Source organism: Phalangium opilio, unplaced genomic scaffold (genome assembly GCF_054372755.1).
Source record: "Phalangium opilio isolate 3A_F unplaced genomic scaffold, DU_Popi_V2 ptg000487l_1, whole genome shotgun sequence".
In the NCBI taxonomy this organism is placed as follows: Eukaryota; Metazoa; Arthropoda; class Arachnida; order Opiliones; family Phalangiidae; genus Phalangium; species Phalangium opilio.
The window spans coordinates 1,698,429-1,769,188 of record NW_028324237.1 but is presented as its reverse complement, the minus strand read 5'-3'; the positions used below and the strand labels follow the sequence as shown (position 1 = coordinate 1,769,188).

Here is a 70,760-nt window from a genome sequence, read left to right as displayed (position 1 = left end):
AACGGTCGAGATCCTCGGACATCGTATAGACGAAGAAGGTTTACACCCATTGGACGACAAAACCAAAGCAATATCAGACGCGCCGGAACCTATAAATGTTGAGCAACTGCGGTCATTCCTTGGATTGCTAGGGTACTACCGAAGATTTATCCCGAACGTATCAACGAGGTTAGCCCCCTTGCACCAACTACAGGAGAAAGGAAGAAATTGTGAATGGAACGAACAGCAAAAACAAGCATTCAAAGACGCCAAAACAGCACTGCATACCTCAAATGTACTGGTCCACTACGACCAGGACAAGCCGGTCGTCCTAGCATGTGACGCATCACCGTATGGCATTGGCGCGGTAATATCCCATTTGGACGAAAAAGGCCAAGAGCAACCCATAGCCTTCACATCGAGATCACTCACGAAAGCTGAAAGAAACTATCCACATATCGAGAGAGAAGCACTGGCCATTGTATTCGGCGTAGCGAAATTCAAGAACTATTTGCTGGGCCGGAAATTCACTTTTCTGACGGATCATCAGCCACTCATAACCCTTTTTGCGGAAAACAAAAACATACCTATAATGGCAGCGGCAAGAATACAACGATGGGCATTGACGCTATCAGCCTACCATTACGAAATCCGATACAAGAAGGGAATACATCACGCGAATGCCGATGCCCTAAGCCGGTTATCGTTGGCAACACCCGAGTTCAAAACGCCTATACCGGAGGAGCATGTTTTCTACATGTCAACCTTCAGCGAATCCTTTCCTGTTAACTGCGAGGACATCAGACACTCAACTTTAAATGATCCACTGCTGAAACAAATCCTCCAGTTCACGAAAAGGGGATGGCCGAGAACGACATCTAAAGATTTAAAGGAATATCAAAGACGGAAGGATGAAATATCCATGACCAACGACATCCTCCTTTGGAACAATCGGGTCATCGTACCACAAACATACCAAGAGGCAATCATAAGAGAGCTGCACGGAACACATCAAGGAATGACGCACATGAAAGCAGTAGCCCGGTCGAAAGTTTGGTGGCCAGGACTTGATGCTCTAATAGAACAGACAGTCAAACAGTGCCCAGTCTGCCAAGAACATGCCCCGATGCCTGCCCAGAAGTTATCACCATGGAGAGAAACAGAAGCACCGTGGACCCGAATACACGTAGACGTCGCTGGTCCCATGGAAGGGAAATACCTGCTAATAATCGTAGACTCCTACTCCAAATGGATAGAGGTATCCATTTGTAACACAACGGCCACCTTGACCGTTACTGAATCACTTCGATAAATATTTGCGAGATTCGGTCTACCCGTCACCATAGTGTCAGACAACGCCACGTGTTTCAGCAGCAATGAATTCAAGGAATTCACGACAAAGAACGCGATACGGCACGTACTAACGGCACCTTATCATCCTCAGTCGAACGGGCTCGCGGAGCGTAACGTAAGGACGGTCAAAAGTGCGTTGAAGAAGATATCCGGAGAGAAGCTCGAAGCGGTCCATTTGATAAAAAAGGGGTTGGAAGAAAATGGGTCCGGAAGCCTAAACACAAGATTGGCCAGATTTCTGATGAACCACAGGAGAACACCAACAGCCACAGGGAAATCACCGGCAGAATTGATGTTCGGGAGAAAAATGAGGACACGGCTGGACTTGATTCATCCCCAAAACGATGAAATGGAACAAAAGAATCAAGAACCAAACACCGAAACCTTCAAGGAAGGGGAAACAGTATATGCTAGGAACTACGGCAAAGGATCCAAATGGATTAAGGGCAGAATAAACGGGAAAACAGGAACTACGATGTACGACATAGAAACGCTTCGAGGCACATTAAGAAGACACCGCGACCAGATCCGGAAAAGGAACGACACGGTTCCGGTTGCCCAGTCGTCGGTTCCGGTTGCCCAGTCGTCGGTTCCGGTTGCCCAGTCGTCGGTTCCGGTTGCCCAGTCGTCGGTTCCGGTTGCCCAGTCGTCGGTTCCGGTTGCCCAGTCGTCGGTTCCGGTTGCCCAGTCGTCGGTTCCGGTTGCCCAGTCGTCGGTTCCGGTTGCCCACTCGTCGGTTCCGGTTGCCCACTCGTTGCTTCCGGTCGCCCAGCCGTTAGTCTCATTGGCCAAACCAGAGAGCCATTTAACCACAGCAGATACAGAAGGAAAGAGAGGTTCCACAAACAAACCGCCGGACATTGATACCCAAAATCAGTCACTACGTCGATCATCCCGGTTGAGAATCATACCGGAGAGATTGGGCTTATAGAATTAAATTTAGTAGAAAACGTTATGTAAATATGTAAAAGAGTTGTAAAATGTTCAAAATCCTTTTATCTTCGTAAATGAAAAGAGGTATTGTAGTAGACCTAATGTATTTCGAGCGTTTATTTTTGGAATTTCAACGCGATTGCGCAGATCGCGGTGTTCGGTTTTTCTCTCTCGCTATATCCAGTCTTTACTTGGAGGAAGTAGGTGATATGGAATAATGTCTGACCTCTCTACCTTCAACTACGGAAACAAAGTCCTCCCAGCATATTCACCGTTTCGGTAGGAGCGTGTCAGAGTTTTCCCAGAGTCCCTTTACCTTGACCCTACGTCCCTACCTAACGGCAAAATATATACTTAATGCCGCAGATCGTACATTATCATCATGTGACTCCATCTCACCTCTTTCCTCCAAGGTCTTAGCGTGGGAAATTTCATTCTATACTAAACTCGTGGGAACCAAAAGAGAACGGAAAAAATAAATTCCATTCTACTACTAAAACTCTGGGAACTAGAACTAGAAGTTAAAGGAGCAAAGTAGTTGTCGGTCGCCTGTTCAGCAACTCGCCATCTTAGGTTATGTTAAAACTGAATTAAAGCTTTAACTCCTATTTGAAAAAATCTAAAAAATGGCGAAGCGTTGTCGCAAATCAAACGAGGATGACATTGAAGAAGACCAGTCTGCTAATTCAACACTAGCTTCGTGTAACCTTTTGGAGACAGAAGTGCCTTGTAACACTTGTTCCGACGGCACAAGAAAAAACAGGAGTGGTGTATGGGCTTTCTTTGAAAATTGTGGTACAGTAAGTGGCACTTTCATTACCAAATGCAAAATTGAAGGTTGCGGAAAAGTACTGAAAAGGATAGACAACAGTACGAGTTCGATGCTAAACCATCTAAAATTGAAACATTCGTTGAGCTACAAAATGATAGAAGAGCAACAGTTGGCCAAGAAAAAGAAACCAACTAGTCAAGGAGCACAAGTAGAACCAAGTTCCCAGATTGAAAACATCGTTTCACTTTTTGAGAAGAGTCAGAAGTGGCAATCTGAGCACCCTAAAGCAAAATCAATTACGAATACTTGATGGCCGTTGACATGCAACCGTATTCAATTGTGGAAAGGCAGGGTTTCCTGAAAGTGCTTCATACTATGGAACCACAGTATGAGCCCTCTTCACGAACCACATTCTCAAGAAAAATAATACCAGAGCTGTACGCACAAGTCAAAAACTTGGTCAATGAAGATATTAAAAGCATTCAAGGAATTGTAAATCATACTGAAGGAATTCAATCAATGTCATTCACAACTGATTTTTGGAGTTCAAGTGCATTGGACTCTTATATGTCACTCACTAGTCACTTCATCACCAGAGATTTTGAAATGAGGGAACTCACACTTAATTCCTATTTGTTCACTCAACAACACACGGGTGAAAACATTCTCGAATGAATGAAAACCACTTTAAATGATTTGAAACTAAGGCCATCTATGCCTATCTTTGTTATATCTGACAATGGAAAGAATACTGTAAAGGCGATGAGGATGTCCACATGGACACATATTCCATGTTTCGCACACACTCTGAATCTTGTGGTGAAGGACACCCTGAGTCCTGGGAAGAAAGATTTAGATGAAGATCCAGGAAGACCCAGAACATCAAAGCTTTCGAGCAAATGCCGAAGAATTGTTGGCCATTTTAAAATGAGTTACGTTGCAAATGAGAGCCTTAAGTTAAGGCAGAAGAGTTTAATTTTAAAACCACTCAAGGTCAATCAAGATGTTCCAACTAGATGGAATTCGACATATTACACGTTGAAAAGACTTCTCGAAATAAAGGAGCCACTTTCAATGGAGTTATCTTCTAACACAAAAATTTACAACTTAACAGGATTGGAATGGAACAAGGTCTTTAATCTTGTTTCCATTCTGAAGACTTTCGAGGAAGCAACAGTCCAAATAAGTGGAACTCTTTACCCTACATTGTCCCTGATTTATGTGATTCTTGATAGTTTGGAAATATCTCTCACTACTCCACTATTCTGTTCTGAAGATGAGTCAAAAACCTTGTTGCAAAGTTTAAGACGCAGATTTCCGGACTTGAGACAAAACAGCTTTACCTTCTATCAATGCTTTTGGATCCTCGTTTTAAAACGATTATTTTCAAGGATAAAGAGTCCAGTGATTTTGCAATCAATTTACTTAAAGAAGAAGCTGCCAGCTTTTCAGTTAACACAGCTACCGAAGACGAATCTGTTGAACAAACGTTTAGTGACGCTAACTTGAACATCAACACTTCAGGTATATATTAATTTTCAAGTGTGCTTAATTTAAAGGTTATTTACATTTTTGTTTGTCAGAAGAAATATACGGCCAGAGATCTTCACTCTTCAACTTGTATTATCAAAAGTTGAAAGAAAAAACCTGTAGAGCTGCTGGTGTAAGCGAATCTGAAATGATTAAACTATATCTCGAAGAGGACCCAATTGGACCTTTCGCTTTGAACGCGGAAACCAACGTAATCCTTAAATGGTGGAAGATGAAAAAAGAAAAGTATCCAAAGCTTGCTGAAATGGCCAGGTTGTACCTCTCAATTCCAGCAAGTTCTTTTGATAGCGAAAAAATGTTTTCAACGTTTGAAAACATCGTTGATGGGAGGAAATCATTGCTTCCTGAAAATGTTGAGAAGCTTGTATTTCTCCATAAAAATTTGGTTCGCAATCAGTACAACTTTTTCAAGAAGAATTAATAGTAAAATCTCCTATAAGGGCCTTAAGCTACGTTTTCATGGTCGCTTGTAGCGTGTAAATGACCAGCGTGCGAGTATTTTTTGCTAGCGTCAAAGTTCCGCGTGTAGTTTACTCGCTCGGAAACAAGCAATCATGTTTACATGGTAGCATTGAAAATACCCACTGGCGACATCTAGAGCTTGTTTACTAGGCTTTTTAAGATGGCGGACGAAGAACTACGAAATTTGCTGATTCGAAAGAAATTCTATTATTATCGCTATTAATAATAAAGAGAAAACAAAATATTAAACTACGATTTATTTATTTATTGAGTGAATAATTGCCCACAAAGTCAACAATGTGACGTGTGAATGGGCATCGTACATAGCTACAAATTGTCAAGGAGAAAAGAAAATTAAATGTAAATGTAAAAATAAGAGAACATTAACACGAAAGTAATCAAGAGCAATTAGTACAATAGCTGAGGGCACAAAAAAAAAACACATACAAAGGGAAATGTTGGTGGGTCCACCCGATATGGCGAAACCGTAAAACAGAGGGGGATTTCGGCTCTTTGGTAAGTTCTACTCATTTCGAATTAAGCCTTGGTCATATCATTATTATTTTTCTTTTAACTCAATTTCCCTATTTTTTCAATTCCTTCTTTTGATCCGCCACCGACATTTTACTGCTTTTTGACATTTTGCAACTGTACTAATGCCACGGTAAAAACGGTTCTTTAAAAATGGCGAACAAATAAATTTCCTATTGGCTCTTTCTGATCATGTGACACTCACACGCCGCTTGTAACCACCGCTTGCGCGTAAAATATCTGTTTCGATTTGATCGCGGCGTGTAGCGTTCGAAAATCAAAGTTTGGAAGCTCACGCTATAAGCGTATGCTTAGAGCGACCATGAAAATGAAAATGCTTGCGAGTTTCGCCCGTTTTTTACTCGCAAGCTAGTCATTTACACGCTACAAGCGACCATGAAAACGTAGCTTAAGTTGTGAGTGAAGAAACTATTACTTTATTTACTATTTTCCATTCTATTATTTTTTTAAGCAGCTAAGCTACGCTCCTTAACTTTTTTAATAATAACATTAGCAAGATTACTGCATTTCTATTTTCCATTCCATTACTGTATTTTTCTTTTTTTCGTGGAGAAGCTAAGTTACCCTCCTGTTTCAAACAATTTCACTATTCAGTTTACTGCATAATATTTTCATTTTGAACATAAATTTCTATTTTGAAAGTTCAAAATAAGTAACAAACTTGTAACTGAAAAGTAAATTTTTAAGGTCTTAAGATAAGTGCTAGTTCAATTCTTATTATTTTTCTGTATTACATATTTAAATTGTTATTTAAATATGTAAAATTATATTTCTTTAAATTATTAAGCGAAGTTCCGTTTTCTCTACATATCCCTGACTTTCATTAAACTGCTATATGTATTAAAAAAAACGATTAATCGTTTGGAATCGAATATTCGTCAACAAAAACCGAGTAATCGAACTTTCGAGTATTCGTTTTGAAAAAAACGAATTCTCGAATTAGATTTTTTGGAAAACGAGTAATATTTGTTTGAACGAGTACTCGATTCGCATTTCGAATAGGAGATTCACTATTCGATTCGTATTCGACTCGGTTTTGAAAACCACTATTCGCACAGCCCTACAATTTTCGACAGGCCCTGTGATTTTTATTTTTGAACACGCCATCTGGCGGAGCAAAAATGTTAGTCTCTATACGGGTCAATTGACGAGGGAGAAGCCACTCGGCAATAAAGTCTTTCTGAGGGTGTAAGATGTGAAGCGTATAACGCCGTATAACGCGGAAATACACTCGGGATTACTTTCTACAGTTTTTAATTCAATATTAGAACGGATTGTAGGCATATCGCCCGAATTTACGGCATTGAAACCTCCAAAGAGGTAATACCGGGAGAATACGCCAGTGGCTGATCCCTCGGACGACGCTATTTTCTCGATCCCTCGAGAGCGTCGTTCTGCAGTGCGAGCCGCTCAAGCGCGTCGTTCTGCAGTCCGCGACGTTCTGCAGTGCGGCTGCGGGGGGGGTCCTTCTGCAGCCTGCAGGGATGCCATATTGGACGGGAAAGCCGCCAATTGGGCTGCTTCTCTAAAATATTGGCAGGAATTCGAAATTTTTGACTTGTTTGGGCGGTTTTTTGGGCTTGTTTCCTATTGGAATTTATATTATGTACGTACTACGTAGCCAACATCGTATTTTCACAAAGGCTTAGAGCCGAAAGCCGATTGAATTCAAGGTTCGTAAAATAATTCTTCGCATTATTGAATTGATTATGGATTGACTCGATATTATGTACGTAGGTAACCTCGTATTTTAAGCTTAAGATGATACTGAGAATAAACTAATTAGATATTGCCGCGGCGCGTCAGGCAGCTCAGGCTCAGCTTTACCGGTACCCGGTAGTCTTATATTATGTACGCGGGGAGTCCTATCTTCATTGCTGTCGTCAAGCTCTAAGCCTTTGCTTAACTGAATTTTCTACTTTGATTTAAATATAAATTTTTCAAGCTAAGTATAATTTTTGTGATCTAAGTGAGACCATTTTTGTTCGTAATATATTATTTTACTAATAGCTCCTTAGAAGATTGCGTCAAGTGTTGTTTGGAATTTTAGCTGCGCGAGCCGCGAGCTTTCGCCTTTCGGCTTTGACAGCGGGAGACCGGGAGTGTTATGTACGCGGGAATCTCGTAGGCAACGCTCGCTTTCACGGCGATTCGAATTGCCGACGTCAATGCTCTAAGCCTTTGCTTAACTGAATTTTCTACTTTGATTTAAATATTAATTTTTCAAGCTAAGTATAATTTTTGTGGTCTAAGTGAGACCATTTTTGTTCGTAATATATTATTTTACTAATAGCTCCTTAGAAAATTGCGTCAAGTGTTGTTTATTTAATAAGAGGATTTTAGCTTGACCATTGCAAGCAAAACTCTGAGGACATTCCCCAACTTTCACTGAGCCGCTTCGTCAGATTATCTTACATTATCACATATAATGATAAGTTTAACCACGCATATCCTGTTGAGATTGTTTTAAAGGAATACTCTACTCCGTAAAATACCGATTTTTAACGCTAGATGGCGAGATGTTCAGGGGGCGTGTACGTTTTATTTGAAATATGTACATCAGCCCCCATTGGCCAATTGAGTCACGTGGTACAAAGACCTTACATTAGGGACTGAGAAATATAACAGAAACCGTGGCTTGCAGAAGCGCTGGGTTTGGGGGTCCGAATTTTGGAAAATCTCGCGTCTTTCCTCTCTCTCGTACCGGGTTTATTTGAATTTCTTTCCCCATCCGAGGCTCCGAGCGTGGGAAAGTTTTGGTTTAGGAACGATTCTGTTTAGGCTTGTTATATTTTTTGATACTTAATAATTGGTAATATTTAAAGGGCATCGAGGAGCTATTAGTGAAAAAGTAATGATTGGCGATTCGAGGGACTACTAACTCAATCATTTTCGATTTCAAAAGTGTCGAGAGGCAACCTACTTATTCATAGCCGATTTATAAAGGGAGTTGAGGGGCTACTAAGTTAATCATTGCCTGTTTTAGTGGGTGTCGAGGGGCTACTCACTTTATCTTTGGAGATTTTAATAGGGAGTCGAGGGGCTACTAAGTTAATCATTGCCTGTTTTAGTGGGTGTCAAGGGGCTTCTTACTTAATCATTGCCTGTTTTAGTGGGTGTCGAGAGGCAACCTACTTATTCATAGCCGATTTATAAAGGGAGTTGAGGGGCTACTAACTTAATCATTGCCTGTTTTAGTGGGTGTCGAGGGGCTACTCACTTTATCTTTGGAGATTTTAATAGGGAGTCGAGGGGCTACTCGCTTAATCATTGCCTGTTTTTAATGGTAGTCGAGGGGCTACTCACTCAGTCTTTGGCGACTTATAAAAGGGAGTCGGGGAGGCTACAGAATGATTCCTCTTAGCTGTATGGAATGGGCAACGCTAGTATAGCTACGTAGATGGTTGCCGTTTTAATTTTAATGGGGAAAGAGTCGTATGGGTGAAAAGGTAATATAAAGGTAACACTATTAGCCATGCATTACCAGGGTCAAGCTTGACTCAAATAACATTCTTGATTAGCCGAACCCCCTTTGGCCGAGAATGTTATTTGGGTGAAAAAGTATTGCGTAGGTAATATTGTTTTAGCCATACCTAACCTTTTAGAAGCCCCGATCTATTCAAAGACATTTAATACTGTTGTCGCGTTACACCGGCAAACTTATTGCCGTTAACTTATACCGCTGATTGGCTTATGTTAAATGCAGGTGGCTACTTCCGTTTATTCATTGAATATCCGTTTATCGTTTAGTCTTCAAAATGAACTTCATTACGATCGGGTTCGTCAAAGAAGAACTTGCAAAATGCCACAGAAGGCCCATGCCTGGGTCTACAAGCAAACTATTCACGACGAGCCAGTTGGTGGACGCCATGGTCTTAATTTTTCAAAAAACTTTCAACAATGCCGGCTCAGTAAAACTGTTCCCGACTAGCCGGGAACAATTGGACTTATTTCGAAAAACAAGTCATTCCTTTACTTGGAAGGAAATTTTTAAGCAGTTGTTCACAAGAGGAGAATTGGAACAGTGAGTGTTTACAACCAATAAGCGAGACACAAACTTCATCCGTTTACGTTTACAGGCCGTCGCGAACAGTTTATAAAGCAATTTCTGACAATATTCAGAAGTTTTCCCAACTTTTCCTAATAAAGGAGGGAAAAATTGAAAAGCACTATTTCGTGTATTTAATCTTTGTTTCGTTGTGAAACTAGTCCGTAAGTCTTACATTGTTATGGTTGATAAATATGACATTTTAAAATTTGATATTGCTCATTCATTGTAGAGGCGAAACTAGGCCCTGAAACGAATCTAAGGGAACTTTTCCCGGAAGAGGTTGTGGTGGTGTACCATAAGGTATGCGAAAAATATCCGAATTGGCGTAAACCCTTCCAAATGGAAAGCGGATGTTTCCAAGAGCCCCACGCGAACGTTCCTCACGCTAGGTTCCCGGTTACCGGTAATTATTGCATTATAAAGTATATCATGATGATGTAATAAAATATAATTATTTGTACAATTTTGACGACTCTTAGAAATCGAAGAGCTTCCAATTATTCCGGAGGAAAGCTCGGAAGAGCATTCTACTCTACCAACTATGATAAATCTTTATGAAAAGGGGTTATCCATTTTGGAAAATAATCGAGAGAGATTTGAGGTGGCCCTCCGCGCCACAGATAAAATGGTAGAAGACCACAAGGAGAAAATTAAAAATTTGAAAAAACTCATGGTAGAAAAGAAAGAGGCGGAGCAGTTGCGACTGAGATTGGCCACAAACAACTCGACACCAGCAGAGTTTAACAAACATATTTCGATCGTCGAAAAGATAACGCAAAAGACAGGAGGATATCTTTTGACAACGCTTCGACAGTTAGCGTCTAGCAAAGGGCATATAAGCCCCGATGATTCTGGTTAGACATAGTTACCAATTCTATAGTGTTTTTAGCATTCCCGACAACCGCGCGCTAATTTACAGTGCCAGGGAAGCGCTTAAGCTTCTCTTATATTTCCTGGCAAAAATAACTTGAATTTTTTTTAGATTATGAAGAACCCGCGACCGCGAGCTTGTCGAAATCCCCACCTAATGGTTGGTATTATAAATATTATTCCGTAATGAAAAAGTAACTGTTTTTTCGTTTAGACTTTCAAGAAGAAATTCAATCGCCTTCAAGTGAACACGGCTCGGTACCGACTACTCCGGGCAAAACAGAGAGTAAGAATATTTTATATTAATCATTTACCTTAAATTAGGCGTAAATAATGTTACACGATTGTAGGCGAAAACGAGAGTCCGGCTACAACCGGAAAGCAAGTGGAAAGTTGTTTTAGTGACAAAAGCGCTTCGGATAGTAAGTATAGGCCATTTGATCAATTTTTCTGGGTAGCTTCGACTAAAAGTCACTATCCAACACGAGACCTAGATCATGAACTTACGTACGTTCGTATTATTTTACTCTAGGTGAAGGACATCCGTTAAGTAGCGGAGGAGGAGGCGAGCCGGAAGCAAGTCCTTCCCTAAATCAAAAAGAACGGGAACAAAGAAAAGAAGTAGATATGGAAGCGGCCAGTACCAGTAACTGGTCTGAGGGAAGACTTTCACAAGAAAAAAAAAGAAAAACAGCGCAGAAAAGAAAAACTATTATTGTATCAATTGATACAAAAAAATTGCTCAAAATGCCTAAATTTAGAAAATAATTAAAACTAACGTTCTAAATACAGCTAAACACTTAAAAAATATGCGTAATGAAACTTTTTACATTTCTCCGCATAGTTTTTCCATGTTTTGTTATTATCAGAAGGGGATAATAGAAGAAGGATGCCACTCTGTATCATCTTAATACATTAGTTACGTAACGTCATTCTTCCCAGGCTCACCCCTTTTTGTTTGATCTCCCGCTCAACAAACTTCAGATGGGCATCGCATCGTGCACGGGGTGAATTCTATAACTGTTTGGTACTAAATCCTTAGCAATCAACTCCCTAACCTCATTTGGGGTGAGACAAAAATCCACAAGCGCGTCTTGTCAAATAGTTTAACGCAAATAGACTAATGATGAGGGGGAACTATTTATCGCGGAATATGGTTTGGTTTAGTAACCTTGCTCCAAATGTTAAGGGATGTTGCGTAGAATGACGTTACATTGCCCTGCTTTGTGGTGGTACACTTCTCTCGAAGAGAAGAGTTATGTACCTCTGTTACTATGAATCGTAGATGTAAAACAAGATAAGTACGCTGTACTTGTAAGTACGTTGTAGGGAATCATTTGTTTTTCTTCTCTCCTATAACGCGATCAACCTCTCTTATTAAAAAAGACACCGCCGCTGATAACTGTCTCGTACGGGTGATAGGCACGCATAAACAATTTATAAAATTCCAAACATAAAGTTCTCTCATAGTATCGAAACTAGCTATAGGTTGCTCTGTAACAGCAATATTTTGTTGTGTGATAGGATTGGGTTTATCTTGGGATGAGAGGGGTAGGTCTAAGTCGAACGTTTGTTCTATTTTTAAGCACGCATCAGGCAAATCGGAGATTGTATACATTGGAAGGAACATAAGTAATCCTTTAAACTCTGGTCTTAAATTGCGTTTGATCATTAAAAGTAGTTCATTGTCCGGTATTGGAGGATTTAAGTTCTGATTTACCCCAACATAATAGCCGGAAACCTCATCCACAGACTCATTTTGTTTTTGTCGCCTATTAAGTAATTCGATCCTAACCTTTGCCTCTTCAGCCTCTATTTAATAAGGACGTTTTAGTCTCCCTTTAAACGCTGGCCATTCTATATTTTTGGAAAAAAATCGAAACCAATATAAAGCATTTTCCCTCATAAAAAGGAGCATAAATAGCATTTTGTCATCTTCGCTGATTTTGTGGAATCTTACATATTCGTCAAAGTTTCTGAGGAATTCCGGAACGCTTTCATTTTTCCTGCCGTAAAAAGCTAACCTTTCCGGGGGCTCTAGACCTCTGACGCCGCCTTGGCTTATTGCCATGTTTGAAAAGGATTGCAGAACCGATGCTAAAAATTCGGCTTGCTGAACACCTCCACTATTTGGAGCGCTTTGTTGTGGTGGTGGGTTGGAAGTCCCAGTTGAGTGGCTAGGGTTTTGTGTGCCTTGAGGCTGAAAGCTAGGTGGAGACTGGGGAATTCCTTGTGGAATCTGGGGAACCTGTCCTGTAGGGCTCTGGGTTTGTCCCGGGTTTACTGGTCTGGGTCTATTTTGCCTACTAGGGGTATTTGTATATACAACCGAACTACTACGTGGAATTGCCCCACAGGGAGAGGTAGTAGTCACTGTTATTGTCGGAATATTCGCAGTTGGCGTGGCTTTAGGTATAACGTGCCTTGAGTGAACCCAACTATTCATAAAATGCTTTGCCCTTGCATATGAGTTTTATTCAACCTCTACCTTTTCTTTTGGTGGACTCGGTCTAGGTATCTCACTTAACATGACTAGATCAGGGGTACTCCCCTTATGTTTGGCTTGAACTAGGCTACTCCCCTGGGGGTTATAACTTTTGCTCATACGATTAAAGAGGGCTAAATTATTAGCATGTTTACTTTTTTCTTCCTCTCTTGGGTTACTCATCTTATACGTGGGGGCGGAATTTTCTATCCTTTCATCCGTAATACGTTCAAATACGGGTTACATCGAGATTATCATCCCATGAGGAATCTTCAGTTGGGTTTACGGCGTGCGCCATATTTGAATCAATCAACCGAGGGGGGCGTATGATATCCGAGACCACGAGTTTAGGCTTAGCTAACGGCAATGTGGACCCTGAAGATTCCGAAATATTTCCTGAAGGCGAAGAATATTCTGTGTCGTATCTTTTGCGGTATAATTTCGAAATTGGGCACGATTCGGGATTGCTCATTTAAATTTACAAAATAATTTAATTCAAAATTATCTATCCCGGAAAACAATAATATCTATCATGCGATTTAATTCTATCTATGATTCAGCCCAATTTAAATAGAAATTTGAGAACTACGCCTCGAATGTTCGAGAAGGAAGGGTACCCAATATGGCGGCGATCTTGTCTAAACTAGAACTAACCTATAACTAAGCTCGCGAATCGGGCCGGACCACCCCTTCGCAAAAGAGAAAGCGACAGAACGCGAAAAAAAGGACCGAGGCTCAAAAAGACGGGCACGACACCATTTGTAACAGGTATCCCCTTAACCTAAATGAGTGGCCGTTCTACGAGGGGATCTACTGGTACAAGTCTACGATACAGGGATTCCAAGTTGATATAAGGCAATCCGTCAATCAAATCCCAATCGGGAACCTAAGTAAAAATAACGAACGAGACATACCATCGGCTCATGTTAATAGCGTATATGTACTTTTATTCGTTGGAACACAAAAGGTTTCACAACATTCGTTTCTGGAAAACCTCGTGTATATTTGATTCGCGGACAAAAATGAAAAAATCGCGACCCGAGCCTTTTCTCTCCTTAACTGAGAGAAAAATGTCTTAAACCACATGGTTTTTATATCGTCGTTCTTCGAGCGAAACTATTTTGCAGAAAAAAAGGAAGGAAAGAAGAGGAGGTGACGTGGACGGCGGCCTACTGAACATATTCCTAAAGGAGGGTTCAGTCCTCCGTCGTCTGCCACGGCTTCTGGACGAGAACCGTTGCACGGCCAAATGTAACCTTTTATGCGCGACCTACCTTGGCAATTACGAAATAACCCGCGAAAAAGGCTTTGTTTGTAATTCATTTTGATCGGCTGGAGAAATGAAGTTAAAAAATTTAGTCAGCAAAAATTGGATCACAGATCCAATTTTTCCTAGCCAACTTTTGTGGTGACTCAACTCATCCAGCGTCTATTCACAACTAGTTGATTCAACTCGAGTTTGCCCATCAAGCTGAGTCAAAAAGTTGGATCGTCTGAAAGAGCCTTAAGGGTGCTCCAGAATGCTTCTCTGTATTTTCGGGGTTTTTTGGGCCTCGGTCTTTTTTTTGCGTCGGGGTGTTCGGGCCCGATTCGCGAGTTTAGCTACAGGTTGATACACGTTTAGACAGAACGTTGCCATATTGGGTCCCTACCTTCTCGAACATTCGAGGCGGATTTCCGATTTTTATTTTTATCAGATTGAGTTATAAAATTATTATTTCTATCCTTGATTTAAATTGAACATAATTATTTTTGACTTATCTTGCGATAATTAAATTTCCGGGATAAATATTTTTGAATTAAAGTATTTCCTAAATTAAATGAACACTCCCGAATCGTGCCCAAATTTAAAATTATACCGTGAAAGACAAGATACAGAATCCTCCTCAGCTTCGGGAAATATTTCGGAATCCTCGGGATCAACGTTATCGTTAGCTAAGCCTAATCTCGTGGCCACGAATATTATACGCCCCCTAGACTGAGCGATTTAAATATGGCATATGCCCAAAACCAAGGTGACGATTCCTCATGGGACGATAATCTGGATTTAACCCCATATTGCAATACACAGGAAGAAACAACTAGACATGAGAATAATTTAGCCCTATTTGAAAGCATGAGTCAAAGTTATTACCCCCATGGGAATAGCCTAGTTAGAAACAGACACAAAGGGAGTACCCCTGATTTAGTTGCGTTAAGTATGATAACTAGACCCAGTCTACTCAAGCCAGACCCACCCAAGCAAAAGGTAGAGGTTAAATTAAATTCATATGAAAACGCAAAGCATTCTCTGAATAGTTGGGTTTCCTCAAGGCAAAATATAGCAAAAGCCACGTCAAATGTAAACATTTTGCCAGTCACAGTAACTACTATCGCCCCCAGTGGGTCATTTCCACGTAAAAGTTCGGTCACATATACAAATGCCTTTAGTAGACCAAATAGACCCAATCCAATAAACCCTGCACAAACTCAGAACCCTACGAGACATATTCCACATATTGGGTTGAGCGAGAAAAATATTATAAAATGTTGTCTAGGGGTTTTGTGTGTGTTAGCTTAAACTAGTAAAAGGGTCCGAATTGAATTGTCAATGAACCATAATATTTAATACCGACAAATAACAAAACAATGCAAAAACACAAATAATGTTAAGCGCGTAAAACTTCCATGGAAGAAACCATTAAAAATATATTCATGCGTTTCAATCCAAATAAGGATTTTAAATATTTTGTTTCAATAAATTTACTTATTAGCCCCAATAAGGGTGTAAAGGTTTAATTTAAGAAAAAAGCCGTGCTTCAGATAGAGATAAATGTCGTTAAATGTGTATGGCGGCGACTACTTGTCCAACAGGTCATCCCCTCTCAGTACACAAGTAAAAGCTTAGTTATCGAGCATGGATCCAAGTACCCGAAAACTTGGCGACCATATATCATGTTTGACAGCTGAAGCCCGAGTTTAAAATAAACGTGTGAGATCTGGAGCTATTTCAAAACTTAGAATTTCTTATATTTACTCAAAATAACTACATACTCGACTTTTTTTATATATTTTTACAAACCTCTAACCTCTGAATTACCCGCGAAATTTTAAACCCAGCAAAACTTCGAGATTGAGGGATTAGGTTATAAAATAGAAAATCAGGAATTTTTCGAATCTTAGAGAATCGTTTGAACTTCTAAATTTAAAATATAAAATAAATTTTTTTTAATCGCATAGGAGTGTTACAACATGAAATATTTTATCACATATGAATGTTACAACGTGAATTATTTTATCACATAGGAATTTATAATTGTAAATAAAATAGAGCCACATTTTAAAAATGGGAATATAATAGTGTTACATTTGAAATATATAAATAAATTAGTGCCATATTTTGAAAACATGGATAAATTAGTTTTAATGTGCACTATATTATTCCTAGTTTTAAAATGTTATAAAACAACCCGAATCAGTGTTGTGTGAAAAAAGTAAAAAAAACCCATGTTCTGTTGTAATACTCCTATTTAGAAATGTGATAAAAAACTTACTAGAAAAGTAAAACAAATAAAATATGTGTCATTCATAAAATCGTCAGTTTACATTTTAAATTTAGAAGTTCAAACAATTTCCCAATAAACTAATCATTCTTGATTTTCTATTATCTAAGTTCATCTCTCAGCCAATGTTACGAGAAAAGCCTAGCCTCCTCATGTAATGTAAATTCCACCAAAAGCTCATGATGATGGGCTTTTCTTATCATTTAATGGGAATAGACCGCCTAATATACTCCAATTTCTCGAAAATTCCGGTGTCAAACGTTAATAATAGAGAAGTTGAGAAATATATTTGGGTTTTGATTTCTTAAAATAATTTAACTAGGATTTGTTTAAGTAAAATGTAATGGGGAATAATTAATACCAACTATATTAATTGAATTAAGTTTAACATCTGTTAATTGAAAGTTCTTAAGTCAAAGATAATATAGGATGTGTAATGAAGATTGCGTATGAAGTCATACCATATACTGGACGATATAACATTTTTGTGCATCAGCATTTTCATCCAGCACTGAAGGGAAAAGGGTATATGTGAAATTGTGAACTAAACCAGGGGAATGATTTTGGCGCGAAATAAATTTTAATTGGGGAAAGCGAGCAGAAGCAGTTGTTAGCCAATGAGGGAACGTTTGAGAGAGAAGAGCATGAATGGAGACAAGTTGTCCCTTACCTACACTTATGGTCATTACATATATTTAATAGTTGTGTTACAAATCATGAAAACTCTCCAAATTTAATATAAGACAAGTAAAAACATAGTTGAAATAAAATAGAGAAAAGATGTCGATTCAGGACAAACGGCATATCAGTTATCTCGCGTGACTGTCAATTGCGGTGGAGAATGTTAGTTTTTTTCATAATATCAGAAATCAACAACGAAAACTACTGTGCGACACACGAAAATTTATGCATGGAGCTGTTGAGATAATCGAACGCCTATCATAATTCCTAGCAATTATGCAGATTCCACTGCTAATTATGCATTTTGTTCATATGTCAAGGAACCCTACAGAACCCTATTATTTTCATTTTTCACAATCCAAACCAAAAATGTGTTTCGGAATTCCGAGGTCATTATTAGTTTTGTATCTATAAAGCTCTGTTTCATTTCGATATTCCAAGAGCATCTTTTGACATTAATATTTGAAATGGGTCTTTATTTATTAATTAAGCTATTAATATATAACCTAAACGTTGATTTAGATGTTGTTAGGTATAAAGAAGAGTATTACTTAATGTCATTCCTTCGATTGATGTTTCTTTGTTGATCATAGTGAACTCAAAAGAAACACTACAGGTCCGATATGAGATGAATTAAAATTAGAATTTCTCATGTTCTCTGTGAAGAGGCACTAACGGTTTAGAGTGAACCCAAAGTTAAACAAACATTTTAATGAATTATTTTAGGTTGTTTAATAGAACCACATGTCATGACAACAAGATCACGGAGCGTCTGATTGTAATTTCTTTAACAATTCCTAGTTTAAATACTTCTAGTGCGGTTAGAGACAGATCACCGTAGTATTCACAGAAGTAGGGTGAGGACTAGAAGTTAAAGGGCTGTAGCAATGGCAATAGTACTCCTGTGCGAGTCCCGTTTTATAGGGTTCTAGTCGGGTCTCGATTCCTAAAAAAGCTCTTATAGAATTTTGAGTCAAGTCTTCTAAATGCTACCGAGTCCTTGAGTCCTAAAGTCAGCTTCAGAACTAGGTTTCAAGGCCAGTGTCGAATCCTGGTAAATTGTTTCAAGTCCTAGTCGAGTTCTGATAAATTATTTATATTTATACTATTAATATATTAATTTTACATAATTATATTGCAAAAAAGGGAATAATTTAAAATCTACTAAAAAAGTATATAACTTATAAAATAGTGAACATTACGAAAACGTAGGACTGTACACGAGCTCGAGCCAGCTCGTGCTTTTGACGAGCGAGCCGAGTTCGAGCCGACACTTTGGCGGCTCGAATAATCAACGAGCGAGCTTTTATAAGGTCGAGACGAGCCGATAGGTATCGAGGGGTCCTACTAGTTTGCAAACCTGGCGCCTGCAAACTGATTATGCAAACCTTGCACACCTTTCAAAACTCCTACTAGTTTGCACACCTGGCGCCTGCAAACTGATTATGCAAACCTTGCACACCTTTCAAAACTCCTACTAGTTTGCACACCTGGCGCCTGCAAACTGATTACGCAAACCTTGCACACCTTTCAACAACACCCCACCCATACTACTTTGCACAACTTTTTAAGCAAACCAATTAAGCAAACCTTGTACACCATCCTCATTCTCCCTACTAGTTTGCACACCTGGCGTATGCAAACTGATTACGCAAACCTTGCACACCTTTAAAGAACACACCCCCTCAACACATACTACCTTTCATAACTTTATGAGAAACCAATTTAACAAACCTGGCTTACCATCCTCAGGACCCCTCACTACTTGTTTGCACACCTGGCACATTGCAAACCTTGCACAACGTTCAAGAACACGCCACCCTACCCCATATTACTTTGCATAACTTTATATGCAAAACTTGCGCACGTTTCGAGAAGTCGTTACCCTACCCTACCCCATACTACTTTTCACGACTTTATATGCAAACCTTGCACACCTTAACATTTTTCCACAAACCCTGCTCAAACTAGCACACATCGAGAAAAAATCTCCAATTTTAATTATAAAACTAGTACCTAACCATTTTTCTTAAATTTTAAAAGGTTTGCACAGGTTTTTAGTCTTCTACACCTTTATGGTTTTCCGCAAACCCTGCTCAAAATAGCACATATACTTTTATATAGTCCCCCTTTTAATTTTAAAACCATTATCTAACCATTTTTCTTAAATTTTAAAAGGTTTGCACAGGTTTTTCGTCTTGCACACCCTTATGGTTTTCCGCAAACCCTGCTCAAAATAGCACATGTACTTTTAAAAAGCTCCACTTTTTATTTTAAAACTAGTACCTAACCATTTTTCTTAACTTTTAAAAGGTTTGCACAGGTTTTTCATCTTACACACCTTTATGGTTTTCCGCAAACCATGCTCAAAATAGCACATATACTTACAAAAACCTCCCCTATTAATTTTAAAACCACTATCTATAACCATTTTTCTTAATTTTTAAAAGGTTTGCACAGGTTTTTCGTCTTGCAGACTTTTATAGTTTTCCGCAAACCCTGCTCAAAATAGCACATATTGAGTAAAAAGCTTCACTTTTAAATTTAAAACTAGTATCTAACCATTTTTCTAAATTTTGAAAGGTTTGCACAAGTTTTTTGGTCTTGTACACCGTTATGGTTTTCCGAAAACCCTGCTCAAAATAGCGCATATCGAATAAACAGCTCACGTTATATTTTTCAAAAACTACTATCTAACCATTTACTACAATTTATCATGGTTTCACAGGTTTTTTTGTCTTGCAGACGTTTTTCGTTTGCAACTTTAGCTCATAATACAACATATAGAATAAAAACATATTCATGTATTTTTAAACCTACCAACATTTTTACTTAAGTTTTATCATGGTTTGCACAAATTACAACATAGAGAATATAATGCTCCTTTATAGCATACTAAAGTTTTAATATGGCTTGCACTGCGAAGCGAGAATATTTTTTAACGAATTTAGTTCGCCGTGTTTTCTCGCTTGGTGGCACGTTTAGTACCGTAAAATAAAAAATAAGTTCAGCCTCATGACCCTATCGACTGCTACAATATTAGGTCAAGGCATAGACGTAGAGCGGTGAAGCCGAGGTCGCGGATAGTAAAAAACTGTTTTAGAAAAATTCCTAGGACTTTTAATAATTAATCATGTCAAAGAAGTAAAGGATAACGAAGTTAAAGTCCAAAAAAGGTTTTCAAGGAGTAAAAAAATCCTCTTACGGTATATTAAGGGTATAGTCCCTTTGGACCGAAACCCATTGGACCGTAACCGCTTTTTGGTTTTTTATGGAGAATTTATTTAAATTTCCAGCCCAATGGCGGGTTTCTGCTGAATGGGAATTTATTTGAAATAATTAGTTAATTAAATGTCTGTGAGGATTTCGAATCACCGCAGCAGCATGGTAGAATATCAGGTTTTTAATTCAGAGGCTCGGTTTCAAACCCAGAGATGGAAATTGTAAGTTTCGTTAGGTTAGGTTTGGTTAGGTTAGGTTAGGTTAGGTCAGGTTCGGTTAGGTTAGGTTATTATTCTATTAACTAGATGCCACCTTTTCCAAAACATTCTCCAACTAATTAGCAGGCACCTTTTCCAAAATATTCTCCTATTAATTAGATGCCACCTTTTCCAAAACATTCTCCTACTTATTAGTTGCCACCTATTCCTAAATATTCTCCTATTAATTAGCTGGCACCTTTTCCAAAATATTCTCCTACTAATTAGCTGCCACCTTTTCAAAAATATTCTCTTAATAGTTAGCTGTCACCTTTTCCTAAACATTCTCCTACTAATTAGCTGCCACCTTTTCCTAAACATTCTCCTACTAATTAGCTGCCACCTTTTCCAAAATATTCTCCTAATAGTTAGCTGCCACCTTTTCCAAAAAAATGCAATTCTCTCTATTATCAACCACTCTTAAAATAAAGTTTTGCATTTCAAACAACAATATATATTTACAACGAAAACTGAAGGGAAAAAAAATTCCTTAAAAAAAGTGAAAACGTTTGCTTTTTAAATTTTGATATATATTTTCCCAAAACCGCGCATTTGGGCTGCTTTCGGTTGAATGGGAAACGCGTTCGGTCGAATGGGACACAAGCATATTAAGACCGTAAATTAGCAAGAAGTTTTTTTATTAAAAACCACAATGTAAAAATCCCATAATTAATTTTGTTGTCCATACAATCGAACCAATAGATTAATAAAAAAATATCCCTTAAAACAACCAAGTTAAATTAAGGGTGAAAACTTTCTCTTTCTCAAATTTTTTTACTTGTCCCTAAAATATCAACGATAATTTATGGAAGACCAGGGTCTCAACGGTAATAAAAGCGCCACCTAGTACACATATATGGTAAAATCTTTCCTCTACGAAACCGGATATTTCCCCACATAAAAATCGACACGCACGGGCATAGATCATCTCGGAGGCCCCGTTCAAACCTTTTCAATATTTTTTTGTGGATTAGTTTAATAAGTTCTTTCATACATAATTTCAAATCCAGTTTTACACCATACGGAATTAAACAAATAACGTTGAAGTTCATCGTAAAATGTATTTTATTTACCGTTCTATAGTACAATATTTTAATCAAAATTGAAAGTTTCTACACGATTGTAGGTTTGACTACGAAAATTCTCACGGCGAATTAAAACATCTGCAAGACGAGAAGGTTGTGTAAAGCACGTCGAAGTAATTGCAAAATGGTAAAAGCTCTTATTCGGCAAGATTTGCATTAAATAGAAATAGATATTTGTAAGCTGTCTTAAAACTTTTGAAAAAATGGTAGAAGAATAGTATAAACAATTAAATTGGAATTTTTACTCTCCAATGTTATTTTTGGATCAGTTTGCAGAAAAACTGAAGGGTGTGCAAGACGAAAGAGCAGTGCAAACCATATTTAAACTTACGTATAGTCGTAAGATGGTAGTTTTAATGCTACAAAGGAAGCTTTATATTCTAAATGTTGCAATTTGAGCAGGCTTTGACGAAAAACATGTGCAAGCCATGTTAAATCTTAAGTAAAAATGTTGGTAGGTTTAAAATTCCATGAATATGTTGTTATTCTATATGTTGTATTTGGATTTTCGATCACGGATAAGATAATTTGCATTTCTATGAAACTTGGGTGAGAACCCTGCCATTGGGATGCTAAACGTTTATTGTAAAACTAGCCGAGCACCGCTCAACGATGATAAAGGAGTGGAAGCCAATGTTGTAGATTGGGGTATATTTGGTTTGGCTAGAAACCAATAAGTACATATTTTTCTTGATGAAAAGTACATACATGGTGGTGGTGTTTTTGGAAGCTAATGTCAACAGATTGGAGTGTAATAGTAGTGGAAGGAAAAATTCTCGGTTAGCTAATAGTTAGATAACGAAATGAAAAAGAATTTTCCAAATTTCTGTGAACTACAAAACGTGGTGCAGAAATCTTGAACCGGTTTTCACTGATTTGGCAACAGCAAATGCGGTGGCAGACACTGAAACACCAACATAGAGACAAACAGACATATCCAGCGTAATAGCTCTCTGTGTCGTCATCGTCATTAGGAGGGAAATAACAGTACTCTAGCTTTCTCAAATTAACAGTAGCACGCTCACCCGTTACCATAGGCCCTAAGTTTTTCTTCATGGTAATGGGAATCGGAGAGAGGTAGAATTTAGTCCATTTATGAATAAGAAAGTCGTTATAATGATGAAACAGGCTAAAAGCAAAATACATTAGAAATAAAAACCTTTGGTTTAGACCAAGGCCGAAAAAACAAACGATATATGTGAGGTTTATCATTTGACTGAAGTTCAGATATTGCAATTGTTTTAGTTATTTTTATCCATTTAATCCTTAATCAATACTAAATTTAATCAACTGATTTTACTGTTAATCGATCCATTCCCTCTAAATTAATTGAAAAAATTACATATCTACGCTTTTTCAAGAACAATTACATTTTCCGAAAACATTTTATCATGTGGCTGTACGAAAAACTTGTGATGTTTTAATCTTAATTTTAGCGTGGTTCGTTAGAGTGGATTAAGCTTAAAATTTATTTGAATTTTTTACCCTAATTGCATCGTTAAAGATGGCTATCCTACTAATGCGGTCACGGATGTGGACGTCGTTCCCATCCAGGCCGCTATACTCGACGCACTGGACGCTGAGCTCTCCTCGGGAAGCTCGTTGCCGCGTCCCCTAAATTTCCACATTTATTCATGTGGAGATTCTGCGACCGGTGAATGGCTCGTGAAGGTGTTGCACCATAATGAGCGTGCCATAGGGGGAACACGGCTTTCAGTGATGAAAGCCTGTGAACTCCCGAAGCCGTTCAAGGTGTCCTTCCGTACCAAGGACCGTTGCACCACAGATCCGGCGGCTCTTCTACGGCGACTTAAGGCCTACAACGGAAGGTTTTTGACCGACTGTTGGCGGTGCCTGAAGTCGTTCGACGAGAAGAGCACCAGACGCTGGATATTCCTTATTGATGGCTCCTCCATGGAGGCCATCAAGGAGGCCGGTTTTGAGGGTCTCACTGGTGTCGATGTCGGAACTTTTAAAGTCCTGAACGCACCGCATGACCCTCTCCAGAAGGTCTCTGAGGCTTCTGATGAAGAAGGAGACACTGTAGCCAGCGTGAGTGGGGAGCTGGCAGCAAATATTGCTGAAATTAACTTAGAGCCATCCTTTCCAGATGGCTCGGACATAGACCTCGGGACAGAGTCTGACTTCTTGAAGGACTCTGATACCGAGAAGTCTTCCGCTCCTGACACTGGGATGGGGATGGAGGCCGGGGTTGCTGCTGGCGGTGGCGAAGGAGATACCGGTCCTGGATCGGGACTCCAAGCTGCTGCCAAGCAGTAGCTAGGGCCGTCTCTCTTTCTGTGGCATGAGCATTAAGGTGATCCAGATCAACCTGCATCACTGCAAAGCAGCCTCGGCAGTTCTTTTCCGGAGGTTTGCCTTAGAGGGCCTGGACGTGGCCCTCATTCAGGAACCTTGGATCCATAATGGTAAAATCCTTGGTTTAAAGAATGCAGGTAACATTTCTTATGATTTTACCTCACCCAACCCCAGGGCGTGTGTTCTGACAAGGAAGGGTCTCGACACCCTTCCGCTTCCGAACTACCTCACTAGGGATACTGCTGTGATTAGGGTTTTGCCCTCCTCTTTTGGAGAGGCAACTGGCCTTATCATAGCGTCTGCTTATTTTGCCCATGATGCCACGGACTCCCCCCACCACAGGAGGTTGCCGCTCTTGTCGACCACTGTGAGCGGCAGGGGGACAGGATCATTCTAGGCTGTGATGCCAATGCTCATCATGTCACGTGGGGCAGCAGCGACTGCAACAAACGTGGTGATGACCTGCTTGAATATCTGGTCGGTACGAACCTGCATATTCTCAATAGGCACAATGAACCGACCTTCGTTACCTCAAACAGAAAGGAGGTCATTGATGTCACCCTTGCCACAGACAATATCAGTCTGTCGGTATCTAACTGGCATGTGTCTGATGAACCATCTCTCTCAGACCATAGGCACATCTGCTTCTCGGTCGCGGTCAAGTCAACCTTACCTCGGTGCTGGAATTTGATTTGGCTGTTGATCTCATGCAACAAGCCATTATCAATTCCTACCACCATAACTGTCCAGCGAAGCCTGCCAGCCGGCCAAGGCTCGTTCCTTGGTGGAATACGGAACTTGGCAAGCTTCGCAAGCTCACTCGTAAGCTCTTTAACAGAGCCAAGAGGACTGGGGACTGGACTATTTATAGACAGACCCTCAACAAGTATAATAAAGCCATCCGGGAGGCTAAGAGGAACTCCTGGAGGGACTTCTGCGGTAGTATCTCCGATGCCCCCGCTTCTGCCAAGATCATGAGGATCCTGGCTCATGACAACACTCACCAGCTCAGCACAATTAAGGTGGCAGAAGGTGAGTTTACCAAATCAGGGACTGATACCCTAAAGCATATGCTTAAGGTACACTTTCCGGACTCCAAGGTTTTTGTCCCCACATGCAACGAAGCTCTCCCCGTGCACTTTCGGAGAGCACACAGGGCGGACTGGGGCATTGCCAATAAGATAGTTACTTACCCCAGACTTAAATGGGCTGTTAATTCGTTTCAGCCCTATAAGTCCCCTGGCCCAGATGGCGTCTTTCCTGCCCTCCTTCAGGAAGGTATAGATGCCATTGGCCCCTATTTGTGCAGGCTATTTAGGGCCTGCATTGCTCTGGCGCATATTCCGGATATCTGGAAGCGCTCGAAGGTTATCTTTATTCCCAAACCTGGGAAGACGAGCTATCTTGAGGCCAAGGCATTTAGGCCCATCTGCCTTACCTCTTTCTTCCTAAAGATTTTAGAGAAACTGGTGGACAGGTATTTGCGAGATGGAGTTCTCTCCCATACTCTCCTGTCCACTGCTCAGTTTGCCTATCAGAAAGGCAAATCCACGGAGACGGCGCTCCATGGCATTATGAACTGCCTTGACAGGGCCATCGAGTTCAAGGAGATGTCTTTAGCCATCTTCCTCGACATCGAGGGGGCCTTTGATAGGGTCTCTAGTGAAGTTATTCTTCGAGCTGCGCAGCGGTTTGGTATTGACGACACTCTGTGTCGTTGGATACACTCCATGCTAACGAATCGCAGGGTGACGGCGTCTCTTCTCGGGGAATCCCTGGAGATCTCCACCGACCGTGGCTGTCCACAGGGAGGGGTTCTTTCCCCTCTTCTTTGGTGCCTGGTGGTGGATGAGCTGCTGGGTTGACTCGGGGAGGGGGGTGTCACTGCTTTGGCTATGCGGATGACATCGCTGTGATTGTTACAGGGAGGTTCCCTGCAACTATCGCTGCACTGATGAAAACTGCCTTGCATGTTGTTGAGGAATGGTGTAGGGAAGTTAACCTCACCGTCAATCCCAACAAGACTGTCCTTATACCGTTTACCCGGAAGAGGACCAATGAACTCTTCAATGATATTTCCTTCTTTGGAGAGGTTCTGACGAAGTCCACCGAGGTCAAATACCTAGGCGTGACCTTTGATGCCAAGCTTACTTGGAAATCCCATCTTGATCTTAGCATCAAGAAGGCCAAAATTTTATTCTGGCGTTTAAGAAGTTCAGTCAGCAAATCCTGGGGCTTAAGCCCTAGTGTCGTGAACTGGATTTATACTAGGATCATCAGGCCGGTAGTCTCCTATGGAGCTCTTGTCTGGGTGGTCCAGGGTTCGCCTTAAAACAGCCCAAGATGAACTACGCAAGCTTCAAAGGCTGGCGTGCATCGGCTTCACGGGGTCCATGAGGACTACCCCCACAGCCTCTCTGGAGATCCTTCTGAATATGCTTCCTCTCCACCTCTTTATTGAGCAGGAAGCTATTATGGGAGCCTGTAGGCTCAACAACCACGGCTGGTGGAAGCCCAAGCACTGGGACTTCAGTCACACTAAGCTCTTCAGTGAGTACAGCAGACTCGAGCCATCAGTTGCGATGGTCTCAGATAAGACTGTTGTATCATATCATTTTGACAAGCCCTTCAGCGTGCACTTTCCGAGTCGCACTGATTGGGAGACCACCCCAGTCCTTGGAACTGAGGGGGGAGTCCGTCTGGTTCACGGACGGCTCAAAGACGGACTCTGGAGCTGGTGCCGGGGTCTACTGCTTGACCAAGAAGTTTGGTTTTCACGAGAGCCTCGGCAACTTTGCCAGTGTTTTCCAAGCGGAAATCATGGCCATTTGTTTATGCGCGGATTTCTGCATCAAGAAAAACTACCGCGGACGGACGATTCAGATTTATTCGGATAGTCAGGCCACCCTCATGGCACTGGATCAGTGCCTTGTTGACTCAAGACTAGTCCTCAGTTGTCTGGATTTGCTGGGTTCTCTGGCTGCCCGCAACAAGGTTCAATTGCTGTGGGTGCCAGGACACTGCGGATACCTGGGCAATGAGAGGGCTGATATGTATGCCAAAAGGGGGGCTGAGGCGAAGTTCTTCGGACCTGAGCCTGCGGTTCCCATCCCCCATGGCATAATTCGCCAGAAGATTCACTACCGGATGTCTGCACTTCAACTGCAGCTCTGGCTTGACATGGATGGACAGAGACAAGCCAAGGAATTTATCCTGGGTCCCTCCATTACTAGGGCTAAGGAACTGCTTGCCCTTACCAAAAGTAAAATTAGGCTGGTTACCAGTCTCCTTACTGGACACTGCCGGCTGAATAGACACCTGTACTTGTTAGGCATCGTCGATGACCCACTCTGTAGGTTCTGCCGGGATGTAGAAGAAACCTCCTCCCATATCCTCTGTAGCTGCGACTACCTCGCGGCCATGAGGTTCGAGCATTTTGACATGCATACTATGGAACCTAACCAGTTCTCTACTGTCTCGGCCAATCGGATTCTCCGATTCATCGAGGCGACAGGACTCTTCGCAGTCTAACCAGCTCGGGGTGCACAATATACCTTTGGTATCGGTGCTCGACGCGGCGACGCGTCACCCCCTTCAACAATAACAATAATAATAACAATAACAAGTGCCGACCTCAGTAGTTCAACTTCTCAATTTCAATTGATAAGGAATGGTAACTTGCGATTGGAATTAAAATTCGCCAAAGACTTGCCCAAGACTATCACAGTTTTATATTACTCTGAGTTTCAGAATTTGGTTGAGATTGATAAAAATAGAACAGTTATTTACGATTACAACTAAAAGATTATGAACACTACGCAATTAACTAAAATTATGCAAAGGGATAAATTCACCAAAGATCTGTTTCGAGGTGTTTTTGCAGCCGACCTGCTACCCGAGAAAGTAAAGTTTTTCCCTTCACTGTATATTGTAAATACTGGCTCTTCAGAAACTGAAGGTGAGCATTGGACTGTTATTTACTTTTCTAGTAACAAAAATACCGAGTTCGATAGTTTCGGAAACCCGCCGGACATGTTTCAATTCAACGATTTTGTAGAAAGAATCAGCGTTACCGTAACTTTTAATTCTAAACAACTTCAGGGGAATTCCAGTCAGACATGTGGCGGATTTTGCGTATATTTTTCTCTGTATAGATGTAGAGGTATTAAAATGTATGATATTTGCTTAAAATTTGTAAAAGATAAGAATTTGAACGATAAAATGATATCGGAATTTATGTATAAGAGATTTTTAATAAAGTTTTTTTTGATTGAATTGTATGTTCTTCTTTAAATCACGCGCGAACTTATTCCTACACGCGGGAAATTTAAACACGCGCACGCGGCGAGCCCACGCGGTAAAACCCCTCCCCTTTACCTGAAATAAAAAAAAATGTTTGCCTAATTTAAAAATTTTTATTTTGAATGAGAAACCGTAGTGTCACGGAGTAAAACTCATTCGAGAAAAAACAACTTAAAACTATACAATTAAACATTGAAAATATATATACATTAAATTAAACTTATAAACTATGCATAGAACTATGAAATTTTAAAGGAAAAGGGTTGGGCGTGGACCGATTCGGCCACTTCGCACCAAAAGGGTATGGGAGGGGAAATTGGGCGTGGACCGATTCGGCCACTTCGCACCAAAAGGGTATGGGAGGAGGGCGTGGACCGGTTCGGCCACTTCGCCCCCCAGGAGGGAATGGGAGGGGATAGGGTTACAGAAAGTTATACATTTGGAATTATTCCTTAATTTTAAAATGACCATGAGCGTATGTAGACACCCCATCGATGATGAATCTCTTATCATCGCAGGGGTAAAGAGCGAGTTTCTTCTGAGTGATGGAAAATAGTTCGTGTTTAACACTGACTATCCTCTTCATCTCCTCAGTGGTGAGTTTACGTTGAAGCAGGCATTCCTTGTATTGAGCGTGACGTATCTTCTTTTTGACTACGCGACGACAGATTCCCTTCGCCGTCTTCTTTTCACCTTTTGTTGACAGGATGCTGTACATTTTCGGTCGCAAGCCGCAGAACTCTTGAATCTGGACGCTGTTGAGTTCGTCCTTGAACTTTCCGAGGGCCTTCTTGTTCTCCTCGCTGAAGAGCGGATGTTCCTTGGGGTAGGCGGAAAAGTCGAACATCTCCTTCATCTGGGCAAAGTCCCGAGGCAAATCGTCGGTGAAAATCTGATAGGTCAGGCTGTCTGCAATTATACGTAAAAACATTAATTAGTTAAAATTGAAAGTAGAAAAAAAGGATTTAAATCTAGTAAACGATTTTAAAAAATCATACCTGTGTCGGTAAAAAGAAGTTTGAGGTCGTCGCCGTATTTAGCCTTCATAGTGTTGTAATGGAAGTCGTACATGACCAACGTTGAGAGGTCCAAGATGGCGAAACCGGTGTAAATGGGTCGGTCCAACTTGAGGGATTTCTTCAGACGATGGATCCCAACCAGCTCGTTCCTAAAGATGGTGAACCTCTGGAATGTCGGCGAACTGGCCTTCTTGATTGCCATCTCCCGGGTCTGGACAAGATCAAAGTTGATCCTGTTGCGGAGGTTTTCCATCGTCTTCCCGAAAACACTGTTAATAGATGGAAATTTTGATTAATTTACGTGTGAAATAATAACTTAGCGTAGCGTAGATGCGTACCTATTGTTGGCCAACTTGAAAAAATCCTTCTCAAAGTCGTTCACCGCCTGCTTCCTTTTCTCCGTGTTGAACTCGATAAATGGTTTTAACCACGCACCCTGCTCGAATGTGAGTATTCGATGGATTTTCCCCAATTTCATCCCCTTAGCGATGTAAAACTTGAGATTCCGGTAGTGGAGAACATATTTCTCCCTATTGTAGAGCGAGGGAACTAACTTTGGAAGGCTATCATGTACGTTAATTTTCAGTTTGTTCAACTGTTCAATCGAATACGGTGAAAGCTCATCCGCGTTAATAACTCTACGTTCGGGTGCTAAGGGTAGACAGTTATGTTCTTCGTGCAAACTTTCCGGGTACTCAAGATCCACCTCCAGGATAAATCCCTGGGGATCATCGTCTGGGTGATTCAAGATAATTTCACGAGTGAAATCTTGACATGGTTGAATCCATCGAAATCCTCTCATCGGCAGGTGATGACACATTACGGTGCCGTAAAGGTTATTACAGTCTAGGTAGGTAATGTAAGAGCTACGTTTTGCTGGATCGAATGTTTCGGGGAGATCCTTATTATTGGCTATGGCTAGTCTATGTGTAATTAAAGAAACACCCCCTCTTATACCCTTCTCAATAAAGAGATGCATATCTGGATCCTGGAGTAGTTCCAATTTCACTTGGGTCATGTGAAGTGCGCTTTGCCAAGCGAAACCAGGACCTGTATATGCATGCGCGCAATCTAACTTGTAATATTCTAGACACATAGCCCTGAAACTTTCAAAAACATCCGCTAGGAGCAGAACGTCGGTCTTAACGTATAAATCATGGTACTCACCGAGGTTAGTGAGTTGGAATTTTTCCCAAACCATTTGAGCTTGAGAATAATCTTCCTCACTAACCTCTTCGTCAGTTAAGGAATTGAAGAAGGCATCCTTGGGTGGCAACACGGTCTCGTCGAATTTAGTCTCGCAGTCGAAAAAGTCATAGGGGTAAACCTGCTTCCTCAGCAGATGCGGTACTTCGTCAGCGCTGAAGGCAGAGTTTAAACACTTGAACTTATCGGCTCCTCCTCGAGCCAAATTCGATACGAGTGTCTCTAGCGATGCCGGCATGAACCTAATTCAGTCTAAGAATCGTAAATTACCCAGAGAAAACGAAATGTACGTTTCGGAATTCGTGGGGATACACGTAATCTTGTGATCTTTGACCAATCCAATTTTGTCCATGATAAGATGAGCATCGTAACGAGATAAGTTATGCATGAAGACCGGAACGAAATTCCGGGTCCTCAGTTTCAAGTTGCACGAATTATGGGCAGCTCCTCTGTAGGTTCCGTTAGTGTGGTCGTGGTCACGAACTTTACAGTCAGTTACAGTGAAAGGCCTGTTACATAAGTAACAGGATTGGGCCGAGGCGAATTGCGCCTTTTCTAAGTTTGATAGAATCATGGGGGCGTTATCTTTAATCTTACGCTGAATAATTGCGTCTTCACGCAAAAGGTTTTCTAAAAACTTTTCCGTGGCATCTATCCCTCGATAAGTAACTGGTTTAGAGACTGTACCGTCGTGACTAACAATAACATAACTAAACCCACAGGAGATATGCTGCGAAGTTTTCGTTGTTGAAGAGAGGTCGGCATCGGGGTCGCATCGGTGAACTTTACGGAGAATGGACTCGAAATCGGCATAGATGACGTATTTAACCTGTGAAAAAATAGAAATAAAACTATATTAGATAAAATCATAAGTGGATCATCCACCTTTGATAAAATGTAAACAAAACATTTCCCCTCTCTCCCATGCATCTTATCGTCTGCTTTATTTATCTTGCTATGGGCGCCGTCTGGCGTTAGTCTCAGTAAACAATTTTGGCGCGCTATTCAAAATACCCTGATAAATAACAAAAGTTTTAGTTTACCTTCTGTTGCCATGCGACGTTTTTGAATTCCAGAATAGGTTCCTTTACTGGCATCTCGATCTTCTGAGGTCCGTGTATACTACACTCCTTGATGTGTTCCCTGTAGTTCTTCTCCGAGTTTACACCGGAGAATCGATGCAGGCAATAACGGCAGTAATAGTTCGTGTGTCCGTTTGCGGTAAATGACGTTGCTAGAAGTCGACTCATGCTTCGGATTAAGCAGAAATGCTTCTTCTCACCCTCGGTTAATAGCAATAAATCTACTTGGCGTGGTTCCTCAACTCTGTTGGAACTCAAGTAAAGGGGGAAGACCTCTTTCTCGTATCCGAATACATTAATCGAAAGGTTATTCACCCGTTCGAAATTCTCTAATTTACCGGTATTTACTTCCACGGGGAACGTAATACCGGCCATGTCCAATTCATTACTATACTCTAGGTACTTTGTCACACGTTGTGGGTGTTCCCCATGGTTAACAGGGTGTAAATGTGCCAAAATTGACCATAAGAAACACTTATTGTCCGTATTTTGCACATTTAAAAGGGCTTTTTTAGCTAGGAGATTTTTAGGGGTTTCAAAGTACGTACCCCCGTGAAGCGGGAGGTACGCTATGATATTAATTTGCAGGAAGAGAATTTTATCTAAAACCCACCCGCTACCTTGCGCTTCGTAATCCTCCATTAAACGTGTCAGGGTTCTAATACTGAAGTCTATCTGTCCGGGGATAACGTCGGAGTTCAAAATGGTAAGGTTTTGGGTTCTATGATAAATTAAATTTTCTACTTCCTCGTCAGTGTCGGCTAACTGACGGGTGTAGCGAGCCCTGACAGTTAAATACCACTTAATCCCTCTATCTCTAGCCAGTTTATTGCGCAAGTAATTTTCGATCGCTGCCCTATGTCTACCTACGTACAGCTCTACGTCTGTCTCAGTCGCTACGGGTGTGAAACGTGCACAAAAAATAGCCCTACCGAGTACTTCCAGTTCCTCCAGCTCGTCGTGAAGAGGAACTTCCGGTGACGCAACGATGGGTTCCTCCTCCTGCTCTTGACCACCACCACCCTCCTGCTGATCCATAAAGCGATGGATGTCGCGGTTCTCCTGGCTGGAAAGGGCTGGGAAGTCCTCCTCCTGGTCCATGAACTCGTTCAGGGCACGTTTCCATCGTCGGACAGCTCATCCAGATTTTCGCAAACGGCGGATGGAGGAGTTCCCAGTAGAGATCCATTGATGACACCCTCTTCTCGGTCCATGAACTCGCTCAAGGCACGATTCCCATCGTCGGACAGTTCATCTAGATTTTCGGGAGAAAGGTCCGACGACACCCTACGAGTGACGCCGGAAAGGGGGCCGAAAACAGAGGAAGGAATAGGGTTGGACGTGGACCGTTTCGGCCGCTTCGTCTCAGGAGTGGATGGGTCCGACGTGGACCGTTTCGGCCGCTTCGTCTCAGGAGTGGATGGGTCCGACGTGGACCGTTTCGGCCGCTTCGTCTCAGGAGTGGATGGGTCCGACGTGGACCGTTTCGGCCTCTGCGTCCCAGGAGGGATAAAGGTAGAGGTTGAGGGGCCCGAGAATGGGATAACAGGAGGAACAAAGGTGGAAGTTGATGGTCCCGAGAATGGGACAAAGGTAGAAGTTGATGGTCCCGAGAATGGGACAAAGGTAGAAGTTGATGGACTAGCATTGTTCATGAGGGGGTGTGGAACCTTAAAGTTAGAGTGTCGGGCAGCCGCGTGTAACATTAAATTCGCAAGTCTGGTAAAAACGGCGGGACATTGCCTGCATGGGTATTTAACACCCTCGTGTTTCTCCCTTTTATGTCTCAAAAGCTCCCTGTACCCTTGGTATGAACACTCACAAATATTACACTTAAACATTCTCAAAGAATGATAAAGACAATCTTAATCTCAGAAAAATCGCAAGTACTTGTAAAAATACGCAAGTACTTGTAAAAAATACGCAAGTACTTGTAAAAATACGCAAGTACTTGTAAAAAATACGCAAGTACTTGTAAAAAATCGCAAGTACTTGTAAAAATCACAAGTAATTTCGGTACTAGCCCGTAAATTTTTTCTTACCCTCTGCAAAATAACTTCCAACGGCAAATGTTACCAAGTATTGAAAAATACTATAAAGCAACTAGGGAGCAGGCTGGAACTCGTCTGAAGTCAGGAACAAAAGTGACTGAGTTTGGACACGTGCCGGGCTTTTATACTCTTGCCTCTTGGCGTCGTCCATTTAATCTTTGCCTGAACTATCATATGGGTTTTTCCGTTGGCGTCAAGTCGAAAACCTCGCCATGTTTCGAAATTCACTCCAAGTTTCAATCTAGTTTGTTTTATTTACAAGTTTCCTGGCATAAACAAACATTGCGGCGTCGTCCATTTAATCTCTGCCTGATCTATCATATGGGTTTTCCCATTGACGTCACGATGAGAGCCACGCCATGTTTCGAAAACCGTGCCAAGTTTCGAAATTCACGCCAAGTTTCAATCTAGTTTTTTTACTTACAAGTTTCCTGGCATAAACAAACATTGCAACCCGAACTATCATCCCATGTCGACACTCGGTGCCAGAGTTTCATACAAGCGCTTATCATGATTTCTAATTATTGACATAGACCGTTTATTTACCGTCCGAGTTTCTCTATTCCCGTTCACCGACCTCATTATTTACATTACCTATCCATGAAAATGCGAAATAGGTCTATCAATAAAGAGAAATTGGTTTAAGTTGAAATAATTTCTAAAGTTTATATTTAGAAGTATTAAATTGAAATAACCCCTAAAATTTGGAATATGCCTATATATTTAGTTAAATAGTTAATAGTTGAAATATGCTTATATTAAGGTAAATGAAAAAGTATTAAATTTGAATATTTATTATTTAAATTCAATGTATTACAGGAATTTTTTAGAGTTGCATACACTTAGAGAGACCATTTGCTTACAGAATTGGAAACTTAAGAAAGTGGAATTATTAAAAATATTAACTATCAGCTCGATATTTAAATTAGACACGGCATTAGAATAATGTTCATCTACACGTTCACTCCATTCCGTCATTATACAGTCATGCTGTAATTGTGAAGGATGGTCGATAATGCAGCCGTTGCACGAATTCTTTATTCCCTCAGTTAGTTGCTGTATTACTATTCCCCTAATCGCACTCTCCACACGTTTCGCTTCAGCAATGAATGTCGTCACCTGAATGTGTTTTTCCAATAACTTTCCCCATAGGAATGGTCCTATAGCAAATCCATTCCTAGTCGGGTATTGGATTCCGTAGTTCGCTCCTTGTCCCTGGATCACTTGGCGGATATTTAACATCTTCCTATCCTGATAAGTTACAAGTTGAATTCGCTTGTCCATCGATCGCTCGAAAAAGCATGTGGTGGGTTGAGCGTCGTCCTTCTCGAAAAATCCGTTTATGGTGTCCTTCATTCCGTAAAGTTGCATATATTCCCCCTCGCTTAATACGATCCCAGTTGAGCCATCGGTCATTCCTAGTCTAATCCTACAGTTCGGCGTTACGCTGACTGATTTAGTTGAGGAAATCTCGAACACGTTGGAGTTATCCCTAAATATTCACATTAAATATGGTAATCACATTAAATGGGGTGCAAACCAAGGTTATAACACTAAGATTTTATGGGAAATTATACTTACATTTTTCGGATCTGGATCGGTACTTCAAGGAAGGATGAAGAATGTCTTATCTTTAAACCGTCCTCGTCTTTTATACTTTAATGTCACGTGACTTTCTGACCATGTAAACATGGTGCTCTTTTTAGACCAATCACGTTCTTATAGTGAACATGGCGTTTAAACCACGTGTATGACCGGGGTTATTTACCACGTTGTCAAATATGACGCTTAAGCCTAACATTGACGCCATGATTGATTCACTGACACCATACACGTCATGTACGTTTCACTGACAACAAGATTGGGTGAAAAAGGTTTGATTCACTGGCGCCATAAGAAGAAAAATGATGTGGGCGCCCATTGACGCCATATTTACCGGTGCCATCTGGCACTGTCTGACGCCAGTGGCCCAGATTCGGTACTTTCTATCTACTGTCGGTCAAACCCGCGAAAAGAGGCTATGGCACAATACGACAAAAGAGGCTAAGTCCCAAAATCATAAAAGAGGCTATAAGCCCATAACGATACCACGAGCCGCGCAATGACTCTATGAAGACGTCATGGACGCTTTGGAACTCTTGTCGCTATTCAGCCTCGATCGCTCACTAACCGTTCATCAGAATGGACTTCTCTCAGGAAATGTAGCATTATAAATATTTATGTTTATTATTTTAAACTATGTGTTATTAATTCCGTTTTGGGATAATTATTTGAGTGCATGTCTTAATCCTTACTTGGATTAAGTCCTTAGTAATGATATAATATATATATATATTATATATATATATATATATATATATATATATATATATATATATATATATATATATATATATATATATATATATATATATATATATATATATATATATATATATATATATATATATATATATATATATATATATATATATATATATATATATATATATATATATATATATATATATATATATATATATATATATATATATATATATATATATATATATATATATATATATATATATATATATATATATATATATATATATATATATATATATATATATATATATATATATATATATATATATATATATATATATATTATATGAAATATCGTAGGTACACCAACAACTCTTTATTAAAACTAGTCTTCAAAATAAGATTTATAAAATGAAACTTTCAGTAAGTACAACGCTACACATCATTGCGACTTCGAGAAGAACGGTAAGTAATCTACCGAACAATTTTTATCAGCTGTCTGCCTTTTTGTCCTTTTAATGTGCTAAGACGACATCTGAAACCTTTTAGATATAGTAAAATATTTAGTATATGAAAAAATAAGCGAGTAAACATTGAAATGCGAGCGTATCTAAATGGATTGTTCATGGAAACTAACAGCTAAAGCTAATTTAATAAAACGACTTTTCGACTTGAAAAATATTGGTATGAATAAATAAAGAAGTGTACAATACGTTATATTAGTGACTATGTGAAAGTTACGAGACGCTAGAAGAATGTGTACTTTTTTAACTACAGCCCCTTTCAGACGATGCTTTTTGACTTAACTATACGCGATGTACGAGGTTACCTCCAATTTTTTAAATGTTAGTAGTTTTTGGTATGCGCCATCTAGTGAGCGAATTCTGTACTTTGATATTATTCCGTATTTTTAAAATGGACGAGAAACCAGCTTTGTAAGTAGTTACACGTTAGAAGTTTTTCGAAAACTTTTGAAATGGATGTCGAAATTATAACTTTAGGTATGGAATTTATTTATTAAATAAAGAACAATGTTGAATTTTAAGACTACTTTGAGAAGATACTTTGTTTAAAAACCCTGCTATGATTCCTAATGAAGAATGGATAGATGATATGGAAAACTGGCCCAAAATAACAAAAGAAAGAATATCGAAATGTATAATTAACAGCAAAGCTTGTGACAACCAACCAGCCAACGCTCGAAAAAGCTTGCAAGCAAGCAAATACTTGGAAAGTGGATGGGTGGGGCAAATTAAGTTGGCGATGGCTGGTCGCCAGTTAGTTGCGTTGAAAGGTGACGTAACACCATCACAGAAATTGACAAAGAAGGATCATCGTTCTTGGTTTGATTCAACACCTGATGGTACAATTGTAACGGCTTTTTGTACGTGCATGGCTGGATAAGCTCGGGTATGTAGCCATGTTGCTGCACTTATGTTCAAAGTTGAGTTTTGGAACTCTGAATTTGCGAGAGGTCCATCATGTACCGATGGCCAAAATCAGTGGAATGCCGGAACAAAAAGAAAAATAGAACCTGAAGCTTTTGTAGCAATAGAATTTTCAAAAAATCAAAAAGAAGTTGTGAAAGAAGCCAAGAAGCCCTTCAAATTTGACTCACACGAATCTCTTAGGAAACATTTTTTAAATTCAGATTTCAGATTTGGCCGAACTAGTTAATATGCCAGGTTCAATCATTCTAAATACCAAAATTATTGATAAACCCATTCCGCGAAACGTTCTCAGCGGCTCAGCCCATATAAAAAGCTAAATAGTTCAAGCAATAGTTGCCATATCGTAAATACCGATAAACCTATGACATCGGATTCGTTAAAATGCAATGTTTACCACAGCTTTTTTTAAGAAGTTCGTGGAAATTGGAGACTGCAATATTGAAAAATTGAAAGAAGAAACAGTAAAACAGGGAGAAAGCGCACTATGGAATGAAATTAGGCAAATACATATAACAGCTTCAACAGCCAAAGGGATTCCCAAGAAACCCACAACATCTCCTGCTAATTTCGTTAAAAACCACGTATTTCCAAAATTCAGGGGAAACAAAGCAACAGAGCATGGCACAATGAAGGAACCTGTAGCAAGAAATATTTTTAGTGACGAAAATCTTTTGCAAGTGGAGCTGGTAGGAACAATGATTTCAAAGTCGGAACCCTGGTTAAGCGCTAGCCCAGATGGCCTCACTGGTCATGAGCAAATGTAAGAAACCAAATTGCAAGCAACAAGTACGACGTGAGATTAGATAAAATGGGAGATACACTTTGCACGAAAATGGAAAAAACGGCTATTATTTGCAAATTCAAATTCAATATCTTTGCTGAAATAGATCTATGTGTTATTTCTACATATTTACTAATCAAGAAAAAAATCAATTGGAAGTTCCGTTCAATGAAAAATATAAGGAACAGATCTTAAAAAATTAGAAACGTGTATGCTAGTCATATGCTACCAGTTATTGTGGCCGCTTTCTATGCTAAAAAGCTAAAGTTGCCATATTTAAGTTCCTTTTTACAAAATCAATTGTTAACCAGATAATTCATGAAATAAAATGTGATAAAATACAGTATAAGCAGGGTTCGTACGGAACTGTTTAAATCAGGGGTTGAAAAACGGGATAAAAAGTCAGGGGACACATTGATCAGGGATTTTCAATCCCAAATATTTCGTACGAACCCTAACCTGATAATTGATAACGTTTCCTATGATACAATAAAATGTTCCTTAAGTTCAAAATCTCAATTAAAGATCGTGAAAACGTCTTATACTTATTAATTTTTTCCATCGTGCTTGTACTCTTACCAGTGATTGTCTGTGGCACCGCAAAGACTCATAATTTTATCCTCCTTTTTAGAGAAAGACAGTGGCAAAATTCCTTTCAATATTCTGAAGCCTTTCAGTTTCCCAATTACCCTTTCAATCTTTATTCTAACGCTAGCTATTTGCCTAGTTTCAGTTACATCTTCCTCTTCCAACTGGTTCTTATCACGAGTAAACGCTGGAATACTGAGTTTCACTTAGATGAATTCAAGATCTTTCTCTATGGTGAAACCACGGTCAGCCATAACCTGTGTTAGATAAATAAGATTTACTGACGTTTACATAAACAATTAACCGGTTTTATACCTCATCACCGGGTACTAAGAATTTCTAAAAGCCAGAGTCTCGTGTGATAAAGTTGTCACTAGTTTTTCCTCCGTAGCAACGCGATATAAACATGATTAATCCATTTGGAGCTATCGCTATTAATGCCTTCATCGTGTTATGGCTTTTGTAGTTGCTGTAAGTCAATGCTCTTGCTCTAAGTTTTCTTGGTCGCTGAACAAATACTTCTGTACAATCTATGATGCACGTTGTTAAAGGATAATTAACTTTGAACGGCACCGGTGCCCTACTATATATGGTTTCTCTAGGTAACCAACATATCACATCTGAGAGTCTTTCATACATAATGTTTAACCAGTATTTAAATATTCTACCAGCTAGAGAACCTGAAATATAAAATCTGCGCCCCAGGTCTTGAAAAAGAAGGTTTAGTCTCAGTTTCATTAGCACCATATATATCTGATGTGGTATTTCCATCGAGCAGGGGGGCTTGACAGGCTTCTTGGATAGTGTTTTTACAAGTTTGTCAAAACGATCGACATCAAAACCATTTAAAAACTTTCAGTCCTTGTTACTAACACGTTGATAATCATGCATTTCAACTTGCATTGAAATATGATGGCTTGCAGCTTTAGAATAAAGACTTTTCGCGGTATAATCATGATCTTTCAGTGATGGATCTTCCCACCGAGTTTGAGCGTTGGCGGTTTTTATCGGCTCTTCGTATTGTGTCCCAACGCTAACCATAACTTTATTTGAGCATGTACATTTTTGTAGTATCTCATCTGTTGAGCTATTGAAACTCTTATTTTCCCACACTGATTCATGAAAACTGGACTCGCTAGACTGGGATTTTTCAAGTAGAGAATTGTTTGAAGATGAAAATGAGGAGTTTATGGCACTATCAAGAGTGTTATCTTCAGTACGAGGCCGTTTTGATGAAATACTATCATCATTAGAGCTCAAATTGATAGATCTTTTATGTTTACGGTTTGGTTTCCATTCATTATCTAGGTCAATGCTTGGGATAGGGTGTTCTTTAGTTGGTTTTCCATCAATGAAGTGCAACGAACAAACCTGCACATTCATAAAAATAATAAATTTACAAGAACTGAGCAAGAGCTACACAACAAATACCCACAACAGCTCTCTTTCCTGGTAAATAATCTTGTCTGCCAAGTGCTTCAAGCCATTGACCTCGTAATTTATCATTCTTGGGGAAAATATGAAGCCCAAAAGGCACCGGACAACAACAATCTTTATGGCACAGAGTTAACCCTTTGTCAGGTCCCGAATGAACTTTGCAAAGCTGCGATCTCCACTCCCTTAAATCTCTATCACTACTCTTACAGCCAAGAACTGAACATGTTCGACCGCAACTTGCCATTTTTATTTTTCAAAACTTACTAATAACTAATTACTGATGAGAATTAAAAATATTTTCAAATAACGGGATTCACTGCCCAAACGGATTTCAGACGATGCTTTTCAACTTCCTGCTTTTGAACGCTAGATGGCTTTAAACACTGACGTTTAAAGAGACGAAAATAACGAATTTTACGCTTTACTTCGACGCTAGATGGCGGTAGCAAAAACTACAAACACGCAATGGCAGCCCCCATGGAATTTGCCTGGTAAACGACGTATAGATCATCCTTGAAAACTGTACCTAAATAACTAACCGTAATATTTAGTCGGCCTCTCCATTCCATATTTATTCATTAATATCGAAATCATTGACAAATTCCTCGAGGCTCGAGGACTTTATATCAGAATGTTGTCAGTTTATATTTTGGTTCCACCCACAATTGTGGCATGGCCTAATAGATCACGCATTCCCGCTTCACAAAACTGCTAGCGCATGGTCTGCATGGGTTATGACCATTCATGAACGCGCGTAATTCTCGTTCTTGGGAAAGTTTTTATGTGGCCATTACACGCTCAATTTTTTGCGCAAATTAAATGGGGAACATCTATAAATTAATCATCTTAAAAATTATTCGCAAGACTTTTCACTAATTGTGCAATTCAAAATCCATCAAGATGTTTAAAGCTCAATATTTAGAAAAAAACCTTATAATTTAATTGGACAAATATATTGATGGAATTCAAAATGATATATTCAATTGTATTGAATATATTTTGATCACAATAAAATTGTTGATGCTGAGTCCGGGTACAATTTTATCGTCCAAACATTACATATAAAGCGTCAAATACACAAACTTTAATGTTATTCGAAAACGAAATATTGTTCAATTGTTTGAAAAACATTTTGCGCGATAAAAACTCATTCAGATTTTTTTACGCAAATATTGTCCAAAATTTACCGCAAATGATGTTCAATTTCCAAAAAAATATTGTGGCATTATATTTGAACTTTGCACAAATGTTAGTCTGGATAGCATTTTATTTATACTTCGTAACTTAAACAACGAGCCGTACGTTCTTTTTGCCAATTATTGAGCGTGTAGGGTCCCCAGTTTTATTGCAACATGGGCTTTCTATTATGTTCCCAGTGTATGTTAATGTAAAGCGAACCCTACACGCAAAAAACGTGCGGCCCGTTGTTTTAGTTACAAAGTATAAATAAACGTTATCCAGACTAACTTTTCTGCAAAGTTCAAAGCCACAATATATTTTAGGAAATGGAGCATCATTTGCAATAAATTTTGCACAATATTTCCATATAAAACTGCTCAATGTTAATTAAACAATTGAAAGATATTTCGCATTTGAATAACATTGAACTCTGGGTTTTTGACACCTTATATTTAATGTTTGGACAATAAAATTGTACCCGGTCTATGGACTCAACATGAACAGTTTTTTTGAGACAATAATAAATGCAATATAATTGAAACTATCATGTGGAATTTAATTAATATACTTGTCCAAGTTTTAAGGTTTTTTTTTCTAAATATTGGCCATTCAACATAATTTTGGATTTTAATTTGCACAACAAAGGAAAAATTTTGGAATAATCTATAAGATGATGAGTTTTTTAGATGCGCCCCCCGTTTAGCTTGTGTAAAATATTGAGCGTGTAAAGGCCGCATAATCTGAATTCTCGAACAGTTCGATTTATTAAAATTTGTTGAAACGAAACATTTTGCAATTCTGAAACGGCCCGGGGGCCTTTGATATTTAGTGGGGCCCCTCCCAACAGCGGGGCCCTGGGCAGCTGCCCGGTCTGCCTTATGGGCGATCCGGGCCTGGGGTAAGAGATTGACGTCGCTAAACTAATGGCGGCGCAGTAGTCCTCGTTTTTAAGACTAATTAAATGGCAATTTTCTTGTAATAGAACATTGACGTTGGGTGGGGCTAAAGGAAGTCACGTGACTCTGACGTCATGGATATACGTCAAAATATTTTTTGGAGGACAAGCAAAGATTTTTGGAGGAAGCTTTAGAGCTCTGTCACTTCTCTCTTTGGCTTATTTAATCAGTTATATTTTAAGTTAATTGCAATTCAGTGTTCCAAAATGGTTAGTTTTTGTTCAGTGTACGGTTGTTCAAAAAGGGCGGATAGAGACGGTGCACATTTATCGTTTTATCGATTTCCCGGGCTGAAAGAAAAAAGTAAAAATAGGGCCTTGCTCAACCTGGCCAAATTAAGAAGAAAACGGTGGATTGAAGCTTTAAAAAGGAAAGATTTAACTACAAAAAAGATTAAATATGCGAGAAAATGTTCTTTGCATTTCATTTCTGGTAAGAATAATGCATTTACCTATAACTCAGTTGACGATATAATTATACATAACGAGAGTATGTATTTCAGGTAAACCTGCTGCCTTGAAAGATGATAAAAATCCAGACTGGGTGCCAAATTTAAATCTGGGCTATGATAAATATGAGGGGCAAGATAAAGTATCTCTTGAAAGAAAACAACGCGCATTGAAAAGATTGCAAACGGAACCATTTCCTTCTCATTCAAGAGTTTCTAATCCAGACTCGGCTTCGAATGAGAGCGAACCTGATGTTAACATTTCTGATTTACCTGATGATGTAGAAGATTTAATGGATGATCCCACATATTTGGACAAATCCATACAAGCTTCTCAAAGTGTAGAGACCAAAGAATGCCAAACTTCTCAAAATATCGAGACGAAAGAGTGCCAAACTGACTTACAGGTGCAAAAATTAGAACAAGACTTAATTGAAGCTCATATTGAGTTGGAAAAATTACAAAGCAAATTAAATTTAGTCTCTGTTTGTCCCGAAAGTTTTAAAGATGATGCTAAAGTAAAATATTATACGGGTTTAGTTTCATTCGAAGCTTTAATGGTTGTATATAACATTGTTGAGCCCTTCATACCTTTTAGAAAACTAAAATCTTCCCCACTGACAAAGTTTCAGAAGATGATAATGTTTTTGATGAAACTAAGGCTAAACGTAGATTTCTTAGATTTAGGTTATAGGTTTAATGTTTCAAATAAAACAGCATCTCGCGTGTTTTATTCATGCTTACACATTTTTTATTCTCGACTTGGACACTTAGTCACTTGGCCTTCTCGAGATGATTTGCATAAAACAATGCCAAGTTCCTTTAAAGAAGTCTTTGATAAAAAGGTAACTGTAATTATAGACTGCTTTGAAGTGTTTACTGAAAAACCATCTAACCTATTAGCCAGAGGTCAGCTTTGGTCTCAATATAAACATCACCACACCGTAAAATTTTTAAACGGCATTACACCACAGTGTTCAGTTTCTTTCCTTTCTGAAGCTTGGGGTGGCAGAGTATCTGATAAACATATTACTGAAAACTGTGGGTTATTAGATAAACTTCTTCCCGGTGATATGATACTAGCGGACAGGGGATTTAATATAGCGGATTCAGTTGGGTTTCACTGTGCTGAAGTTAAGTTACCTGCATTCAAAAAAGGGAAGAAGCAGCTATCTCCATATGAAATCGAAGATACACGAAAAACAGCTAGTATAAGGATTCATGTGGAAAGGGTTATTGGATGTGTAAGACAAAAGTATACCATCCTTGAAGGACCAGTTCCGTTAGAAATGTTAAATGATCAGGATGATGATGAAAAAAAGTAGCTACTATCGACAAGATTGCTCAAGTTTGCTGTGCGCTATTTAACGTATGTCCAACAATTAATAAAGAATAGATTTAGATTTTTATTTTGAAATTGTAACTTTATTTCAAAATAGGTCATCTTTTTCAAAAACCTTGTTAACATTATCATTAAAATTTAAGTAATAAAAGTATGTCAGATTCAATGTGTCATTTAAAATAGGAACTTCATGACCATTTGTTTACTTGACGCGACAAGTTTTACATTTCCAAGATCCTTTAGGAACTCTCTTAATTTTGAGGCATTTGGTATGGTACCAAATAATTTTACAGTTAGTGGCTTCGCAGAATATCATTCGCTCGTCGTCACTAACTTTCCCATCGCAAATGCACCACTTTTTTGGATTCTGTGCATGGCTAGGTGTATCATCTGTATGTTGCAGTGATGAGCCACTACGATTACTATTTGTAAAAAATCTTCCTAAAAGTTCCACCATGACAGCAGCTTGGAAAAACTAAGTGGCTTTGGCTAAATTTGCTTCCCAGAAATTTTTATCTGGCTCAATTCTTTGCATAAATATTTCCCCTTCTTCGGCCCAAACAACAAAATCACAGAACGCTTTATCACAAATGAAAATCTGTGCTTGACACTGGTAATAATACGCATGTTGCTTATCAAGGACTAACGCTCCTCCCATTTGGACTAGGCAATTTTTTTTACTCGTGAGATCAGCAACGGATCCTCCCTTCACGCAATAAGGGCATTTAATTTCAACACAACCTTTTTATCTTTATCACATTCGCAACTGACTAGGGCATCCGGAGAAGCACCCAAATAAGGGTATTTGGAGTTAATCATCAAACCCGCACGAGTAATTGTAAGGTTGCATGACTTATGATTGTGTTGTAGTTTCTTCTCATATGCTTTTAAAGCTACATTTTCTTGGCTACATCCCCATTCCGTTGCTTTTGTTTTGAATTTGTACTTCTCAGGATAACAAATTGATTTAACGAGACTGGGACTAGACAGAGCTGATTTTGTATTGCAGGCTGCTTTGAATTTAGAAGCAGTTATTCTTCCAGCTCGGAATTCAAACCATAGTTTAGATTTTGCCTCATTTCTAGTGTTCTTCTCAATTTCAATGGCCTCATCTTCGGTAATGCTGATAGTGGTTTTCTTACTTAGTTCAAGAAGATCTTTGTAACAAAGCTTCATGTGGTCATCAGAAAAAAGAGATTTTAAACAATTAGTTGGTAATGGTTTTGGTATGAAATGGTCCGAATACGATGGTATGGAGGCTAATACAACTGGTTTTGGATTTAGAGTACATAGCTGAGCATAGATCTCTTCCTTCTCCGCAGCAGATGGAACTGGGATAACTTTTTTCTTTACTTCTCTTGGGGTTTGTTCGCTTTCCAAAGCTAGGCATTTTCTTTTCGATGATGAAAGATCTATCTCCCGCACTCTAGCATATTTAACCTCTCTATCGCTAGGTGCTTTCCACTGGCATAGTAGCTCAGTGCATGTCATGGGACCTTCTCGTTGCCTTACCGCATATTCAATAAAAAAGAGAATGGCTCCAACATGGGAACAGACTTCGCCTAACCCAGCAACACACGTACAGTGACCTGAGAGAATGGTACCATGTTCATCGGATATAATCCACGGCTGTGTTGGTGTCTCATCAAAACTTTGAGAATGCTTAACCTAAGACGAATTTATGTGTATTTTAATCATGGTGTATGGCTATTGTAGCCACCCAAAAAGAACCTTACTTTTCCCAAGAAGACAAAGTGGTTGTTGACATGTTTTACTATCAGCTGACGAACAAAACCAGATGTGAAGAATTTATATGATTCAAGGCTTTTATACGCCTTTAATTCTTCTAGAGTGTAGGAACTTTTCGTGTGGATCAGATATGTAAAAATATCTGGATAGGAAATGTCTGGCCAAACCTAAGTTCTACACCAGTCTCTTTGGGGTTAATTAAATAAGGGTCTAAGTCATTGATAACCTTAATTTTTTCACTATAGCGTATGGCAACATCTTTATTTGTTTTAGATAACTCTTTAAAATACTCTCTAACGTTAGTAGCCATTAAAAATTAGAAAATAAACTCAAATTAATGAGACACTAGACCGAACTATAACATGTTTCTATGGCATTCTGTCGTCTGCTAAAATCTGCTTGTCCTCCAAAAATTCAAACCAAACCGCCAGTCGATGACGCTACTTGGTTGCCGTAGCAACGGAGGCGGGGCTTAGGTTAAGCGTCAATGCTCTATAAGAGATCGTTTATTTGTTGTTTTTGTTTTTTTTTTAAAATATTTTTCCTTTTAGATTTAGAAAAAATGCCGTTCTTTTAAGGTATAATGTTATGTTATACTCCATTTTCCTTTAAGCATTTTGTCAATTTTAGTAATTAATGATGACTTTTATAGGTATAGCCTGAACACTACTGTTCTTTTACCTCATAACCAGAGAGTCAATTCATTAATTTTTCATCCCAATGAACCAATGGTAGTTTCCACTAGCAATGATGGAAAGTTTCAAGTTTGGGCTATAGATGACAGAGATGAAACTGATGGAAATGAATCTAAATCAACCTGGCAATGTGTCACCATGGGTTTTTATCGAAATGAACCCGCTGGCGATGCGGATTTTAGTGAAGATGGTTCAGTGGTGGCTGTTTCTTTTAGTCACGCAGCCTTATTATGGATCCCTGATAACGCTTGCTTGAAAGCTATTCTTTCAGTTCCAAATTCTGATCTTAAACGGGATAAAATCTCGTAAGTTTCAATTAAACCTTTGTAAATTTAATACTTTCATTCATTTTAAATACTTTAATTAATTTATTGTAGCCAAGTTAAGTTTGGAATTGGAAACTGCGCTCATCTTTTAGTAACTACAACTGAAACTAGTTTAAATGTCTGGAATGTTGTCTCATTAACGAGTAAGGCTTCAAATGTTAATTAGAATTCAATAAATAATTATTAATTAAGCTTTACTTAATTACAGTTCCATGGCAAGTTGAAATGAATGTTTGTTACTTGACGAAAAATCCTATAAGTGAAATTATGGCGGTTTTTAATAAGGAAGGCGATTGTATGTATTTTAATTGTTGAATTAATTAATTAATTAGTTGGATGGTTGTTTAATTTTTTTCTTGTATTTGTTACGCAGGTTATTTTTTCAAACCAACAGACCCTTAACCTATTTATACTTTACAACGTGCCACCAAAACGCCAGTCTTAGCTAGTGTTTTTGTCCCTAAAAAGGAAATTTCAGCGGAAGAGCTTGAAAAAGATTCCAACTCACCTCTTGAAGATTCTTGTCTCTATTTTGTGAATGAAAAACAAGTAATTTCTTTCGATCTTCGTTTTGAAAGGCATAATTTATTTCCTTTATTAATTTAATTATTAGGAGCTGATGGTTATTAGCTCTGATATGGAAAAGTTAATCGTCGAAGTAGAAAATAGCCATGAGGAAATAGTAAATCTGGAATTTCGGATTTAGTAAAATCCGAAATTCCAGATCTTCCGAGAAAGCAGTTTTCAACTCTTCTTGCTCAGAGTAAGAAATCGGAAGTTGAAAAGTATGAATCTACTTTTCGAGCTTATCAGGAGGGAAATTTCGCCAAGAAACAGTTCCAAGAGGTTTGCATCCATTATTTAGCATTTCTAAATATTACTACAATTTTTATTGTTTTTCTTTATTAAGTGAAGTGTACCTTCGCATGTTGTACCATCAGTTAGCACTTTGTGTTTGGATTGTTGATAGAAAGACAAGATTTAGAAACATGATTAAATTTGTAAATTGGAATAAAAAAAATTCAATAAAATGCTAACTTTTGATTAGGGGTAATTATAAGTCATATTAAAAAGTTTTATTTTCTTCACGTTAAAAATAGTTTCAAATTTCGCGGGTTTTTAAGGGTTCTAGCGCCATCTCTTGCCTATTTCGAAGTGGCTATATAGGCCCAAATTTTGGGCGTAAATAGTCCCGGTCTATTTAAGCCCAAAATTTGGGCCTAAATAGCTGGTCTCCAACGTCTTACTATTTAGGCCCAAATGTTGGGCTTAAATAGCCTCTATAATGCAGACAGCTATTTAGGCCCAAAAATGTTAGCCATACAATTTTGGGCGTAAATAGCAAGGGCCGCGCGGCGACGACTAAAATTTTGGGCGAAAATAGTATGATGGGTGCAAGCTAGTTAGTTAGGCCTAAGTAGTCTTCGCCGCGCGGCCCTTCCTATTTAGGCCCAAAAAATTGGGTAGATATAATTTTGGGCCTAAATAGCCAACGTTCTTAAGGCAGATATTTAGGACCAATTTTTTCTGCGATTATACTTTTTGGGCCTAAATAGTCGTCACCGCGCGGCCGTTGCTATTTAGGCCCAAAATTATATCCACCCAATTTTTGGGCCTAAATAGCCAACGTTCTTAGGGTTGCTATTTTGGCCCAAAATATTAACGCTCTAAAATTAGGTGTCTTATGAGTTGCTTAGGTGATGTCCGTCGTTCAAAAATCTTTATCCCATATGCATAAAAATTATTTAAATTTTGCGAAATCGTAGGTGTTGTCGCAATGTCGGGAACAATTAAACGAATCGTCGCGATATGGGGAACAGTTAAACGGGTCGTCGCGATATCGGGAACAATTAAACTAGTCGTCGCGATGTCGGGAACAATTAAACGAGTCGTCGCGATGTCGGGAACAATTAAACGAGTCGTCGCGATGTCGGGAACAGTTAAACGAGTCGTCGCGATGTCGGGAACAGCTAAACGAGTCGCCGCAATTAAAAACTTTCTCTCTCGCGACGTCTTGTTTCAAAAATAAGCCGCAAATTATTGATCTGATGCAATTGATAAAAACTTATCTTATACTGTTGTTTTAATAAAGTTTTTAGAAAGCGTTTTTTTTTAAACTCGCCACTTTCCCTTTCCAACTGCTAAATAGGGGGTTTTGAATGATTGGGATGATTTTAAAGAGAAGGTGAGCAGTTGAACCATGCATGTTCATAATTAAGAATAAATGTTCGATAGTAATTAGCAAAGTGTTTTAATTCTTTTTTAACTTGTTATTTTGGATGGGTTGTTCTCAGTAAAAGATATACACACTCTGCACTGCATCCTTACTTAACCTTGAAAGATGTTATACTTTGTGCAGCTCAGCAGATTCCATTGGTTGTCAAAAAGACCATAATATGCCATCGGATACACTGCTAAGACTAGTGGAACTTTATTATAATACTAATTTCGCATTGTAAATATGAGTGTTCCTTGAGAAAGGTTCGTCATCTTGTTTATGGCGAACCCGAATTTGCTGAATACAGTGAACACAACCACTTTCTCAAATGTAGGCACCATTTTGAATGTGGGTATTCTCCTTTTCAGTAAACCTTTATTTCCGCCAAGCGGGTTTCAATGGGTTTCATATTGAGGGAATAGGTTGGCCATTGAATTTCTAGATGGTTCTCTCCGAAACGCGCCGTTTTCAACCGAACGTTCGTGCAGACTTATGTTGAAACTGACATCAAGAATCGCCCACTAATCTAGATAGAAATCTTTCTCCAACCCCGGTATTTTTAAACCATAGTGGAACAGAATGTCGCACCCGTGGCCATATCTTCGCCGGAGGAAGATTTGAAGTTTCATCGAATCATTCCACTTATAATAATAATAGTCTAGACTTTGTCTAGGCCTATTTATTTGTGCAACATTAAAGGATATCTCTATCCATAAGAATATGGCTCAAGACATTGATTCCGTGGTAGATGTGTATTCAAATCATTGCAGTTAACATCAATGTCTCTTTACTGGACGAGCTATGCTCAACTGTTCACCTTCTCTTTAAAATCATCCCAATCATTCAAAACCACCTATTTAGCAGTTGGAAATGGAAAGTGGAGAGTTTGAAAAAATGCTTAGTAAAAACTTTATTAAAACAAAAATATACGATAAGTTAGTTTTTATCAATTGCATCAGATCAATAAATTGCGGCTTATTGTTGAAAAAAGACGTCGCGAGAGAGAAAGTTTTTAATTGCGGCGACTGTACCACCATAGAGACTAGACCCCAAGGAGTGGCAGGTCCCCCGCTCTACAAGCGCAAATAATGATGTTGCTCCTAAATTGGTACATGAGAGCTTCCGGCCCGTTTAATTTTGCTTAGCGGAAGTCGCCCGGTACCTGGAAAAACCAGGAAAAAGGGGCAACAAGTTGAGGCATTCCTTCCACTCCTTGGGGTCTAGTCTCTATGGTACCATGTGCCTCAATTGGCCAATGGTGGCTGATGTACATATTTCAAATTAAATGTACACGCCCCCTGAAGGTCTCGCCATCTAGCGTTAAAAATCCGTAGTTTACGGGGGAGAGTATTCCTTGAAATGACCTCATCTCCGAGTACCTAAATTTTAGTTATTCGAGTTTTTTAAATTATAGATAGATTTTTAGACTATTTTAAGTCATATTTAAACCGAAAATAACGGTTTAATTAATATATAATATGGCTGCAGGCTGTTTAAATTAAGGATTAGGCTTCATATTGTACGAATATATCAAAGATATTAGGTTTAAAATAGGCTATACATGTAATTTTTTTGTCTTGTTAAAAAACGGAGGGGAACTTTACCCAGGCCGAAGTAAAACAAGTCGGGAAAACCAAAATATTACCTCTCCGTGTCGAGAAGATTATATAACCTTAAGTATCGAATGAAAACGTCGACCTTTTTGCCCTCATCCTTTCCCGCGCTTTGCGCTTCCGCATTTCATCCTTACTCTCAACATTATCTTCCTCCATTTTACATACAAAAATCAAATACTCACAAAAATAAGTGGCAAAAACCTGCTGGCTCTTTACAACCACTTAATTTGACTTAATATCCAATTTCCAACAACAATAATATACCGGTAGTTTAATTGACAACCTACTAGCATCGAAATTCTCATTAAGAATGGCTCCCGCGGTAAAAAAACGGCAATTTTCAACTAGGTGGGCGTTATCTCATTAGATTTGAAAAATATCATTTGTCTTTTTTACCAATGCCTAACCGTTTGGATTTTTTAAAGCAATCTTGGCACCAAAAAATATTTTTGAATGAGGATAAAAAAGGTCTATCCTCTCGTAATTTTTAAAGCTTTTCTCATGATTACTCTATACAACAGTAACAAGGAGTATAAACCCATTAGTGGAAGCAGTATTTTTTTCCCAAAACAATCTCGCTTATGTTTATGCAATGAATGAAATATATCACAATGCACGGGCCTTGATAGATATAGGAGGCAATGAAGGAAATATATCGCATGCACGGGCCTTGGTAGATATAGGAGGCAATGATAATCTCTCTCTTTGCACGAGAGGTTTATCTTTAATATTTAAATAAATATAATTATTTTTAATTATTTTAATGTTCAATAATTAACATTAATAATAGTTAAATCGTTTAAAATAAAGTTATACCTATTATCTTCTCAAACTTTGCTAATATTGACGTTTAAAGTGACGGGTACCCCTCTTGCCCGCTTTTTTCAAATTTGGGGTATATATACGATTCGTTTCCATTATAATAGTAAGGAAAAAGCGCAATTGCGAAAACCTTTGGTGGAGATCCCACCTTAGGGAGGCTAGACGTTTCTCGTAACCCTAGCTGATCGCCGCGTATATCCTAAAACCAAACGATGATAATGGAGTAGAAGCCAATGATACAGATTGGTGTCTATGTGGAATAGACGGAAGACCAGTGGATGGTGGTGTTAGTAGGCAGTGTAAGTGCAGACGGGTGTCAATGTGGGATTGACAAAGAACAGAAGATGGTGGTGAGTAGAAGCCAGTATGTACAGACTGGTGTCCACGTGGAATGGACGAAGACCAGAAGATGGCGGTGTTAGAAGCCAGTAAGAACAGACTGGTGTCCATGTGGGATGGACAAAGACCAGAAGATGGTGGTGTGAGAACTCAAGTAGAGGAGCCATTTCCGTGACTGTGAAAGCAGTTAGGAAATGGCGAACACGTTTGCTCCGATACGCAAACTGCGAACGCGGTCACGTGGGTGTAACAACAGACAGACACACAGACAGACACACAGACACACAGACAGACACACAGACACGGCCGTTACAGAACCTCTCCTGGACTACGTCACACGGAGAGGTAAAAACGGCGGGAAAAGTCACGCGGGCTGATACTACATGGCGCTATTTCTCGGTCACCCGATTTTTTGGGTCAACTTGTCGCGTTCCCCAGCCTTCCCTTAAATATTTTGTTACTGCGGTCGACGGTGTGGGAGCGTTAATTCTTGGCTCCGTCAAATTGTTGTATTTCTTAAATACGCGCTCCTAAATGCCCAATAAAGATATGGTATGCGCCGTCTGCGCTGATTCGGCTAAAGGGAAGTTTTATAGCGCAATATGTTGCGAAGCATGTAAAGGTTTTTTCAAACGCGCCTTAGAAAATCATACAAAGTACGTGTGCGTGCGCGAGTCTCGGGACTGTGAAATTACAAAAACAGAAAAAAATAAATGCCAACTATGCCGTTTCGAAAAGTGCATAAAAGTGGGGATGAAAAAAATAAGTGACTCCAATAGACGCAGTCCTAGTCCTAATCTGGTGTTGAGGAAGGCGACTAGCAGAGTTTCAAGCCCTACTACTTTCTCTGACTTTGTTGCAAGTTCTAATACTTCCTCTGGCCCGATGTCAAGTCCGAATTCACAGGCCGGCCCTCTTCCAAGCCCGAATTTCGGGTCGCTCCTGACGCTTGATGATCGAATACAAGACCTTCGAACTCCGTAAGTCCCCCCACACCTTTATAATATATATATAGTCATGAGTGAATCATATAGAGTAATTTCTTTCCCATATAGGGCAACGTCATAACCCTCTATCTCTTACCTTAGTGATACCCCCCTCCCCTTCCCTTCCGGGGGAAAATAGTATTCTCTAGTACAAAGTTGCCCCTAACGTAGGGGATACACAGTTCACTCCCCCTCTTAACCGAAATTACTCTATACTAGCTCCCTAGAATAGTATAGGGAGCTATTATATGATTCACTCATGATATAGTCCTAATCTGGTGTTTAGGAAGGCGACTGGCCCAATTTCAAGTCCTAATACTTTCTCTGGCCCTGTTGGAAGCAGGCTTAGAAATAAGGTTTATTTTTGAACTAGTCCTCCGGACCCGAGACCCCTGATGTCTTAAATATGAAACTGGTCCCGGGACCAGTGACCCTTCCCCTATTTATTTTTTTACTGGTCGCAGGACTTGTGGTCGTTCTCTCTTCAAAAAAAATCTCTCTCGGCTTAGGGTTGTATACACAGCTGGACTCCTGGAGTCGAAATTTATGTTAAAATGAAATTAATTAAAGAGGTCCCCCATATTAATTTTTAATAAAAGTAGGAATTAATAAACTAGTCATTGGGACCAGTGACCCTCACGTTTTGAATAAAAAAAGTGGTCCAAGCTATTAATAAACTGGTTTTTGACCTGTAAGCCTGTCTTATTTCTTAGCCTGGAACTTGTAAGTCCTCATTCTCTCTTCGGACCTCTTTCAAGTTCTTATCCTCCCTCTGGAACGATATTAAGTCCTAATCCACAGGCTAGCCCTCTTTCAATGCCGAATTCCGGGCCGCTCCTGACGCTTGATGATCGAATCCAAGACCTTCGAACTCCGTAAGTTCCCCCCACACCTTTTTAATATATATATAGTCATGAGTGAATCATATAGAGTAATTTCTTTCCCATATAGGGCAACGTCATAACCCTCTATCTCTTACCTTAGTGATACCCCCCCTCCCCTTCCCTTCCGGGGGAAAATAGTATTCTCTAGTACAAAGTTGCCCCTAACGTAGGGGATACACAGTTCACTCCCCCTCTTAACCGAAATTACTCTATACTAGCTCCCTAGAATAGTATAGGGAGCTATTATATGATTCACTCATGATATAGTCCTAATCTGGTGTTTAGGAAGGCGACTGGCCCAATTTCAAGTCCTAATACTTTCTCTGGCCCTGTTGGAAGCAGGCTTAGAAATAAGGTTTATTTTTGAACTAGTCCTCCGGACCCGAGACCCCTGATGTCTTAAATATGAAACTGGTCCCGGGACCAGTGACCCTTCCCCTATTTATTTTTCTACTGGTCGCAGGACTTGTGGTCGTTCTCTCTTCTAAAAAAATCCCTCTCGGCTTAGGGTTGTATACACAGCTGGACTCCTGGAGTCGAAATTTATGTTAAAATGAAATTAATTAAAGAGGTCCCCCATATTAATTTTTAATAAAAGTAGGAATTAATAAACTAGTCATTGGGACCAGTGACCCTCACGTTTTGAATAAAAAAAGTGGTCCAAGCTATTAATAAACTGGTTTTTGACCTGTAAGCCTGTCTTATTTCTTAGCCTGGAACTTGTAAGTCCTCATTCTCTCTTCGGACCTCTTTCAAGTTCTTATCCTCCCTCTGGAACGATATTAAGTCCTAATCCACAGGCTAGCCCTCTTTCAATGCCGAATTCCGGGCCGCTCCTGACGCTTGATGATCGAATCCAAGACCTTCGAACTCCGTAAGTTCCCCCCACACCTTTTTAATATATATATATATATATATATAAGTTTGTATGGACCCAAATGTAGATTATAGAAAGATTTTTAGTTTCAGGGTTCGTACAGAACCAGGATAAGTCAAGGATATGGAAAATGGGGGGGAAAAGTCTGGGATTTGAAGCTTTTTTTTAAAAAAAATAAAAAAGTCAGGGATAGGTCAGGGATTTCGTTTGGTATGTCATACTACGATTGCTTTCAGTAATGCTAAATAAATATGGGCCCAGGAGACGTGTGAACATGAAGTGGGCTCTGGTAAACGCGTATTTAAAATGGTTCCAGGCATATTGGCAAAATTTCGTCTGGGATAAGCTGCGTGAAAAGTGGGGGATTTTCCATATAAAGATTTTGTCCGAACCCCGAGTCTGCCCTAAGACCATTAAAGACGGATGGACTGGAATGGAGATACGGGTGGCGCGTGCTTCTTTTAGGGCAGCGTCTCTCTAGCGCTGCGCCGCGCCGCGCCGCGACCGATATTTAAACTTTTTCCCTTAAAACCATGGCCATAACTAAAGACTTAGGACTCGAATTAAGTTACGGGACTCTCCCGCTAGGAGCGCTGCTGACAGCCGATGCCATTATTTTTCCAGTCCATCTGTGTTTAATAGGTACTTCTAAGGAATTCAAATGATATTAGCTTCTAGTTTCATCTAAGCGTTATACATTAATTAACATATTTCTTTAATTAAATAAAGAGTGAAGGAACTTGTCGACAAGGTGGCGAGGTATGAGGAATTGGATTCCTTTCAGAAAGAAAAGATATCTTTCTACGAAAGAAAGATTGCCGAGTAAGTGCGCTTTATCTTAATTTGAATCGGAATTCATAAAATTAATGAGTTTGAAATTGATGATATTTAATATAATGGATTTTAGAAAACATGAATTTGCTTTAGGTTGATTGTAGCTTGGGGTTTTTTTATATATAGTTAGAAAGTAATTGGCTTTTAAAGGGGCTCGGCGGCGCTGTTGGGGGGAGACCACCCTTAGTTCAGGGGGAAAACAACCAGCTCTTTGGCCATAAGAAATGGCGCCACCGTCGCGGTGGGCGGGTAAGCAATAGAGCTATTTCAGTGGGGGAAAAATTTCGTCTGCTACGAAAATTGGGCCTGCCTTTGAGTGTAGGGCGGCCGGCCATTTTATGAGGGTTTTCTCTATGGGAAAATAGCATTGGTGACGTAGCCATTACCCCCTCTGAAATAGCTCTATATGCTAACCAACAGTTTGACTCCCCCTTCACCCCAACAGCTCCGGCCAGCCCCTTTAAATACCTGAAAAGTGAAATAATGGCTTAAAACATAAGTTTATATGATTAAGTATGACACTTCCTATACTTCGTAATGCTAGAGCTTAAAGCATGGTTTTCACTTGACCGAAAAAAAATTGCTTTTGCGTCAAATGTCAGATACGTTTTTTAAGTTGTCGCCCAGCGGCAGCGTTATAGCGTTTTCACTTGGCGTAGCTCCCGCGTGTAACAGAACCAATTAAGGCTCACCAGATAAACTGAACATTGCACGAATTGCGGCCCATCTATTGCCTTTCTTTCTTTGGTCTTTTTAATAATATTTGTGTCCCATATCATAAAGATAAGGATGGTTCCGAACCTCTTCGATAAAACCATAAACATATCAAACCACCCGTAAGCGTGAATTCACAATAATACCACGGGTAATCACCATTGTACAGGGGCGCCAGAGAGAAATTTGAGGTTCTACGCCACCTAAAGGGAAAACGAAGCAAATCTCTCCTTCCCGATTCCCCCTACCACCTTATAACGCGGAAATCTAAGCAGTCGTCTGCTTCTGCAATAAATGGCAGCGGTAATCGGTTTAGTACGGGCTTTTAAGACTTAAGTTGTTAGGAACAGCAAATTATCTCGAATTTTTAAAGAAAATGGGAAGAACTCTTAGTGATAAGTGTACTCAGTACAACTGGTTTCTTATGAACAGGATAAGTACAAAAGATAAAAGTGTAGGTTGCCGCATCCCTTCAAATCCACGTTTTAGCCCCACTAGCAGACGACAATGTTTGATATGATTACAAGTATTAATAGAGGTAGAGCTTATAATAGGTAAGTTTAAGATTCACATTAATCCTTGTATTTATTCACAGGCTTCCGGTAGCATCCCTTGCGCGATTTGAATAAAGTTTCACTTTTGTGCCACCAGGAAGACTTGTGTCGCGAGTTTTACCTAGACAATGCCTGTGGCTAATTTCCCGCCGATTCACGCTTACGGGTGGTTTGATATGCTTATGATAAAACGTTTAGCCAAAAACGGATTTATGTAAGAAGAACGTTGAACGTAGCTAATTCACTACCCATCCTCGCATACTTTATTGAGAAACTTCGTCTGCTTATATTTTGACTCCACCCACAAATTCCGTATATAGCTACTTGAATGCCTACTTCTAGAGATCGAATTTGTGGGTGGAGTCAAAATATAAGCAGACGAAGTTTCTCAATAAAGTATGCGAGGATGGTACTACAGGCTAAAGCTACGATCCGACGTTCTTAGTACACAAATCCGTTTTTTGTTTAGCATTGAACTTCGGCATTCTCAAGGATAGTAACTGACTCGATTTGGAACTAGATAAATAAAAACATGGCGGACCGCGGACGTCCTCTTACGAACACGCGTGGCTGAAAATGACGTCACGAATCAAGCTTATTGCTGATTGGCTCGCTGCAGAGCGTTAACGTTGAACGCGGCCGAAAAAATAGAGAGCTAATATCGCCACACTCAACGTAATTTCTGTACAGCGTAACTATATGTTTTCTTTTTTCGGTTGTCGCTTGACGTTGGGCAAAAAGTCGTGATTTACGCCAAGTGAAAACCATGCTTTACCGAGAGCTAGTTCGATAATTTGCAGACTACACGCGGTTTTGTAGTCCATCTTCCAATTTAAGCTTGATTCTCACTCGACCGAAAAAAGCCGGCGGAAATCACGCAGCCGACGGTATAAATTTTAACTTCTGGCGGTAGAACGTTCACACTACGACTGAATTTTAAGTTTGGTGGTAGATAGTTTTGGGTCACGTGACAGATTTGAGTCGAGAGGAAGGCTGGGGCGATAAGTTTCGTTTTTCTTTTTGGACAACGTCGTTGGAGAAGGGAGATGGCGCAATGATTGCTCAAACTTTATTGGCTCTCAGAACAGAAGTGCAAATGTTTTTCGTGATCTGTTGCGAAGGCGCGAATAGACGAAGGCGCGAACACGCGAGCGGCGCGAGAGTTCAATGTGGACAAAGCTTTAGTCAGCATTACTAAGCCTTTGATAGCAGCGCCTCACCGGGCGTCACTTCGCGAGAATCTATCATGACCCGCGTCAGTCGTCACTTCATGACAAACTCCAGTTTGTAACGTATCTTATGAACGAATGGTTAAAATTAGTAACGTTTTGCGTGTATCAGAACAGAAGTGCAAATATTTTTCGTGATCTGTTGCGAAGGTGCGAAAACGCGAGCGCGAGTTCAATGTGGACAAAGCTTTAGTCAGCATTACTAAGCCTTTGATAGCAGCGCCTCACCGGGCGTCACTTCACGAGAATCTATCATGACCCGCGTCTTTTCATGACAAACTCCGGTTTGTAACGTATCTTATGAACGAAAGGTTAAAATTAGTAACACGCACCGTTACGGTTTCATGCATAGAAATGCTTCTAAAAAAACTGATTTTACATGAGCATAGCGGTTTTTTTTTGGCGCCTTAATAGTATTTATGTACTTTGTCAGGTTTAAAAATGAGGTCACACGGCTCCATAAGCAAATCGAAGATAAGGACATTGCAATCCAAAGTAAGTCAAAAACGGAGATTTTTAATTACTCAAGGTTATAAATTATTTAGCGTAACTGCCTCTATTTTTAACAGGCCTTACTTCAAAGATTAATGATCTACAACACGAAGTAAGTTGATATGTTTCGGTTGTTTATATCTCAGACCATTGAACACGGATGAGCTGAACAAATTGTAAGCTAAAACGGACCCCGTTCTTCTATTGGTATGATCGCCCCTAGCGGGAGAGTCCCGAAACTTAATTCGACTCGTAAGCCTTATGGCTGTGTGGTTTGTGTCGAAAAAATTTCAATATTGGTCGGGGCGTGACGCTAGAAAGGCGCTGCCCGGAATGAACCACGCCTCGTGTCTCAGTTGTGACGTCAGTGCCTAGGTGAGACGTCCAGGGCTTAGTTTCTTCAGTGAGCGGCGGCCATGTTTTTTTACCGCTTTGGTTCTATGAGTGCCGTCACACTAAGGCTTCTGAGATAGCTCTATGGTCTTAGGTGCTCTCATCAACATAAAATTGACAAAATAGAACAAGTTTCAATATTGGTCATTTGGTCGCGGGGTGGCGGCGCTAGAGAGGCGCTGCCCTAAAAGAACCACGCGCCTCCCGGCCGTATCTCCATTCTAGTCCACCCGTGTTGAATGGTCTTAGTTTATATTTTCTCCGCGGAATTGTCAAGTTAGATATTTTTGCAGTTACAGACGAAAACAGAGGAATTGGAGAACAATAAAAAAATGATGCGTGAATTCGGAAATGTTATGCTGCAAAACTCGTAAAATACCTTTTTAATTAATTAGGTAAGCCAATGTTAAAAATGAGTAAGCCACTTTACTTGTTAAAAAAACTTATGGGACTTGTATTTTGTTTTCTTTTCTTATTTTATTAATAACTGGGGGTGTGCGGGTAGTGATTTTTCAATTTCGAATCGGGTTCGGGTAATCAAAAATACTGTTATCGGGTATCGGGGCGGGTACCCGAATTTTTGTCGGGTATTCGGGTAATTAGGCTTAGCCGAAAATGGTTGTCGGGTAATAGTCGGGTATTAAAAGTTAGACGAATAGTTAGTTATCGGTGTGGGTACCCAAAATTTTTTGCCTGGTATTCGGGGAAATAGGCTTAAATAAATTGATATTTCCTTCAAAAATTCACTTTAGTACACTATTCTTACAGTTATATCTCAATCCTGGGTTATCAAAAATAAATAGGGGAAAGTGTCGGACTGCCATATTTTCCTGCCTTTGCATTAGCTTGACATGCATTTCGAGACGCTCAAGCGCGCGAGAGGTGTTTAAAATGGTATCAGCCAATCAAATTTGTAGTTGATGATTCCACTCTTCCCGAAAATAACGCTCGTACGCCACCAAACGGGAGAATTTGTCATAGGCGTATCTCAAGGAAGAGTCACAACCTCCGCGCTCTGTTCTATTTTCTTTAGTGTTATTTTCGCGTTTGAACGAGGTTAAAGTTTGTTTAGAACGTTAGCACACCGAAATTAAATTAAAAATGCACCGCATGTTCTTGAAATCATCATTTAATTCAAAAAACTCAATGCTAAAATCCTTTAGAATTTCGTTTAAACTTAGGCCCTGGGTTGTCATTATAAGCTAAAACGTTTTAACATTAGTAAATAACATCAATATTAGCAAACTAAATTAATATAGTCATGAACATCGTCAAATTAAATTGTGGAGATAAACTGCAGAGGCCACGGTTAGCCTAAGTCAAAAGCAGCTAATGTAAAATAAAACCGCACTATTTCTTCAGGCGCAATATCACAAATTATCTTAGGTACGTGGTGAATAGGCGAGGGGGATGAAACAGATTTCGCTAGTATGCATTCACCCCTCCAAATGCATGTCACAGACGAAGGAGAGAGTCCGACACTTTCCCCTATTTATTTTTGGGGTTATTCAATGTATGCTCTTTCTTAGTTTCTTTCTTTTTGATGCTTTCTTTAACTTCTGGTTACGCTTTCACTTTCTTAACCCTTAGACTTACTTATTTCAACACAGAATACTGGCAATATATAGGTGTGTCGCGTCGCGTCGCGTTGCGTGCGGTGATTCTAGTCTCTCTCAGAAAGAAACTACCACAGAACGCATACCTTATGTGAACTAAATTTCACATTGAAACAGTGTTTCATGGAATTTCGTCATTCTTAAAATTTCGATTATTTCTAAACCGGACAATGGGTGGTCCCCTTTCACTTCTGATTCCTATTTTTCTACCCTCGAATAACCCGACAACCAGTTTCAGCTTGTCACGGGTAATGGGGGGGATTATTTTTACTACCCGGGTAGTTTCGAATAGTTGGAAAATTCATTTTCGGGTATCGGGAACCCGCACACCCCTATAATAATAACTAATTTGTTTGTAAACATTTCTACTGCTTTTTTCTTTTTGTTTAAAATTAATTTATTACAGTCTTTAGATGACGGAGATGAAGAAGATGAAGATATGACATTATTCGACGCTTCCAGACACAAAATTAAGACCTAGAGGACCCTAGTTTGTCTATCTGTCTCAGTCACCGTGTGTCAAAATGATTATTCAAGCGCCAGCAACGACTAAAGATTAATTATTAGATTAATATTAAAATTAATTAAGCATTGTATATACTGGCTTAATTTCATTTAATTAGAGGTAATTTAAACATTTGTAATTAAGAGAAATAATTGAAAATTTCAAGTTTTATATCTTTTATATTGTTAAAAAATACACCCGAGAAAAAGGAACCAAATCATTTAAAAAAAGGAATATTTTTTAATTAATCTAAAAAGTACAAAAAAGAAACCACTTTTATTAATTCCCAGCAAAAATCTCTAAAAACTAAAATACAAAAATATTTGTGTGGAAAAATATGAAAAACAAAATGTATCTTTTGAATTTAAATTTTTATTATTTTATTTTTCACAAAACTTCAAAAAAATACGTAATTTGTGATTAATTAATGTATTGTTTTGTATATTGTTCTCTAGTGTGTAAGATATTTTTTGTCAAATTTAGTATTGCAAAACGGCTCTCTCCTCTCCCGAAGAATTGGAAGTCAATTATTTGTTTGACCCTTTAAATAATTACGTTGTTTTTTTGTTATGTTTTTAAAAGAAGCTTCAAAATGTGATATTAAACATTAATGTTTGCTAATTAAAACGGCTCAATTAAAAAACAAGAACCATCAGAAGATCAATTAATCACCGGAGAAACCAGATGAAACACTTCAAATGAAATTTTGTACTAAATACCTTTTATTCGAAAAACTTGTCTATTGTAAATTAGGCCCAAGATGTTTTTTATTTGTCAAAAAAATTACCAGAAAGTGGGTTGAAATAAAACTTTTATATAATACCAAAAACAATTACGTGTTTGAAAATTATTTGAAATATTGGGGGGAAATTCAAATAAGTGCGCGAAAATAATTAATAAAATTAAGTTTAAATATGCCTTTTAAGGGTCTTTGGTGAGGTGGGACAATATATGATGGAAAACTCGTAAAATACCTTTTTAATTAATTAGGTAGGCCAATGTTAAAAATAAGTAAGCCACTTTACTTGTTAAAAAAACTTATGGGACTTGTATTTTTTTTCTTATTTTATTAATAACTAATTTGTTTGTAAACATTACTGCTTTTTTTCTTTTTGTTTAAAATTAATTTTAATTAAGGTTCATTTTGAACTCTGTTGTTCCCAAAAATATTTCTTTAAAAATTTGCCATAATAAAATGTTTTTATTGAATCCAGTTTGTGTCTGATTATTTTTCGTTAGTCATTATTTTGAAAACCATTTAAATTCTACGTTTTAATGTCGCGCTCAAAAGTCAGGTGAAAGTACCACGTGATCGGGTAGCTTTGTCGTCTGCTACATCATAGGCTACATTGAAAACACCGCCGTCAATTTAGCAGAACAGAATCCCAACAGAATGAGGAGAATAAAAAAAAGCTTAGGCGAAAATTCTTCTGGACTCACGAAGGAACAATTTCTTCGGACCTATGAAACTAGAAAAAAAATTGTCCAATATCAGCCCTGCAAAAGGAGAAAAACCTGATTACCTCGGCCGTCTAACATGTCATTTTTTTTAAAGTAACCCTAAATATTCTACTCAATATAATGAATCAAACATTAACGAATGCGATTATAATAGCGCGCAATTTTCACATTTTACACGCGAAGAAAGAGGGGCAAATTGTGGGAGAAATGTGACGACTAAAATGGTTTCCAACGTATGACATGATTATTGAAGTTTTCCCAACTCCTATAGAAATGTACTTAAATTTAATTTAGCGCCCTTTGTTTATAGCGAGGTAAGTGCGTGACCGGACTCTAACTCGACTTTAATCTCCGAGAATAACCACTTTGGATTCAAAGCTCTTTGACTTGTGATTAGGCATTTGACGAGGCGGTTTAACACTAATTTAGTCATTGTTTTTGTTAAAAAAAATAATCAAACTTGGAAGCGTGCGCGCTAACTCATCATTGTTTGTAAATAAACGCCTAGCGCGAGCAACTTGCGTCGTGATGCGCGTGATCGAATGGGCTATGATCAGCTTGCGTCGTGATGCGCGTGGGCTACGCTCAGACTGTCTCACTTTCTTCAGAGTTCAGAGTGACCAACGCCCAACGGCGCCGGGAGTGTGGCGCACTCCTGTAAGCCAAGCTTCTGGGCGGCAAAGTTTGAGGGAATACGACACATGTCGGCGATCCTACCCTATAGGTGCCGACTGTCCCGTGTCCACCGGAGGTGACTTACCCCAATTCCACCTTCCGTCCCCTCCCAAGTAAACCTCATTTCCTTCCCTGCTTATACACATACGACCTAGCGGCCCCCGTTAGTGCTGGGCCGCGTAGGGTCTCCCGCTCAATTCTTCCTGGTGCTAAAGGCCTAACGGCTAAGCACTAGTGCTCGTAGGTGGTAAAAAAAACCGCCCAACGGCTTTTAATCTTAGAATCAGTTCGATATTAATTTTAATCAAGAGAAGTTGGTTTTGCTTTTGATCTTCTAAAACCAGCAGACCTTTCGTTTGAAGTTTAATGTTAGGCAGTGACACCGGGCCAGAACTTGAAAGAAAGAAAACGCGTCCTCGTTTATAGCGCTTTCCTCTTTACGAGCCTCGGCCTCGTGTGTGCATTGTAACGACACGTGATATGAAAATGGCGCCGCTCGTGTAATAAGTATTCGCCTGAATTTTATGGAAAATTAATTGGATATTTATCGTAATTAGTGATAGTTTAATCGTTTTAATCGTTTATTTCGATATCTCGCGGTTTTATTTAATTTCTGTCGAGTAGTCGCGAGATGAGGGCTGAGATTTTATTTCAAAACCCGCGACTTTGTACCGCCATTGGCTCTGGTACGTGGTACTTTAGTTTTCGCTGGCTTCGATAGAGTTAACGCCCCCTCTTTACGGGATCCCGGGCACCGACTGAAGTGAGCCCCTGATCCGCCGGGCCCCGGGGGGATCCGAGGGGTGTCCGCCTGTACAGAGATCGACCTTTTCGAAAACGGAGCGTGCCCCCTCAACTACCAGAAATTCTACGGACTAAATTGGGCGCCAAGGCTTACGAGCGTGTTATACCACGTGGCCCCGCAGAAATGGCCGATGATCCCGCACGGTCGCCGAGGCTTAGTGAGTTTTAGCCTTGGATCTGCTGGCGTCCCAGGATGGCTTCACGGAACCTATTCTGGAGACCACGTGTGGTGGTGGGTGAGTTTTCGAAAATTTACCGAATTAACATGCTAGATAAATTTAAGACCAGTTTTCGGAAATTTTTGACGAATCTGAAATAATTAGGGATATTTTAACCGAGTTTAATATTAGCGTTTATACTAGTTTTAAACAAATAAGGGTAAATAAGCCAGACTAGAAAAATACAATCCTCGCGCGCGCCTTAATTTCAAACTGAAAACGAAGGAAAATAAGTAATAGGCTAGAGACTTGATGAAATCCGCCATTGTTAAGGCTCATTTACACACGCGATTGTAGCTGGTAAAAAACAGGATTTTGCTTGAAATCTTTCTGCACAAGCTGGACCATTTACATGGCTGCTTGTAGTTTCGCTTGTTCCTTGGTTTGGTCAGAAGTAATATAAGAAACCTCCCTTTGGGAGGGAAGTATACAAGGCGCCATAGGCATTACATTAAAACACGCGAGACATCCTCGAACCGCCAAAGGCAATTTACAAGAATAGGACCCGCCTCTCGGATTTTTTTCTGGTTTGGTTCTTTTGATAGATTATGATGTGAAAAAAATATTCAGACACTATTGCTCACGGACAAGGTACGGTAGATCTTAGTCCTTTGATATGGTCGTTGGAATTGGGAAAGAGGAAAAAGCGCTTCAAACTATAGTGTAGTCTGCTTAGCCGTCTGTCGTAAAGAAATACAAGATTCCTGATTTTGCTAATAAATATTCACATACGGTTATTTCGAAACGAAAATCTAGTTTGTTGTGAAGCCAAGAAGAAGATGAAAATTATGAATACAAGAACAAAATTTCGAGATAGATAAAAACACCATTTTAAAATCAATCTATGTATAGTGTTAGTCATATACCTTGGCAAGGTAAGGGTTTAATTCAAACTTTATGCAAAGACCTATGAAAATCCTATAATCGAGTCACTGCCTGTTTATTAATGATTGATTATCATCAAAATCTAAAAATGCTGCATGATTTATTTCATTGGAAAAGCTTAAAATTACAACGAGTCTGTGAAATTGACTTAACTTTAAGGGATAGAATCAATCTTTTGACTACTAATGAAAAGCTTTCATTTTTTTTAAATCAGATAGAACCTAAAATTACATTTTCAAAAATATATAGATATTGATAGTTTAAATAACTTAACTATTTTTAATTAATTTTTAAAAGTATTAGTTTTCGGGGCCGCTCCGATCACTGCTCCCTCTACTGGCGTTTGCAAAAACACGAGCGAAAAAACTAAATTACTCCCGCGACTCTCCTCTCGCTCGGCGGTACAGTAGATTTACTCCTAAAAGTAGTTTTCATACTATTCTGCATTTTTGCCAAATTTATATAACTCATTTCGATACGGGGATGCTTTGAAAATTATAAAGGAAGGTAAATAGTTTCACTATTATTTTGGTGTTCAAAGTAATAGTTTTACAGGTCTGATACTCACTTACAGCCTAAAAAATAGTGAAAAAAGTGACTCACCGTATTAAAAATAGTAACTGAAAAGTGACTAAATAGTGATTAAAAAATATCGCAAATGAACTTTTCAAAGTGGAAAAAATACTGATTTAATGCTGTTACAGCAATATTTCTCATATATAACAATTAATAATCACATTTTGACTTTTTTATGGCAATTGGTTATTATTTAAAATAATAATATAGGAACTGCAAATTTTATCACATATTTTTCAAGAAAGACGTAATGAGATTCGATTTTTTCTTGTCTATTTCTTTTTGAATAGCGTCAGCGGATTTCTTTTCTCCATCTTCCCCCTCCTTAACTTTCATTACACCTGCAAGCATGGCTTGCGCTAGCTCGACTTCATTAAAGTTTTTATCACTTATTGCTTTTCTTAGCCGTTTATTGGCTTCATTGAAAAGTTGATCGGCCAACTTCCTCTTTCGATCTTCTTCAATCCGTTTATCTCGCAACTCTGTTTCTTTATTCTTTATTTCCACAGCTTCTTTCTGAATCTTCTTTAAATTTTCTTCCACTTCCGCTTTTTTCTTTTCTGCTTCAAGCAATGCTTCTTTTTCTTTTGACAGTTTACGGTTTTCCTCATCTAAATAATTTTGGTAACTTTTTCGAGCTGTTCGTACTAATGCAAAAAGTTCCTTGGTAACTGGCACACATTCTGGTTTGTTGTTAAAAAAGTTGCAAGGCATCTTTCGTAGTTAATATGGCATTCAATGTTCTTTCCCCCATACTAGCTCTTTCTTCAGTTAGTACTTTGCCTGATTTAGAAAATCTTCTTTCGACATCTGCACTGCCATGAGAAAGAGAAAGAGCAGCTTTGACAAGCTGCGACACATTGGGGTATTTTACATTGCCCATTTCGTTTTTAAGGGAGATAAAATGGCTCCAATAGACATCAATACGTTCGTCTTCTTGCTTTGAAGGTTTGGTCATTGACATTTTGTCAAGTTTTAGTAACTTCCATTCGTCCACCAACTCATCAGTCTTGATGTCCAAAGGAAAGGCTCTGGCAATAGAGACAAGATCATGGCAGCTTTTTTCTGATTCAATTTTTGCCGGTTGGAGACAACGGAAGTACTTAGTGAAGTTATTGGCCGATACTGGTGCTTTTTCAAGAATGTGTACGCATGCTTTGACATAATGCTCCCTGGCAGATTTGAAAAAACAAATTTGCTCCTTTTGCGTAGCTTTCAATTGAAGTTGTTTAACAACATTTTCTCCACACACAATATCTTTCATTGGCAAGTAGTTCTCTTCCTTGAATTTTTCAGGTGAAATGGCTTCAAATTGTTGAAAATTTCCAGTTTTGCACACCCTATTTACTAGAACAGTAAGCAGCTTATTCAATTCGCTGTGTAATAAGTGAATTAAAGGCTCTTATTTTTGAAAGGTTCCTGTAAATTTTGTGAAACTTTTCGCGCTGGAAATGACAAATAATACTTCCGCTTTCATTGTGGGCATCTTGAGATAATTCGCAATCTTCTTGTAACCATAAGATTCAGTTGTTTTAGATTCCTTTTTGGGAATGTAAATTAAGAAGTAGTTGATAACTGCCTCCCATTGTTCCAAGAGCCTTACAGTTGAAATTTCTATTGTGAGCCATCGCTATGCAACATGCTTGGTGAAATTATGGTTGGGAACATTCACTTGTCGTTGGATTTGATTGAAAGTTTGCCATCTTGCTGGCCAACCGTCAAAATAATGATGAACAGCGTAGATCAGATCTGACGCCTTGTCTCCCAATTCTTGTAAGCCTTTCAGAAAAGCGTTGTGTACCACATGAATGTTGCATGTTCCAATATCTAAAAGTTTTTGAGGTCTTGTAAGAACAATTTTTTCCGACAGCAAACGCTGGACTTTTTTATTCACGTTTGGTCCATCACAGCTGAGCATCAACATATTTTTCACTCTACAGGGCCGGTAGGCCCTTGTAGATATGACTTGATAACCTTCCGTAATGTTAAACGAAAATTCACACCTTTTAGGGTTAGCGTCCCATAGAAAAAGCATTAAAAATTTTCAGTTTTTTAAGGAAATTAGGACAAGCCTCACTGTGAAACTACAGCGAAGTTAGTTTTCGGAATAGTTCTAAATTAACAAGCGTTTATTAAATGGGAAACTTACGTGTTTCGATTTTTAATTATTGAAGTCTAAGTATTGTACTTTAACTAATTAACAAAGTAAGTCAAAAGATTACTTTTGGGTCAGAAGTCAGCCTAACCTTACAGCGCGCTTAAACGTATTTCTTCATTTTTCTCTCGTTGACAACTTAAAGGGCTTAAGTTTGTGAGTACTAACAAGTTACGTTGATAAATTTCAAATGTTGATTTTTTTGCTCATTTTCCTCATTTCTTAGCAGCAGACGCTAACAAATTACTTTGTTTCGAGCTTGAACCGCTTTATACGTATTTTCTAATTAACTATAGCATCCTTAATAAGAATTACTTCGTTATAAGCCCGAATTTTAGTGTAGAAAAGTAATTCAGGTAAATAATTACAGTTAATAGGGGTTTTAATATCATTTAAAGTAAGTTTTTCGACGTTCTTTACGGCCAAGGCTTAAGTTGTGTTTTACTTAGTCGCTGTAATATAGTCTCTATATGGTCTTTACTCTTTACAGTGTCTTTCCTCTTTCCAGCACTGTTTTGGGATTCTTTATAGTCTGCTTCGTTTCATACTAGAAACATATCCTAACCCTAGATTTAACATTGTAGTTATGTTCGGTGGCGCTTCAAATTTGAAGTAAAAAATGGCATATTTGTCAAAATTATTAACGCATAGAACAATCAACAGTAGTGTTTTCACCCTGGGAAGAATGCAACTTGAAAATGCCAGAGGAAAGATGACAATGTGTTTTCGTTGCCATAGTTAAAACAATGGTGTTTACGTTACCACAGTTAATTCAACATTCACACATCTCGTATACAGGGTTTCAATTTTTGTTAATCTAATTAAAACTTTCAAATTGTAACATTGTGTGACATAATTTCTGAATTTCACACAGCAATTGTTTTGAACCAGTCAGAATGTAATGTTACGTTATCATTTCATAAACTATTTGTTACCAACAGTGGTGTTAGTTTATTCATGACAGGGTCGTTATGCAATTTAATTAGTCAAATAATTTCCAAATTTACATCACGGCTGATTTGACCAACGTAACCCTGGGAAACTGAGGGTTGCATGGTTTGATATTTCCACGCTACTCATTACCGTTTCTTAATACGCCTAAATTGCTATGAATTGTTTAGGTGCTTGATTTAATATTGGTATTTAATCAACGGTAGTGTATTTCCAAATTTACATCACGGCTGATTTGACCAACGTAACCCTGGGAAACTGAGGGTTGCATGGTTTGATATTTCCACGCTACACATTACCGTTTCTTAATTCGCCTAAATTGCTATGAATTGTTTAGGTGCTTGATTTAATATTGGTATTTAATCAACGGTAGTGTATTCACCGTGTGAAAAATTGAAACCGAAATCCTACGGTAAAGCTCAAAGTAAGTTAAATGTGAAAAATCAAGGATGATATTCTCACCTTATCAAAATTTCAACTACGGAAACCTGAGGGAGAACTGCCAGAAAGTTCATTGTGTTTTGAACACTGCAGCTGTTTACATTAGCGCAGTTCTTTCAACATTACCATATAAAATACACGAAGGTTATGTGAGAAAAAACATAGGCTCTATTTTGAAATAACTTTTATTTTAGAGAAAAAATTTGGTAAAAATTAATGAAGAACATTTTTCTAATAAATAAAAATTATAATTTTGAACAATTGTAATTAGGAAATAAATATAATTTAAAATAATTTATAATATTAAAAATATTATAGTTTAAAATAAAAATTTTCATTTAAAAAAATAACACTTGAAAAAAAAATTATTTACAAAAAAATTTAATTCAATTTTTAATGCCAATCCTGTAAGGAAATGGTTTAAAATTGTTACTTAAATTATAGAAATTATAAAATTATAAGAAAACAGGAAACCTGCTATACAGGATTATTACAGGGTATACCAAAAAGGGTGGGAGAACAATATATATATAGTTGGCTCTATTGACGATTTAGAGTCGAAGATGTTTTATGATATTTTTGCCACCGTTTATGACAGAATTTAATAAACACTATTTTATTGTAACCTTCCGTAATAGTTTAGCGACCTCCAGAGTTTCTACTCCAGGGGTGTAGGATTTATATTCCTTTGACCTTTCCCTAACTCTATAAGGGTAGACTGCTTATGATAATATGTCAGTCATTCTCCACTACTAAGATGTTGTAGTTCGCTCGAGCGTAGGGCTTCGACCCTGATATTGGACTTCATCTTCGCAAGTAATTATTAATTTCTTTAATTTGTACTAGGCCTAAATACAAGTTGATATTTAGTTTAGTCTTTAGTTATTTATTTATTCAGTTATTATAATAAAGTATGAATGAACCTAAGGTAGTAGAATTTTTATGGCCACATGGGGCGAGTTTAAAAATTTCATCTAAATTAATTTTTATTTAATATTCATTTTAAATTATAATTTGTAAAAGGTGACCTGGACAGCAAAATCTCGAAGAATAATTTCGACTCAAAATTGCCTCTGAAGCAAACCAACCCACTGTTATTTTGTCCTACCACTCTTTTTGGGACATAAAGCTTACGAATTTATCTTGGCCTCCAGTTCATCCAGGGACATGTCGTCCCCGGAGCCCTCCTCCTCCACCGGCTCCTCCGCAACCCTTTCAGGCTGGGCCGGCTCCTCCCCAGCGCCTTGAGGCTGGGGGGGGGTCTGCTCCAGCGCCTTGAGGAGTAGTTGGCGCCTCCCCACGTGGAATCTCCGCCAACGGAGTTTGTTGGCCATCTTGGACCCCTTTCAACAGAATTGAATAATACTTTGTACATTTTGACAGTTAAGTATCAAACGAGTTTTATACCACGAGTGCGGCTCCAACAATCGCGTGCCAAGTGGCCATAGCGATCGCAATGATTGCAACGCCGGCCCCTGGCGT

General features: G+C 39.0%; 5 protein-coding genes and 1 long non-coding RNA gene across 6 annotated transcripts; 3 read left to right on the top strand and 3 right to left on the bottom strand.

Annotated features, from left to right (window-relative positions):
* Positions 1–28,861: 28,861 nt before the first annotated feature.
* LOC149593856 (uncharacterized) lies at positions 28,862–30,879 on the bottom strand. The gene is made up of 3 exons (XM_089861692.1): positions 29,774–30,879; positions 29,415–29,704; positions 28,862–29,325 (listed from the first exon to the last, which is right to left on the bottom strand). The coding sequence occupies exons 1-3, from the start codon at positions 30,877–30,879 to the stop codon at positions 28,862–28,864; spliced, it is 1,860 nt and encodes a 619-aa protein (XP_089717818.1).
* LOC149593855 (uncharacterized) lies at positions 30,728–32,803 on the bottom strand. The gene is made up of 2 exons (XM_089861673.1): positions 31,685–32,803; positions 30,728–31,470 (listed from the first exon to the last, which is right to left on the bottom strand). Exons 1-2 carry the CDS (start codon positions 32,759–32,761, stop codon positions 30,889–30,891), a joined length of 1,659 nt encoding a protein of 552 aa, XP_089717799.1. The 5' UTR covers positions 32,762–32,803; the 3' UTR covers positions 30,728–30,888.
* Positions 32,804–40,803: 8,000 nt separating this feature from the next.
* On the top strand, positions 40,804–44,246 carry LOC149593854 (uncharacterized). The gene is made up of 7 exons (XM_089861691.1): positions 40,804–40,829; positions 42,347–42,415; positions 42,500–42,557; positions 42,671–42,905; positions 42,976–43,439; positions 43,520–43,589; positions 43,639–44,246. The coding sequence occupies exons 1-7, from the start codon at positions 40,804–40,806 to the stop codon at positions 44,244–44,246; spliced, it is 1,530 nt and encodes a 509-aa protein (XP_089717817.1).
* Positions 44,247–44,738: 492 nt separating this feature from the next.
* On the bottom strand, positions 44,739–46,155 carry LOC149593853 (uncharacterized). Its single transcript, XM_089861690.1, has 3 exons — positions 46,000–46,155; positions 45,035–45,931; positions 44,739–44,969 (listed from the first exon to the last, which is right to left on the bottom strand). Exons 2-3 carry the CDS (start codon positions 45,752–45,754, stop codon positions 44,739–44,741), a joined length of 951 nt encoding a protein of 316 aa, XP_089717816.1. The 5' UTR covers positions 45,755–45,931; positions 46,000–46,155.
* A 402-nt stretch (positions 46,156–46,557) lies between these two features.
* Positions 46,558–47,727, top strand: LOC149593852 (WD repeat-containing protein 75-like). Its single transcript, XM_089861695.1, has 5 exons — positions 46,558–47,012; positions 47,085–47,176; positions 47,242–47,328; positions 47,407–47,582; positions 47,647–47,727. Exons 1-4 carry the CDS (start codon positions 46,741–46,743, stop codon positions 47,433–47,435), a joined length of 480 nt encoding a protein of 159 aa, XP_089717821.1. The 5' UTR covers positions 46,558–46,740; the 3' UTR covers positions 47,436–47,582; positions 47,647–47,727.
* Positions 47,728–47,747: 20 nt separating this feature from the next.
* Positions 47,748–48,077, top strand: LOC149593851 (uncharacterized). The gene is made up of 2 exons (XR_016379525.1): positions 47,748–47,879; positions 47,944–48,077. It is a non-coding gene; the product is annotated as an uncharacterized LOC149593851 (long non-coding RNA).
* The last annotated feature ends 22,683 nt before the right edge of the window (positions 48,078–70,760 follow it).

Bases quoted from the DNA above. Each gene is read 5' to 3' on its own strand.
- LOC149593854 (XM_089861691.1), top strand. From the start codon at position 40,804: ATGGCAGCCCCCATGGAATTTGCCTG. The intron at 42,906-42,975 runs GTAAGAATAATG...TATGTATTTCAG, and splicing joins TTCTTTGCATTTCATTTCTG to GTAAACCTGCTGCCTTGAAA. The intron at 43,440-43,519 runs GTAAAATATTAT...CATACCTTTTAG, and splicing joins GTTTTAAAGATGATGCTAAA to AAAACTAAAATCTTCCCCAC.
- LOC149593855 (XM_089861673.1), bottom strand. From the start codon at position 32,761: ATGGATCAGCAGGAGGGTGGTGGTGGTCAAGAGCAGGAGGAGGAACCC. The intron at 31,471-31,684 runs GTAAACTAAAAC...ATTTTTTCACAG, and splicing joins ACGTCGCATGGCAACAGAAG to GTTAAATACGTCATCTATGC.
- LOC149593856 (XM_089861692.1), bottom strand. From the start codon at position 30,879: ATGCCGGCATCGCTAGAGACACTCGTATCGAATTTGGCTCGAGGAGGA. The intron at 29,705-29,773 runs GTACGCATCTAC...ATCTATTAACAG, and splicing joins TTCAAGTTGGCCAACAATAG to TGTTTTCGGGAAGACGATGG. The intron at 29,326-29,414 runs GTATGATTTTTT...GTATAATTGCAG, and splicing joins ACTTCTTTTTACCGACACAG to ACAGCCTGACCTATCAGATT.
- LOC149593853 (XM_089861690.1), bottom strand. From the start codon at position 45,754: ATGACATGCACTGAGCTACTATGCCAGTGGAAAGCACCTAGCGATAGA. The intron at 44,970-45,034 runs GTCAGTTGCGAA...TATTGCGTGAAG, and splicing joins GTGCTTCTCCGGATGCCCTA to GGAGGATCCGTTGCTGATCT.
- LOC149593852 (XM_089861695.1), top strand. From the start codon at position 46,741: ATGGTAGTTTCCACTAGCAATGATGGAAAGTTTCAAGTTTGGGCTATA. The intron at 47,177-47,241 runs GTAAGGCTTCAA...ACTTAATTACAG, and splicing joins GAATGTTGTCTCATTAACGA to TTCCATGGCAAGTTGAAATG. The intron at 47,329-47,406 runs GTATGTATTTTA...TTTGTTACGCAG, and splicing joins TTTTAATAAGGAAGGCGATT to GTTATTTTTTCAAACCAACA.